Below are 72,089 nucleotides of genomic sequence, written 5' to 3'. Positions count from 1 at the left end.
TCTGGGGATGGCAGGCCCTGAGTCCTTTGGATCCTGCCTGTTCTTCAAGTTTTGTTCTTTTGAGTTCATCAAAGTCCCTCCAATAAAGTATTTATTACCAGCACTGCCAAATGAGAGATGACGGTGGGGGGGCATGCTGGGTGATGTGGAAACAAAGCCTGTCGGGGGTTTATGGGGATGGTGACAAATGGAGCCTGGGAGGGGGAGGCGGGCAGGGTGGAGTGTGAGGAGCTACAGGGCCCAGCCACCTGTGGATGTTGATCCCTTTCCACCCCATACCCGTCTTCCTGGGCTTGCAACCAAGAACCCAGACTGCCATTTAGGAATCAGGAGAGTTCATATAAGAATTTGAATTTCCAGTTTATTTTAGGAGAAAATAGAAAATCTACTTTTAGAACTATGTGTCCCAGTGGAAAGCCTAGATGTGGGTCATTATGACTACAAATTGGGTGGCTTACAACCACAGAGATGTTGAATTTTCATAGTTCTGGAGATTACAAGTCCAAAACGTGCTAGGGCGGTGCTCCTTCTGGGAGCTATAGGGAAGCTCCTCGCCTCTTCCCACTTCCGGAGTAGCTCCTGGTGCTCCTTATCTTGTGACTACATCACTCCCATCTCTGGCCTTCTCATTTGTATGTCTGTCTGGGTCACCCCTGTCACCTCTCCAATGTGATGGCATTGCAGGCCACACTCATAAACCAGGATGACTCGTCGTCTCAGGATCCTTAATGTTATTGCATCTGTAAAGACGCCTTTCCCAAATATACTTACATTTACAGCTTCTGGTGGTTATGATGTGAATATCTCCACTTAGCCCCAATATAGATATATGGATTTCCCCAGGCTCACCCAGCCAGCTCCGTCCACTCACCCAGCCTCCTAGGCCTGCTGTTCTGTGAGTTTTTGACCTCTTAACAAATGCCTGCCCCATATCCAGGGGCGTCAAAAAGACAAGGCATAGCTTCCATCTCCAACAGCTAGGTATCCCAAGGACGTTCAGAGAAGGTTGGAGTAGTGGTGTGGACTTCAGAGATAGAGGATAAATAGAAGTGAGAAGGGACTGAGTCTCCCAGGGTGAACTGTGGGATGGGCACTGTTCTAAGTGATGGGACACCATCGTGAGCAAAAGTAGACGAAGTCTGTGCCAATAGGGAACTTCCAATCTAGTGGACCAAAGAGGCAACACACAAAATGACCCAAATGTCAGGTTTTGGAAATGTTAATGAGGAAAATAAAGTAGGGGACAGGGGGGAATGTGGATGTCACTATTTAATAGGGTGGCCAGGGAAGGTCTCTTGAATTTGAGCCAAGTCCTAAAAGAAGGAAGGGAGGGATACACATGAATTTTTCTGAGACCAATAACCAAAGCAGAGGAAAAAGTATATGTCAATATCCTGAGGCAGCTGCATGCTTACTATGGTCAGGGAATAGCTGGAAAGGAGTAGTCTAGTGGGCAAGCTGTAGGAGCTGAGGCCTGCGAGGGGGTTATGGTCATGGAAAAAACTTATTAGGAGCTCCAGATCAAGTACACTACACTCTCCTCAACAAGTCTTTAAAGCCAGGGAACATAAACATAGATGAGGGGAAAAATTTATTTTCACTAAACTCCAACTGAAGTTTAGCATTTCCTTTAATTATGAATGTAGTCACCATTCCTAGCATCTAACCCATGGCAATTTTGGTAGTAACTGTGATTTTTGTCACCAATAGAAATCACAGGTATTTTTACATCATATTACAGTTATTACACTTATCTTGAAATATTGTTTTCTCTCAGCACTACTTCAAAATTGTGTAATTAGACCTGCCACTACTACTTATTATTTAATGTGTTAATAAAAAGCTCATATATTACTATATCTCAAATTAGTTTTTCAAAAATATTTTCATAACTGCACTTCAATAAAATTTATTTCCTATGTAATCCTATGTATTTTATTTTATGCATTCAAAGATATTATTCTGGGAAGAAGTCCAACTGCTTCACCAGACTGCCCGAGGAGTCCATGGTGCATGCCAGAGTCAAAGACCTTGGCCTTGAAGCCTCTGGGATGGAGACCTTGCTTTCCCCCTTGGCTCCTCACTGGCTGCCCCTGGACCTCCCACCCCCCCATGACTATGCTTCATCCATACAAACCAGAGTTCCTCCTGGTGTCATATGCTCTTCACGGCCACAAACCTTTGCAGATTCTGTCCCTTCTGCTTTGAACACTCTTACCCTTTCCCAGGTTCTGCTTATTCGGTTATCAGCATAGCTGCCACTTCCTCCAGAGAACCTTCCCTGATTTTCCCCATTACATGGTAGAAATTGTCAGTGTGCTCAGGAAGCCCATGGACTTGTCTGCCTTCCCCACTGGCCTGAGAGCTCTCTGAAGTCACATTCCAACTTATAGGCCATAGGGCCTCTGGTCCTTGGCTCAGTGCCTCTTTATAGTGGGTGTTCATCATGCTCACAAAATATATATGGATTATGAGAATGAGTCATCTCGTCGAATTCTGAAACAATCTTGGGACAGAGTTGGGATTAGTGGCATTTCGTAAATGAAGAAAGAGAAGAATGCTCAGTGAGAGAAGGTAGAAGCAGGACTTGGAAATGTGGGCGACAGTAAGAACTGTTTGAAGCAAAGGCCCTGCAGGTAATGATAGAAGATGAAGCCATGGAGAGAGGATTAGACCAGCTGGGCATGGAGATGGAATCTCAGGAAAACAATCTGGGAGAACTTCAGTCACCACCCACCTTCATGGAAGAGAACATTTGGTCACCAGGCTTTGTAATAATTCAGTTTTTTCTTCTTTGAGTTTCTTATTCCTACTTCTCTTTTGCCTGCATTAAAACTCAAGAATTACTAATGCATGCAAATTCCCCACTTAGACATGTCCACCTGGGAGGCCCCTTCCTGAGTGACACCTGGTTCATTGTCAGCCTCCCTCTCTTTGCTCATCCGATGCTTTCTGCCTGTGCTATGGCTCTGTCCAGAAGCCCTGGGGTTCCTTCCAAGCCAGCCTCCTGTCTGTGGAAATCCTATCCATCTTTCAAGACCCAATGCAAATATTGGCTTCTTTTTTTGGTGACTGTGATGCTGTATGGCACCACACCAGTTATCTTACCACTCTGGCCTTGGTTTCCTCATCAGCCTACACAGAATTGCCATGAAGTCAAATGAACTGTTATAGGTAAGGGTCACTTGCACACAGTGTGTACCCCTTCCTCCGCTTCCTGGGTATCCCAAGAGGTGGCTGACTAGTTGGCTGGCTGGGGTGATGGGGTCTTGCTCATGCCTCTGTTAACATGTAGAGGTCTATAATCATTTCTCTTCTCCTTAGGCTGCTCTGTCCTGGGGCACGTGCACTTTCTTGCAATCCTGCTTGCCTTCCTCTTGCTATGTCCCACACGGATCTCCACCATAAATCTTTCAGTACCTTCTTCATAAGCAATGAGACTGCGGGCCAGGGTCGCATCCACATCAAAGGGCTTCTCTGGAAGCTGGAGATGAATCTATGGTCTTCGGAGGCTGCTAGGAGACCTCTCCAATTGTCTGTGCCTTTGGGGGTGAGGCCTGAAGCTACCTGCCTTTATCTGGGCTGGAGCCCTGGGCAAAGAGTAAATACCACTGAGCGGATTCTCTAAACACCAGGCTGAGAGAAGGGCTCAGGAAGGAGGCCTGTCATACAGAGAGACTTGGGGTAGGCACTTACCAAACTGGTTTTGACCCTTGGAGTTCCCCATTCTGCATGGTAGGCATTATTAGCTCCTATTTTACAGACTAGGAAGCTGAGGTCCAAAGAGATGAAAGGGTTTTCTCCAGATTACATAGCTTATGAGTGTCACGGCCAGGAATAAAACCTATGTTGGCTCGCCCCCAAAGCCCAAGTTCTTTCCATTATGTACACTCCCTTGCCCTAGTAAGTAGGAGGGGGAAAAGTGCAGCCCACCCTGTGACCAGGGGAACAGAGCCGCAGGGCTGCACACCTTCCAGTGCTTAGCAGAGGCAGAGCAGGTGTGCTGGAAGGCTACCGCCCATCCCAAGGGTGAAGAGAAAAGGACCCTCTGAACACCCAATCACAGTGGCCCGGGATTAGGGAAGCTGCAGGGTTCTGGGACACTAAACAGGCCATTAGTGCAATGCTGCCCAAGCAGATCCTGCTAGCCTGTGTGCCCACCAAGCCAGGAATGCTGCCAGTATGCCCTGGGAGGGACTCGGGGACATTTGGCATGACTTGTGATGATTGGTTCTGGTAGATGGACTCACTCACCTGAGTGAGCAGAACTTGGGCTTGGGAAGCTGACCAATATAGGTATTACTCCTGTCTGTGCCGCTCACAGCTGCAACTTGGAGAAAAGTCTCTCATCACTCTGAACCTCAGCTTCCTAGTCTGTAAAGTAGGATCTAATAATGCCTCCCATGCAGATTCTCAATCTCTTCATCTTCTCATTCCATAAGGTGCCCCAGTCTCTGCAGACCCCCCTTCTGGGTGCTCTTTCCATAGCTACCATCTGAGGTTGGGTCCTGGGTTGTCTGGAGCATGGACTCTGGAACCAGACCCCCTAGCCCAACGCACCACCGCTCACTTGCTGCACGACTTCTGTAGCTGCTCTGTGACTCAGTTTCTGCATCTGTCTAATGAGATTCTAACTGAGCCAGGTTCACAGCCTCTCCCCTGCACCCTCCTATGTAGACATTGTGTTTTAGCCCCTCTGCACTCTGCCTGCCCCTGGTTTTTGCTCAATCTGTCTTCTGCTTGTAGCTCTCACCCCCACCATCTTGTTCATCAACCTCCTTCTCTTCTCGAAATCTTGGTGCAAACACCCCTCACTAAAATTCTGCCTCTACCCTGTGAGCCCCCCAGAACCCTGTAGGCATTTTATTCCTTCTCTTGGTCTTCCCTTTGAATCTAAATATGTGCCTTTGATACAGCAGGGATGCAGTACTCATGTGCTCAATGAAACTGTGGTCCTCCTACTTAATTTATTTAATTACTACTAAATTTACTACTTAATTTATTTCTTCTGAACAAGTGCCCTTAATGACAGTTCCTTATGATTGCATATTTCTTTATGTAGAGAAGCTCGATATCCAAACTCTTCTTCAGATCTGCTCTGAGAAGGCAGAATCTTGTTAGCCCATTTTACAGATGGAGAAAATGAATATTGGAGACATTTCCTTATCTTGCTTAAGGTCACATGACTAACAGGCAAGGGGCCAAGCCTTGACCCTGTCCCCAATTTTCCCACTTCCAGACTTCCTCTGCTTCTCCCTTGGCTCAGATGTGGATAAGGCGAACATCCCAGATCAACTAAAAGCCTTTCAGAATAACAGCTCTTGCCCTAGGAACTTATTGAGAAGACTGAGGCCCACCAGCCTCTTTTCTCACTGTGGAGTCCCTTCTCTCAAGGACTGCTAAGTGAACTTGAGTGCAAAACTAGTACCTCAGAAAGCAGATGGTGGCCCTGAGGTACCAGCCCTAGTGGGCACTACAGTTAAATGGTTTGCAGACACAGGCCTGGCTTTCTCACCTCCTCCCTGTGCCATATGCCTCATCTGGCTGTGGTGAGGACTGAATAGCGAAATGTTCGTAAGTCCTGCAGCCTGGAGCCTGGAGCACAGGATGCCTGGTAAACAGGGGTTAGCATCAACAGTCAACATTTATGGAGGATTTGCTTTGGACCAGGCACCATATTGAATTATTTCCATGTTTATCTCATTTATTCCTGCCCACAATTCCTTACCATAAAACTACTCTTTTTTTTTTTTTTTTTTTTTTTTTTAACAGATGAGAAAAAGGAGGCTCAATATGTTACATAGTTGCCAAATGTCACAGAATTTTTCAGTCATGCCACAAGGGCGAGGTTGTGTCTGCTTCCATGGAGCCCCCAGCTTCGCACACCTGGTACGAGGTCCCACACTTGGTAGAGTCAATAGACGGAAACTGTCATTATTACTGTGTTGCAACCACCAAATCAGGGTGGCAGTTTCGACATGCTTCGCCTGCCAATGCGTGTTGGACGTCTGAGGTTGGGGATGTGTTGCTAGGAGTGTGATATAGATGGGGATGGAGGCTGGCTCTGGGTAGTGGCCCTGGTAAGACCATGGAGCTGGGGAAGAGAAGAAACCACCTTTCATCCCTGAGGGCCTGGGCTGGAGGCAGGGCACCGGGCCACCTGCGCCTATGGTGGTCCCCATGACTCCCTGATGGATGGGATCTGACAGAGTATCCTTGTTCCCTCCCAGCACAGGGAATCCAACTCCAGCCAGCTGGGGACTGACTCCAGGTGAGCTATAGCCCTTAGGCGATGACAGACACTTTGTGCAAGCAATGCCTCCTCCCTGGGGGCTCTACCTCCCTGGGCATCCTCTGAAATAAATGACAGCTTGAGGCTTGGAGCCAGTGAGGCCCACAGAAGCCGTCTGCCCAAGGCGGCCCTAACTGTGGCATCGGAGGCCAGCCTGCTCCAATGTCATACTCACATCTGCTCAGGAGCTAGGGAATGACTGGGAAATGGTGGCTGCTTGGTGGTCCAGAAAGAACCCTGAACTGAGGAGGGCTAGCCTGGGTTTGGCTCCATTTCCTCAGCCTTCCCACCATCATGCAATGACCCACTTCTTCCTCGAACTTGCAGAGGCTAAAGCTGGAGGAACCTCGGGATTGTTTAACATAGCACACTCATCAGTTGTCAGCAGGTACCTTGGTGTGAATTTGAAGTAGAACTTTCTCTGGGTGGACACAGTTCTGTGGGCTTGGACAATAGAGGATGTCTTTGGCACATGTGGACAGGATGCCCTCTCTTAGGGGATGCAGTCCTGTGCCAAAATGCATCACTTGGTGAGAGCAGAGTGGGTGGGACTCCAGTGCTCTCTCCTCCCCTTGGCCGACTGCTCTTGCAGTGTGCAGCCGCACACAGCCACCCCGTTAAACCAAAGCCCAGAGACAAGTCCATGGTGTGCAAGGGATGTAAATGCCCCCAACTTTCAGCCACCCCCAATTCTCTCCTTCCACCCCCTTGTGACCACACTGGGTTACTTTTGAAGTTTCTAGCTGTCCCCAGACCTTTTCATTGGCATCTCTCTCCCTGGAACATTCTTCCTGTTCTGACTGGGGAAACTGACACCCTGTTGGTCTCAATGTAAATGCTACCTCCTCGGTGCAGCCTTCTCTGACCTCTCAGGCTGGGTCAGAACCCACTCTAGGGTTTCATGACAAAGGTATTCTTCTAAGCAGTGGTCATGAGTGACTTGAATACTCACCTCCCTCCCTTCCTCCACTCGTGGACTGTAAGCTCCAAGGGGACTGCGACTCCTATATTTACCACTGTATCTCTAGTGTGGGAGTAGAGCCGGGCACATGGTAGACACTCAATAAACATCTGTTGCATAACTGAAAAGCTTTTCTTTGATTGCTTCCTGGTCCTATAGGAAGCTTGGGGATAATTTTGGAAATAGGACCTTTGAAAGGGCCAATATCCCCATGGTGAAAATTCTCCTGTGGACATCTTGCATCTGATATAGCTCTTTTATCCACTCATCGCTGCCCCAAAGGGGCCACAGGTCATGTTCCAGCTCCAACTTGTACTTACTCCATCTTTCCCATGATCCCTTGCACTGGCCCACTGGACAGTGTCCTGGGAAAGAAGGTTTTGATTATTTGTGCACTGGACTCAGGAAGACACAGGATGGGCGCCACCTCAACTTTTATATTTAAGTGGCAATTGATCTTGCTTCCTGCAGACTTATTTTCAGCACAGGGCTTGTGAACCAGTGTTAATTTGTATACCAAATTACCAGCTCTGCACTCTGGAGAGCTGCAGTCTTGGGTGATGTCCTGAAATACAGGGACTTGTCCCCCTGATCCTTCCTCATATCCCCTCAGGAATCAATGGGGAGTGCCCATGCCAAATACAAGGATCAGACCTGGAATTCCAGCTACCTTCCCAGCGACTGAGCCCTGTCTAAGGAGCACATTCTTCTAAATTCATCAAAGGTTCAATGTGTATTGTTATTATTATTACTTATACTTTATTCTTCCAAATAACATTTATTGAGCACAAACTTGGGTAAGTGCATTGTGCCAAGAACTGGAATTAAGGGTGGAGTCTGGACTAGAATGCCAAAGCAAATTCATCTTTCCTTTCCTCAAAGTTGCAATTCAGAGAGAAGAAAAGGATTTTGAGAGAAGTACTTGTAACCAACGTGCTAAGTATGAAGTAAAAGTTTTGCACAAAGAATTGCAGGGAGAGGGGAGCTAGTTAATCTGCTTAAAGACTTGCTAAACATTTATGGCCACACCTTCATAGTAGCCATCCACACACTAAAGTGTTCAAGCAGGAGTGAAGGATCATTTGGCAGGATGAAGATTATATTTATCGATCACTTACTATGTGCCAGCTGCCACTCCAAGCATTTTACAACTATTTACTCATGAATCTCCCTGATTCTATGGGATTGATGCTACTCTAGAGCCTAAAACCCTACCCAGAAGGACACGATATTTGCACTATGTCTCTGCAAGTCAAGGCCTTGAGGGGAGGGGCATTCCACACAGAGGGGACAGCATGTGCAAAGGTATGGAGGCTAGCAGGTAGACGATGACCTTAAAGAAGGGCCTATTCAATTTGGCTGGAGCGGAGAGCTCTCAAGGGAAAGAGGCAGAAAATGAGGTGGGAAAGAAAGCCAGCTCTGCCAGCTTGAAACACTCATGATCGTCTCTAATTCTTTATGTGCTACCACTCTAAATAGACTGCCAGGGCCTGGAGGGGACAGTCCATGTTTCTGCTGCTGCCTTGCCACAACCCCACAGCTCCAGGCCTAGAGTCATGTGGGCAGCAGCCAAAGGAAGCGCCTAGGCCTGGCCACACCAGTGGGCAGGTCCACCTACAGCCAGAACAGATCTTCCTAACTTGAAGTGTGAAAGAAAGCATCTTGCAGCTCCATCTAATTACAGGGTAAGGAGTGGCCTCCCTCATGGTTAATTTGCTCTGTGCCTTTATTGCCAGCAGAAGACAGATGACTCACGGAGGGTATTCCATATAGGCTGCCAGTAATTGTCTTTATGACTTCATGAGTCTTTTATGGCCCCCGCTGGGAAAGGTGTTTTATTTTTCTTCTTTTCATTCTCCATTTTCAGTCGGTAAATAACCAACTTTCTGAAAGCAGAAGGAATGTCAAGTTCAGGCAATCCCAAGATAGGCTGTGACCATTAGAATTGAGGCAGAGTCAAAGTCAAGGGGAACAGAAGGAACGAGGACGAGGTGAGTCACCCACGAGTACATGAAGTGGGTAATCCTCAGCAGTGATTAATGTACACGTCATCGAAGTTAAAAATGAATAAATGTTTCTTTTCAGCAGATTTACTTTCTCAATGATGCTTGGCTTAGATTAATGATAATGTGAGTTTATGTTGCCAAAGTACACATGGACTGCTCCACCTGGGGGGCTGGGGAGAGGGGTGGATGGGTGGGTATGTGTGGTGGCCCGAAAAAGTGTTATATGGGAGGGTGGCCACCAGTACATCATATTTAACTCATATCTGGTTTCTACACATGTGAGAGGTATAGCAGATACTGGTTTAAATAGACGGAGACCATGTTGCATGCAGCTGTCTAATGCCAGCTTGCAAAAACCAATTGTTAAATTTCCAGGAATTTCGTGAGCTGTTTTACATCATGTCAGCAGCCTGAAGTCAGCCACAGTGGGATTTTTTGCACTACTGTAATCTGCAAAACCTACAAAGCTGAGCCTCACCCCCACTCCTGACTGGTTGCTAAACATTTATGGCCACCCCATCGTTGTAGCCATCCACACCCTGAAGTGTTCAAGCAAGAGTGAAGGACTATTTGGCAGGTTGAAATAATATTTACTGATCACTTACTATGTGCCAGGTACCTTTCTGAGTACTTTATATCTATGTATTCAAGAATCCTCCCAACTCTCCCAACTCTATGGGGTTGATGCTATTCTAAAGCCTAAAGCAGTACCCAGATGGTAGAGAACTACAGCCAGAGGCATTATTAGATCTTATCCCCATTCCCTAGTTTACAAATGAGAGAACTCAAGCCAGAGGGAGGATGTGACTTGGTCAAGGTCAGTGACCTGGCGTCAGCTCTGTTGATGGGTCTCCTGACTCCCAGTCTATCACTTGCTCTTATTCCTCCAGTAGGCTGTGCCATAACCCTGTCTAGATCCAGGCAGGGGCTGAATCCAAAGGCCTGGGGCTGGCTGAAAGAGGCAGCTCCCGTCCAGAGTCCCTGGAAGGAGCCTGGGGGCTCTGTTTGTGTTGTTCCCGGCGCCTCTGTCTGCATGATTGGGGTTTGACTGCTCCCTGGTGCCCCAGCTCCATCCAGAGCTGCCTTTCCTTCCACTCTGCCATTGTCTGAGGATCCCACTGGAAGCAATTCAGACATCACTCTTTCAGCAACAACCATCTGGAATAACAAGAAAAAATAAATAAAAATAAAACCCAAACTGGAACTCTGCCTGTCAGCCCAGAGTCCTTAGCTGAGGGAGGAGGGGAGATTCAGGTGGATGGAAACTCTCCGGGAGCCAAGTGATAAGCTTGGAGAATTTGTTGTTAACTGTGCAGGGGTTCAAGGTGAGACCAGGGTGGACCAGGGTTAGGGAAACAGCTCTCCCTGGGAGCTGAGGCTCTGCAACTTTATTTGATTGCTTTTGGTGTGAAAAAAGGTGGCCAGAGTCAAGAAAAAGAGACTCAAGATGAAAATCCCCTCAATTCTTAAATATATAGGTATATTCTAATGTCGAGCGCATTCTAATATGGTAAACATTCCAATGTAGACTATAGGATCAGGCAGTCCCAGGGCTGGAAGGGCCTCACACAGCTTTCCCAGCCTCCAGGCATCAGTGGGTGCTGCAGGCGGGCAGGGCGCAGTAGAGCAAAGCCAGGGGTTGTCATGCCAGTGTGTCCCTGCCACCCGGCACAAATAAATTAACCTCCCAAGGCTCTGTTTCTTAATTGGCTAAGTAGGTGTTTCAGGCTATATGGTCCTTTCCAGCTCTAACATTCTAGATCCTCAACAAAAGGGAATATTTCAAAGCTGGAATTCCACACAAACACACACACACACTCACACACGCACTCACACACTGACAAACAGGGGAAAGCTTTCAAAAATCTCATTCAAATTATGGCTAGATTTGTCTATTAGTGAGATTTGTTTCTTTGCATGTGCTAATTGGTCTTGGCATTAATTAATCTGATTTCATTATATTCTCTTTAATTTGTCAAGATATCATTTTGTTATTGGGTGACGGAACACTTTGGAGGATTGTTAGAATTGGAATATATCTTTCCCCCCTTTTAAAGTTCCTAGAGAAAAGTCATTATCAATTAAGTTAATTTGCATACACATTAGGTTAATCGTTTTAGTTTAGCCAAATTTGTGGAAATTTACATAGCAAATTGACCCTCCACATTTCACTTAAACATATGTAGCACACCGAGTAGTACATTTTGAGTTGCTAATGAAACTGAGGTTATTTTACACGCTTCTTTTAGTAAAAGAGGTCTAATTAGACCAAGTAATTTTTTATTTCATCCGTAATTGCAAAACAAATAAGCTTCTTGGCATTTTTTTTTTCCTAGCAGCAGCATCTCACGGACAGGGACGTTAATAGGGAAGTCATGTTTTCCTAATTAAGCCTGGTTTGATTCTTGCTCACTGTTCCGACGTCAGCCCTCTCCGCTTTCTCCTAGGTGCTCTGCTGCCAGAGTCGCTAAGCCTCCTGGTATACCTATTAATAGAAAACTCCCCCACATGGAGCCAACTGAATTAAAAAATGTAACTAGGAAGGCAGGGTGGGAATTTTGACAGATTTGTTTCTAAAATTTTTTTTTTTTTTTTTTTATGCCAGAGTGGAGAAAGTTGAATTCAAAAGGGGGTCTTGCTTTTTTGCATCCGGGGAAGAAAAGAGAGAAAAATAGCTTTTGTTCTCCCCCAGAAAAGAAGCTGGCATAACACATTGGTGGTGTTTCAAAAGTAACTCCAGGGGCTATCTCATTCAGCGTCAGAAAATTGGCTACTGTCTCCCCATCCAGCATGGTGGAGTCCTACGGAGCCAGAGAGTTGCAATCGAATCTGGGATCTGAGCCTTTGTTGAGGGGGTACAGGGGAACTTCCCCAGACCTCCAGCTTGGAGGAGGTGGGAGTTGATGGTCAGGGGTGGGTCAGGGAGATACTGCTGTGCTTCTATTGTTTCCTTCTGAGCTACACCAAGACCTTGACCACTGTCTATTCTGGCTTCATTTCTTGATTTTATTAAGTTGTTGAGCCTGGAATGAAAGTAGGTAAGGGAGATGCAGAAGGGATCAGAAAAGGGTGCAATGTCTTCTGCATAGAGTCAGGAGACTTGAGTTCCAGTCTTGGCTTACAACTGCAAAAAGTGGTCACAATCCTGCAGGTTTCCCTGTGTTCCTGAACTTTGCAATGTGACTTTACAGCTCGCCTCAGCAAGAGGTGGAGTCTATTTCCATCCTCTTTGAATCTGGACTGTTCTTTGACTTGCTTGGGCCAATCAAATGCCATAGAAGTGATCATGGGCTAGTTCCCAGCCTGGTCCTCAAAGGACCTAACTACTTCTGTTCACTCTCGCGGGAACCCTGCTGCCACCAGACCAGCCTGCTGGATGAGATGTGAGAGACATGTGGCCTAATTGTCCCATGGTCCAATTGACAGTCAGTCAATCCCTGGAAGCAGTGCCATCTTGTTGATCAGCATCCCAGATGAACCCAGTTTAAATTTCCAGGCCACAAATTGTGAGCTAAAGAAATGGTTGTTACATTTAGGCACTAAGTTTTGGAATGATTTGCTAAGCAGTCATAACTGATACAGCCTTTAGCCAGTTGTGTGTCCTTGGGAAAATTCTTCTTTATTCCTGAACTTTAGCCTCCTCATCTGTAAAAGCAGTTGGGTTTAGAGGATCTGAGTTTTCTTCCAACTTCATAAATCTCCCAGTTACCACCTTGCTTATCTAAGACAGCCTGACATTTTACTGTTGAGAACTCTAGGAAGGGCATTCTACACTGTTACTGGGCCCTAGCACCCTGGGAAAATGAACTTATCGGTTCCACTCTAGAAGAGACATAACACACATATGGAGAGAGCTCTCTGTCTTGGGACAAAGAACAGAAGGAGGGAGCAGAGTTGGGCCATGGAATGAGATATGAAGAGGTGGCATGGGGTATGTATGTGTGTGCATGCCTGTGAACTTTTTGAAAATGAAGTTGCTGAGCTTCAGTGGAAGGGGTGTACTTTGAAAGACCATGAGCAACTATGGAGAAGGTTCTGGCCCTGGAACCTCATTAAGGTAGGGTACCCAAGTGCTGGGCGTGGTGCTGCACACCTATAATCCCAGTGACTTGGGAGGCTGAGGCAGGAGGATCACAAATTCAAGGCCAGCCTCAGCAATTTAGTGAGGCTCTAAGCAACTTACCAACACCCATCGCAAAATTTTAAAAAATAGTAAAAAATCCTGGGGATGTAGCATCCCTGGGTTCAATCCATAGTATCCCTCACCCGCCTAAAAGAAAGGGCACCCAGCCTGTGTGCGGTGAGTCCAACCATAAGCCCTCAAGGGGCAGAGCCACTGGGAATGTGAGCTGTTAGAGGAAGTGCCTAGTAGTCTTTAGTCTGAGTTATGTATAATTCCTAGAGTGAGCTCTTAACCCCTTTCGTTATCATTCGAGAATGTACCAAGGCCATCCGTTGGCAATTGAATAAAGAAAGCATGGTCTCTCTAGGTAATGTGATAGTATTTGGCCTTAAAGAGCAGTGAAGTACTGACATATGTATACTACAGTATGGATAAGCCTTGACAACATTAAGCTAAGTGAAAGAAGCCAGTCACAAAAGGCCACATGCTATCTGATTCCATTCATATGAAAGTCCAGAAAAGGGAACTCCATAGAGATAGAAAATAGAGTGACTGCTTAGGCCTGGGGGATGGGTATGGAGGGATAGGGGAGTAGTAACTAAGCAATTTGGGGTTTCTTTCTGGGGACGATGAAATGCTCTAAAATTTGTTTGCTGTGATGGTTATATAACTCTGTGAATACATTAAAAATCATCAAATTATACATTTTAAGTAGGTTAATTGTGTGATATGTAAATTATATCTCAATAGACCTGTTTAAAAAGTACACTTAGGAGCACAGTGATTAAGAATGAACGGTACAGTGCTCAGTTCCCATAATCAGAGCTTAATATTTGTGAAATGAATGAATGGCCACTGAGTGAATGAATGCTAGTCTATGGGTCAAAGAATTCAGTCCGATCTGATCCAGTAAGTTTTTTGTAAACTTTGAGCTTTTATTATTTAGAAAGTATTTCACCTCTTACTTCATAGAGATCTGTGGGTTCAGACTCCTTTGGGTTGAATTTCTTCTAGAAACGTTGTATGAAATTCTGTTGTAGAGCTCACCTACTGGACTGGACCTTGGATGTCAGTGCAGGTTCAAGACAGCATTCCATGGCCTCTTGGATGTGTGAGAGCAAAGCCCACCTAGAGTCTCCTTTATCCTGGTCACACCTATGCATGGGCGCTCCTCCTTTCCCACCCCTCTTGCTCCTGTGGTCTCAGCATTCCTTGTTTATGAAAAACTAGAGCAGCTTCTCTCAATTCTCTGATGTTTGAGCAAGCACAGCCCCTGGGGTCAAATGCTTGAGCTGGGGGCTGAGGCACTGCCCCCCAGGGGAGAGTGGCACAGAGTCCTGGGCCAGTCAGCAGTCCGGGGTGGCTGGAGGCTGGGAGACCTATTCTCTAAGGTCTCTGAGGCATGCATACAATAAGGTCAAGTTTTGTCATAGGGCTCTCTCACCCTCCCTTTCTGCACTGTGAGATTCTGTTCCCCTTTTCTCCCTGGACCCTTCAGCTAACCCCAGTTCTACTGCCTCCCATACCCGTGCTGTCAGCTTAGATTATTATTGTGTCTGTTTTCTGTGACTGACTACTTTGTTGGAGGGAAAGGGCCACACATTCATCTTTGTATCTACCCAGTGCCTAACAGCCTGTCTTGCACATAGTATTAATATGTGTCAAGAGTGAGCGAGTTATTTCTGAACAAAGGGAACTGGCCAGCATCCTAGCGATCACATTGCTCTGTGTTCCTTTCTCCATGAGAATGTTGAACTGGACTTATGTGCCAGAAACCTCACACAAAGGTCAAATTCTACAGCCAGGTGGGAAATGTACACACACAAACTGGCTCTGTGCCACAGCAGGAAGTGGGGACGAGGTGGACAACTGCAGAACTTCAGCTCCTCCTGAGACAATCAGACCCACAGCTTTCTAAAACACTTCTGACCAAGAAAGCATGCCTGAGGTCTCCTGTGTGAGACACCCCTGCTACAAGTTCAAACCTTAACTCTCCAACTCCAGGGGCGAGATGACATTACCTGAAACTTTTCAGGAACAGAAGTGCCAGGTGGCACAGAGTGAACTTGAAGTCAGAATACTTGAGTACTAGCCTTGCATCTATTATCATCAACTGTGTGGTATCCAGGTAGGGCATTTCAGATCTTTACCTCAGTCTTCACATAAATAAAATGGGTAACAAATGACAAAATGATGTAGGTAAATGCATTTTGCACAAAGTGAAAATTACTATACAAAAGTACTAGGGTTCTTTGTAGAATCTTGTGTGGCTTCTCCTCTTAGGAACTGCTGGCACCTTGATCTGTCATCAGTTGAGGACCAGCCAGGGTTGAGTGTGCCATCACCCACCCCTGTGGGCCCCGCCACTTATCTCCCTGTGAATCCGAGAGCAAAGTAGAAAATGGCATTTCTGAACGAGGCTGACAGTTCACCAGGCACGAAAACCCACCCAGTTGTGACTCAGAGTTTTGGAGGCGCAGATAGAATTAAGGAAATGTTAATGTATTCGCATCGCTTTGCCTCCTGCCTACACAGGCATAAGCAGCAAGGAGGGAGGATGGGGTGGAAGAGGGGACCAGGAGATGGGAGAAGTGTTGATGGGCTGGGGAGTGGGGGTGGGGACTGCAGGGTCCCAAGGCTGCCTGCCTGCTGCAGCTGGGCCCGAGATCCCCAGGGGACAGGGAGGGATGTGCTGGCATCTGGTTTCTGCCAAGTGAGTCTGCCACCCAGAATACAGTATCAGCTCGGGCACAGGGTAGGCAAGTGGGGTCCTGGGGTGCAAGTGTGTGCCCACGCAGGGAATTGTGGGGGTGGGGGATGCAAGCCAGATAACCCAGAGCTGTCTGTTTTAGCCCTGGTGATGTGGCTTGTCAATGGCAAACAGTCGCTTAGAATCAATGTCTTTTCCAAATGAGGCCCCTGGATGTTGTATGCTTAATACAATCTATCTGTCTGTGAGCTTATGCAGGGAGCCAGCTCCCCAGGGCACAGCAGCCAGTGTGCTACCTCAGCATGGAATAATCCCCTGGGAGGCTACCTCCTTTTCTCCTCCTCCTGTGGGGGCTTCAGGACTGAACCCTGAGGTGTTGAGACAAATGGCTGCCAGTTTGATGGGTGTACACGGAGGTACCCTAAATCACTGATTCTGTTACTTCCCTTTTTATTGCCCACTGCCAACTATCTGTTGTATTGCTTGCTAAGCATCAACTGCATGCCACTGAGGGCACCAGAAAGAGAGAGACGCATAATTTCGTTTAGACTGCAAGCCTCCTGTGATTCAGGCCCATGACCCATCCCAAAGTCTTCTGTTCCACTAGCTTGCACCTGGATGTGGGAGGTGCCTAATAACTGTCACTGACAGAAAAAGATACTGTCCATAAATCCCACCAGGCATAGTCTCTGTTCATTTCAATGGTGGGGCCACTAGGGGGACTTCTGGGTACTGCTGGGAATTTATGGTGATGGACCTTCTGGAATGGAGGGTGCTAGAGAATTGGTGTAGGGATGGCTTCCTTTTAGGTACATGTGCCAAGGCAGCTTCAGGAAATGACGTGGCATGCTGAGTAAGATTCTTCTTCTTCTTCTGTCTCACACCCTTGGCATCATCCGAGCTCCTGCAGGAGAGCTCAGAATAGGATTGGTGACCCAAAGAGAAGAAAGAGCCTATGAGGCAGTGGAACTCCGGGTGAGGCAGGAGCTTGGGACATCAGTCTGGAGGATCCTGGATGGGATTCTTCTCTGCTTCCAGAGGCCGGGAAAACTTCTGAATGTTCCTTGCCAGGAAAAGCCATGGTCTGTCTTGCTTTTTCTGCCTCTCCTCCCCTTCTCAGGTCTTGAGTGTTTTAAATGCCAGTCTTCATGGTTTGATGGAGAATTTTACACTAATGCAGAGTATTACCTAGTTAATTTGACTAGAATAGACTGTGATTTTACACGGTGAGGCTGTTGCCTCCTGAGCTAACAGTTCCATTACCATGGGCTGGTGGCTGTGCTCCCAGAATCCGAGAGCTGAGGGCCATCGGCAAATGGCATTCCTGGGAGCACCCTGGGAGGCTGGTGAACAGGATGGTGGGACCGTTAAGCTTGGATTCATCAGTCGTTCACTCACTTATTCATTTCCTTCTTTACCCAAGAATTGACTCATTCATTATCTCTTAAGTTTACTCATTATCTTCCTTCATTCAATAAACCTTTACTGGGGGTGGGAGAGATGCCAGAGCTAGTGCTCTGTCCTGGGTAACAGGAATGCGTAAGCGCCAGTCCCTACCCATTTGGCGTTCACAGTCATGCCAAGGGAAAAGGTGGAGAACATCTAAGTATATCACAGTGTGCCAAAAGTGGATCCGAAACACTGTGGAGCCTGGAGAGAGGCTGGCTGCACAGGAGGCTCCTGCAGGCTCCACGGGGTGAAACCTAACTAACCCTTGGAGGAAATCCAGAAGGCAAGTGTATTAGGATGCTGACTTGGCATGGGATCAAAGCTAAGTTACAAAGAAATGGTAAGAGAACCACTTCCTAGAGAGATACCAGCCACTGGAGCTTCCGTGGGGATTATTAAGGGCAGATCTGGCCCTGTCACCACCCTATCACCACGCTCTCATGCCCAGCACCCCAGCATATGGAAGAAGGGAGAGGGCAAACCATCAGGTTAGCGGAGACTGTTTTTCTGTTTCCCTCCCTAAGCCAGTCTGGGGGGTGTCGAAGGAAAATTCATATGGAGATCAGGAGTGCCGGAAAGAGGAGAGACTGACGTCTCCCTCCAGCCAAATGAAACACCCCCGTGCTTCATTTGGAGGGTGAGAGGATTCTTGGGAGAGGTTGGCTTGTGTCTGCTGCTTTCTTCTTGCTGAACATTTCTGAAGTAGAAGTAGGGGTCATGGGATGCGAGGGGCAGAGTGGCATGTTGCAATAACTTGACTGAAGAAGGAACCGAAGCATAGTGAGCCTGGGACGAGGGGGTGGTCTCGCCTCCATCCGAGTTCTTCCCAGCTCTGAGAAAGTATGGAAGGAGATCAGAAGACCTTGTGGCTCTGAAAGAGCAAGGAACACAGGAGAGGCAGTGACAGGACTGTCCTGGTGCAACTAAATGAAGAGGGTCCCTCAGTTAGGAGGCTGAGGGGTGGACTTAGGCAGGGGGCTCAGGCGGCCATGACTTCCCTGTGCTGACATTATCTCCAGCACCAGGGAGGGCAGCGAATCTGAAAACCTACCTAAGATAATCATGTGCATCTCCTGCACAGAGGCCACCACACAAAGCCACCAGCAGGAGATGGGACCAGGATGAGCCCATTTGGAGACTTCCCCAGGGGATCGGGCCGCCAGTTACCCATGGTGACTCCAGCCTTCTCTCCTAGTCCCCCTCCCTGTTCCCAGAACCAGTGGGCCCAGACCCAGAAAGATGATTAGAAAGTTAGGGTGCTTGTCCATGAGGTTCTAGAGAATGAGATTCTAGAGAATGTATGGAAGGTGTGACTAGGAAAAATGTTGTGTTTATGTCCCACTGAGAATAAACCATTTAATAAATGAATTATCCAGAAAAAGGGGAATAGTCCAGGCAGAGATGACTACATGAACAGAATCACAGAGTGGTGGGAACCCCTGGTGGGGAGGTGTGCATGGCCTGGTGAGACTGGGGGGCAAGGGAGTGATCAGTAGAATATGGAGAAGGGGCCAGGGCATGCTTTCAGAAAGAATTTGGAAATGACTCTCCAAACACCCTTATCCAGGCAAGCGGAGACATTTAGAAGGCTCCATGTAGCCCCTACCTCTCCACCAATAAATTTATTAAAGAACACACAGGTCCTTCTGTTTTGGGGTTCCAGTGCTTATCACTGTCTTGGAGTGACCCATACCCATAAACGTCCACTCTCATGACCAACACTGCTCACGCCCCAGGAAAAGGCTTCTCCCTGTCCCTGTCCTCTGCTCTTGAAACAAAAGTCAAATGAATTTGAACACTATGAAGGTTCGTAGAGTAAGCCATTGCCCACATCAGTGGGTGGTGAGGGACTGGGGATCTAAGCAGCAGAAGTGCTTAGATATAAGACCAATTAATTAACTTGTCAAATTCTTCTTCTCAAATAGCATGGGTGCAAGAGATTCTTTCATATTGAAGTATCCATAGTGCTGAGCATCCATTTTCTTGTTTTCTTTGTGTTCAAATTCATAGTTCCGGAGGTATTCACTAATTAGTGTGATATTTGCAACAGTTGTATATAAAAACTGAGAAACATTTTGCAATATCAAACAACTCACATTTCTCTTAAATTTGTATATATAGTCCTCCCTCGGTATCTACAGGGGTTGGATTCCAGGACCTCCCACGGGTACAAAATCTGCAGATGATCAAGCCCCTTATATAAAATTGCATAATATTTGCATGTAACATACGCACATCCTCCCCTATACTTTGAATAATTTCTTGATGACTTATGATGCCTAATACAATGTGAATTCTATATAAATTGTTATTATACTATATTGTTCAGCAAATGACAATAAGAAAAAAGTCTACATATGTTTAGTACAGATGCAATCTTTTTGCATATTTTAGATCTGTGGTGGGTTGAATCTAGAGATGTGGAAACTGTGGACATAGAGAGCTGACTGTGTAAGTCTAGGTGTAACATAGATGAAAAGTGACATTGATTCTCTATGTCACTATATGGATCCAAGAGTTACTATAGGAAACGGTGATGAAAATGAACTATTTTATATTTTCTGAGATGATAATTTATCATATGTGACCACATTACAGTGTTTAAAAGTTAGTACAATTCAGTGTCCATTTGTGAATGCATAGAAGTATGACTTTAAGAATTTTATTATTACTACCTATTTCTATTGCCTCAGCAGAGAAGTTTCTCCAGGTTGAAATTCAGAAAAAAAACTAAGGTCTACAATGACTCAAGAAATGTTGTCTGTGTTGGCATTGCTTTCAAGAGAACACAAATTATGTAAACATCTTGATTATAATAACACAATTAAGGATTCTGTTTAAATAAAGGCAAGAAAAATAATTTTGGAGTAAATATATAATTGTTTTTTAATTATTTTATCTTTGTTTTCTTACTCATCTATCCAAACATTGTCAGCCCCCAAACATGTAGGATAATAATTTCATCTAGCTTTGATATATGCCAACTTTCAGTCAGACTAGAAGAGACCCATGGCTTTCCACTTGTGTTTTGAATTTGTTATCATGAGGGTGTATTTGTCAAGGGTGTCTTAGTCCATTCAGGCTACTGTAACAAAATATCCATAAACTGGGTAACTTAAAAACAACAGAAATTTTATTTCTCACAGCCTGGAGGCTGGGAAGCCCAAGATCAAGGTCCCAGCAGACTCTGTCTAGGGAGAGTCTGCTTTCTAGTTCATAGGTGGTACTTTTCCACCGTGTCCACACATGGTGGAAGGAGAAAGGGAGTTCTCTGGGCCTCTTATATAAGGGTACTGATTCCAGTCATCAGGGCTCCAACCTTGTGACCTAACCACTTCCCAAAGGCCCCACCTCCTAATATCATTACTGTGAGGACTACGGTGTCAACATATGAATTTGTGGGGGGATCACAGACTTTTAATCCATAGAAGAGGATAAATGTGTTTTATCAGTTTCTTACGTTAATTTATGCCATTAAAATATTTAGACCTGTGGTATGTGGGTCTCTGTGTTGCTCTGGGCCCTGTCAGTGTTAGAGAGCACCCCACTCATCCCCAGTGGCAACTAGGGTGACTCCTCCGACCTGCCTTGGTGGTGACCACGAATGCGCTGGTGAATGGTCTAACCCTTCCATAGGCACAGCATTGGGACCTGGAGATTTTCTTGTTCTATTTCCTAATTTTATTGGCAAAGAAATTGCTACAGAGAGGCAAAGTATCTTACCGGGGTTACACAGCTTCTGAAGTACTTGGAGGCCCTGGAATGGGGACTGTGTACTGAGGAAGGGGGTGGGATGGGTTGGGAGGAGTCTAGGCTCCTGCAGCTCAGCAGCCCCACAGAGGCTTTAGCACCATTCTCTGGCTTGTGGAGCTCAGCAGAGCAGATACAGAAAGAGGGAGCAAAGGTGGCCCTGCACGTGCTCCCCACCCATGTGTGATGGGATTTGATCCCAGCCCTTGCCCTGACTTACCCTCCCAAGCCTCAGTTTCCCCACTGTAGAACAAGCAGCATGGACCGGATGCTCTGTAAGATCCCCCCACCAGTTTCCACCTCCTATGTCTGAGTGATTCCCTAGAGGCTGCAGGTTTGTGGAACCCTGAGGACTGAATTTGGCCTCTATCCATGTTTCTCCTTGATTTCTGAAACCACATGCACTTGCTGGAACACTAACTCCATCTGGTCCTGATTCTTTTCCTCCCGATTTCACTCCCCGCTGGAAAGCACTGCATCCTGCCCGAGGCACCTCAGGGAGCTGCTCTCATAAACTCCCTGGTTTTTCTCCCCTGAGGCTTCGCAAGTCAAGCATTGCCAACAGCTCCCTTCCTTCTGCCCCAGCAGAGAGGAGCAGCCACTGTCGGGTGAATAAGCTCCTGACTTCTCCCCTTGGGGAGGCTGGCAAACTGGATCACCAGCCTGCCTCCCCCAGGCAGCCCCTCCTAGGAGTCCAGACTTGGAAGCCGTGCTACCCCTTGATCTGCGTCTTCTGCTTGCCCACCCCCATCCCAAACTTACTATTTTCTTACCTTTCTGCTCATTCTTCTTTTTAGGCAAGAGGCAGTAGAACACAGACATTAAGAATATACTGAACTTGAATCCAGCCCTCCTGTTTATGGGCCATGTGACTTTCTCTGGGCTGATTTTCTTATCTGTCAATCGGGCATAATAATTCTTACCTGATGGGGCTGTGGAGAGAACCGTGCCTGGTACACAATAATAAATAGTGTCTTTTAGTCTTTAATCCAGTGAACATTTGTAAAGCACATTGTGTTAGATTCTTCATTAATTTCCCCAGGTTTCCTCCAGATTTTATTAATAGCTCTCTCTCTCTACCTTTTTCTCAATATCTAAATGAAATAACCTGGGCTTCCATTCCACACATTTTGAGGAGTCACTCTTCCCAGGAGCTTTGAGGATTCTCTGGGTGGCCTGATGTTCCGCTGTTACTCGAAGCTCTGACTTCCTGTCCTTGACTGTCTGCTCAGATTTGCCCTCTCCTCTTAAGACAACTGTTCATGTAAATTGTCACAAGTGACAATTTTTATAGGTCTTTTGAGAACAGAGGGGGATTATATGTTCACGAAAAGAAAAAAAAAAAACTAATATTGAATATTATATGCTATTGTTTATAAAAGCACAGAATTTGCTGGACAGAAAGTCGGCGGGGAGTTGGGCAAGGTGAGGCATTTCAAAGGGAGGGAACATAGTGTGCAATGATCCCCACAGCACACTTGTTGACAGTCTACTACCTGTTTACCAAACTCATGGCCTGCTCTTCCTCCTGGGCTTTCAGCTCTCACCCTTGGAGTTAGATGCAGCATGAGGCTGTCTGCAGATCAGAATGTGAGAGGAAGGGATTGTGAACCTCTCCGGCCTGGCCCATGAAAACCTTTGTGCACACTCCTTCATGCAAAAGGACAAAACTGAGATGGTGGCTTTTGGCTGAGTGGGATGGTAACCCCTAGGGAGGTCTTTGGGATATATATTGAAGATGGCAGAGCTCTGTTAGCCTGTCTCTGAAAGAAATGTCAAGGACAGTTGCTCTTACCAATAGGAACCTCAATTTTCCCTGTTGCAGGAGTGAGGAATAAAATGATCTCCAATTTGAGCCATAATATATTTGGGGGTCTTTTTTGTTTGTTTGTTTTTGTTTTGTTTTTCAGTACCAGGGATTGAAGATTGAACCACTGAGCAACTGAGCTACATCCCCAGCCCTTTCTTATATTATTTTTTAGAGACAGGGTCTCACTGAGATGCTTAGGGCCTCTCTACATTGATGAGGCTGGCTTTGAACTCACAATCCTCCTGCTTCATCCTCCTGAGCCGCTGGGATCACAGGGCATGTGCCACCCCTCAGCTCTGTTTGCTTTTGTATTTGGCATTACTCTAATATGCATCCAACCTCCTTTCTTCTTTAAACTCATCCTGCTTGAAAGTACTTGCATAAAAACAACCTCCCTTGGTAGACTGTAAGCTACATGAGGGCAGGGAGCACACTTTTCTATGGCGGTATCCCCCATGCCTGGTGCATAGTAGGAGCTCCATGAAAATTTGTCAGGTTGAATGGAAAGATGACACTTTGGGGAACAGCACAGCGCCATCTGGTGGGCTTGGAAAGCAGTGCTGCCTTGTTTCCAGGCTTCACTGTCCTTGGCATAGAGGCCTCGTTCCTGCTCCGAGACCCTTCTCTGTCTCCAATCCTCCCTGATTCTGACTTTTGAATTTAGCATAGACCCTTAGTCCTGGATGCCTGCGAGACTGGACCTTTAGCCTTCTTTCTATTTTTGATTATCTTGATTTCATTTATTTATTTTTAAATAAAAATAAATGCTGAGGATTGAACCAAGTCCTGCACACATGCGAGGCAAGTGCTCCACTGAGCCACAACCCCAGCCCTTGATCTCTACTTTTCATGATGCTGGGCAGTGCATGGACTTGATCCCTCCTGCTCTCTGCGAAGCTTTGCCAGTTCTGGATAACCATCTTATAACTAATAACTCTTGTGCAAGGCCAGGGTTTTAATCCTGACTTTGCTCAATTATTAGTTGCACAACCTGCGGGAAATTACATAACCTCTCTGTGCCTCAGTGTCCTCTTTTAAATACTCAGGTTAGCACTTGTAGCATAGAATTATTGTCAGGACTGAATGGTGCTTGATGCATAGTAAGTGCTCAATAAATGTTGTTATTAGGATTATTATTGTCCTTTTCAGTTTACAGAGTAGTTTCATGAATTTCAACAAATATCCTTCCTATAGTCTTTGGAGAGGTAAAACCCCAAATCCTTATAAGTAAAAAGACCACTCAACATATTCAGATTCAATGTTATTTCTGTCAAGTTTGACACATCGTGCCGGATTTTTATATGCTAAGACAGAAGGAGATGCTGAGGCCCAGAAAGGTTATGTATGAGAACTGGTAGTGAGTTGTAGAATGGGACTCGAACCCAGATCCTAGTGTCAAATCTAGGATCCAGTTGGTTAAAGCAGGCTAACGTCTGTGCCTGCTTGATGTCCTCCTGCCCACAATGGTAGTGCTGAAGGCATTGCTGAGAAGGGTCCTTATGTCCTAGGCTCGTGGTCTTCAATGAACTTCCTTGCCCATGCACACACATGCACACAAATACCTCTCACCTGAGTCCAGAGGAGCCACGTCAGTGGCACTTCCACCTCTGCATGAGTGGGGCTCGTGTCCGGGTCTGCCCGTCTGCAGTACGTTTCTCTTTTGTACAGTCCCTGCACCATTGCTTCAAAATGGGTTTCTGCCCTAATACCTCACATCCTTATGCCACCTCTTCTTGCTGTCTGTCTATTGACTTGGCTTCTCTGGTTAAAACCCAAGGTTCTGAACTTTCCTGACTGCTCTTCCCTAATGGATCCCAGCCCATCCCACAGCTCTGCTAGGTGACAGGTAAGATGACACCGGGGCTCCTGGAACTTGCTAGAAGGTGCTAAGGGAGCAGTAGTGAGTCACCCCGTCAAATCGCACATTGGCATTTCGCACGGGTGAGGGTTTTAGCCCTGCCCGGGGGGAGCCTGCCTCAGCCCATGCAGCCACAGAACTGGCCTGGACCGGGCTACCACTCGCCTTTTAGCTCATGTCCTGCCTCTCCCACTGGATTGCCAGGAAGCTGACATCTGGCTGGAGATTCCAATCTTGTAACAGCCTGTACCATTGCTCTTCCCGGACTGTTGCTGGTTCCCTGGCCCAGCCTGGGGGCTGGATCATGGTCTTCTTGCAACGGTTTCTGGGGAGGGTGCTGCTCTACAGCAAACAGCTGCCGTGGCTAATCCGTTTTCTCTGTGCATTTGCAAGATACATAATTAAGAGTTCTGCTGAGGGGGGAAATAAAGCACACCATTAGATTTGTTTAGCATATTACACCAGGTCTAGTGCCCGCCTGAGCCCTCATGCCACACAAGACATTAAGGTAAGACTCTGGAAACAGCCCCGTGGTTGCTTGATGGAATCTGCTCCGTGTTAATTCCAAGTAAATATTTGCTGTTCAGGTTTTTATGCCTCACCACCAGCGGGGATTTTGAAAGGTGGGCTTTCCCACCAAACACTGTTACTTTAATCATCAGACCACTTAAACACAGAGTTCCTAAGGCTCTCTCTACTCACCCCTGTGTCTGTTTTGAAGTTTATCTCCCTCCTTTTTTCCCTTCTGGGTCTTGCCTTTCTTTTTCCTATCAGCTTCTCATTTCCCTTGCTTTCTCCTGTGTTCTTGGTTTCCAGACCTTGAAGCTCAGCCTCTGGTGACATGGAGTGAACAAGGAATGAGCACCAAGGTTCCTGTGCAGAGCTTTGACGTTCTCTGAACCCTTTGCAAGATGGAATGAGGCATGACCCTGTGGATGAGGAACTGGATAGGAGAGGATCTGGAAGGCTTAGTATGATGATGGAAAAAGTCTGGAATTGAGGAGAGAGCCAAGTGGAAGGAGTTGAAGACCAATGTGACAAGAGGAGGAGGAGGGTCTGAGGGTCTTTGCAGGAGAAGTAGGTTAACTGCGAGACCTGTGCCTTGTGCAAGGTCAGGCGAGAATGAAGCTGGACCACTATTCCTGCACTTGAGGGCCTGTCTCTGCTGAACTGGGTACCCAGGATGTTACCCGAGCAAGGTGATTTCATGCAAGCAATGACAATGGTCACTGGTGAATGTCTGGCCCTAGTGGTGGCTCTGCTGTTATTTGAGGAGAAGATTGATGGGGGATACTTTGAGCCACCAGGTCTAAGTGAAGTAAGTGATCACAGCTACAGTTGAGGGTGGTTGTGCACTGAGTGGGGATAAGTGTGAATATGATTATACTGTGTCCATTTGTGCATCTAAATGTGCACGTAGAATGTTCCAGTCCATTTGGAGCTTCCGAAGGTGTTTGTGTGTGTAGACTTCTGTTACAGAGCTCACTTTTCTCTGTGTAGGGTCTGCCTTCTTGCATGTTTCTCTTCTGAGGCAGGGAACTCATGAAGGGCGAGGGCTGTTCTTTATCTGCTTATTTCCAGAACTCTGCACAGGGTTTGAGTCTTAGTAAGGGTGCAATAGTTTAGGTTAGGCTTAATTGCTTTGCTTGGTTTAATAAGCCCATTAAGTCCTGTTGTCTCAGATGTGGGACATTTATAAAAACTTAAACTGAGTAACAAATATACCCCTAATGGCATGTTTTGAAATAAATATTATGTTTTTAGAAAATACTATGTTTTGAGAAAAATAATAGGTGAATACACACACATATGTTTTATACATATATATGAAAAAATATACAAGAGATCTATAAACTGGATTATGAATTTCAACCTATTTTAATGTATCTGTGTCAATTTTGTTGAAATATTTGTGGAATCAAAATCTCAGGAATTAATGGGTTAAACTGAATTGAGGATGGACATTCAATACAGTCATGGGATATTAGAGAGAATTATATGTGATTGTTATTGTGTTTGCATATGGAGATTGCAGGTTTGCATTAGGGTGTATGTAAGTAGACATGAAATTATTTCAGGGCATATATGCATGGACATGTGGAATAGGGCTTTTAGGGTGTACATTTGAGATGCACATACAGACAGGAAGATGTTGAAGTATGATCATGGGGTCAGACTGTGGCTTTTGTATATATGATGTGACTACTCAGACAATAAAATATTGTGGAATATTTACAGGGGACATACATAAAAATAGGGATTAAGAGTTTGTGTGCAGGGGATATAAAAGGTATAGCAAGATAGAGAGTGCATGTGTTCATGAGGTGTGTACAAATGTACCTGACATCTACATTAAATACCTATACATAGGCTGGTGGGAGGGATGGTTTATGTGAGTATGTAGCAGATACAGGGACTTGGAGGATGTACACAGGGAGTGTGTGCATGGGGCTGCACATGCAGACTTGGGCCTGTGGTCACTGCAGCCATGACTGGTTGAGACTGAGTTCATCTCGGGTGTGAACATGCAGTCATGGCCTGTTAGAGGTGCATGCACACTGGAAATGTTCAGTGAGGCTTTGACAATTGGTGGTATATATAAATGACAGGTGTGTGCATATAGGAGTGGGCAGCTGTGAGGGCATGTGTAGGATTGCAAGCTTTAATTCAGCACTGAAGGTGCAAATACATAGGAACATACAGAAATACTGACCTTTGGCGATGCTTTGGTTATTTAAGGAGAATGGGTACTGATGTGGGCCGTACGGGGCGTGCACACATGGTGTGCATAAAGAGCCATGACGTTGAAATTGTGTATGAGAAGTATGTTTGAAGACTTGAGAAAGAATGCATCTCGGGAGATACAGGGGCGATGCACTGAGGGATGTGCATGCAGCTGTAAGTCCTTTCAAGTGTAAATATTCAGGATCACTCATTTTGAACGTGGATTTTGTGTATACTGATGTCTATCTACACATGCAGATGAGACTGCTGTGCATGTGCACGCAGACATAGGCTTGGTGTATATGTGTGCAGCTACAGGCTGTGGCATGTGGGTGCATACCACTAGGTTGTCTGCCAACCTGGGCAGTCAAGCACATATGTACAGCCGAGCATGTGTCCACACAGATGATTGTGTCCACATTGGCAACTGCTCTCAAATTACATGCATCCTTTTTCCTCAGGGTGAAGCACTCTGGGCTGCTGCTCTCCTTGAACCTTGGCTTCCTGGGCAGGGATAGAAGAAAAAGCATTAAGTCAGCAAAGGCATATGAGCTTCCATGACAGGGATGTCTCTGGAACTGGCTTCCCAGGAAATAAATAAAAATGTTCTAAAAAATCCTGTAGCTATGTGGAGGGAGGGACATACAGGGTGGGAGGAGAGACGGGGGGGGGGGGGGGAATGCAACTAAGGAAGGAAGGAAGGAGAGAGGGAGGAAGAGAGTGAGCGGATGAGCAATTTAGTTGAGCCCGAGGCAGGCGAGCCACAGTGGCAATAGCAGCAGCTAACAGGCTGACAAGTTGTGTATGTTTTACATGCCCATTAACTCACTTACTCGATAAAAAATGCATAGTTACCACCACCCAGACATGCCACTGCTGGAGGAGGCCTGTCCAAGCCACCTGCCGGTAGCCTGTGGTCCCAGGGACAACTCAGGCTGGGTAGAAGTCCCCAACCTGTAAAAGGAGAGAAACTAGGCAGGTCCCATGGGATTCTTTTGTACAATATTAACTTCTCGAGGGACACCATCTTGGGTGAGGAATATGCAACGTTCTTAGAAGGAAGAGGAGGAAGGGAGAAGAGAAGGAGGAGGTGGGCTTGGTGGAGAAGATGGGGAGGGAAAAAGGAGACGTGTCTTTCCAGAGTTCAGGTGCCAGGTAGGGTCAGGTCGGCAATAGAAACAGCTTCACATGAGCTCAGTGTCTTGCATAAGGTGACGAGGGAAATGTGGATCTAAGTCCCAGTGTGTGCTGCAACCTCTCCTGCAGGGAGTTGACATTAATTCACCACCTGGGATTGAATGAGCACCTATTGTGTGCTCTGAACTCTTCTGGGCACTGTGTGCCAAATACCGGAGAAGAGTGGAGACTGGTTTCTGGCCTCAGCCCTCTGGGAAGAGACAGAAGAGCAGCCAGATGTGCTAGAAAGATGAGATTGGAGGGATGGGCTCTGGTTCTAGTTCTGTGACTTTCTAGCCATGTGACCATGGAAAGTGACTTACTCTTAGTGGGTCTCAGTTTCTTCTTCTCATGGGTTTTTTCTTATGTCCCAGGTAAGAGATACGCCTAGCTGACATGATCTAAATAAACATTTTTAAAATTGGCATTCAGGTTAACAAACGCATCAGTCTTCCCCTCAGAGAAGAGCTGCAAAAAATGGAAAGGTCTACAGTGACAATTCTCAGAACAAAGGACAGTCTCCCCATAGTTAAGTTCAAGTCACCTAGGTGAGAGATGTAGCAAGGTCAGTCCTGGGCAGATGACTCAATCAATTTGAGGCATGATTTCACTTGTGAATTGGGATAATGGTCATTTCTACCACACAGTCTTGTGAGGATTAAATGAGATAAAATATGAAAGGCAGTTAGTAAAGGACTGGACACACATAAGTGCCAAATAAATAGGAGCTGGTGTTATTGTCAGCTATGGGGATCTTGAGGGTTCCTTCCCAGGATGTTCTGATATTTGGATACTTTCAGTTGTAAAGTGCTAAGGGCTATATGAAAACTGGACCGATAGGCATCGGCCCTCTGGATTGCAGCCTTGCGAGCAATCTGCAGCCTGGGCTGGCTCAGTGGAAAAGAGGGAGGTGTTGAACATGTGATCTCTACAGGGGCATGGGACAGTTCGAGAAACTACTTGTCATGGAGCATCAGCATGAAAATGGAAAGACTCTAAGAGCTCACAGAGGGGTTGGGAGCCAGGTTTCCTTCCTTCCCATCCTGGCAAAGACAGAGTCCTGGATTGGCGACGCTTAACTCTGTCCTCCCAGAGTGACATCCTGTCCTGTCTGTTCGTTATACAGCTGGGTGCTTAGACTATCCCCAGGGAAGTACAGTTGCTGGGGAAAGGGTGGAGCAGTCCCTATCCCTCATTCCTCATGGGAAGATAGAACATAAATTATAGTGATGTTATCAGGGATAGTGCCAACACATTTACTTCATGCTTACTATATGTCAGGCAAGGTTCTAGCACTTTGCATACAGAAATCTTTACAATCTCCTGACATCAGTATCATTAGCATCTTCTTTCTATAGTTGAGCAAAGGGAGGCACAAGCATAATGCCCTGACACTCCAATAAGTCATGAGCTAGAATCCTTCCTTACCCCATACAGGGTCCCCCGCAGGCAAAAGACCCTGTACAGGTTTCGGGTCCAAGTCCAAGGGCAAAGTCCTAATTCAGCACTGTAAAGAAAAAAAAAATATGTTGGAAGAAAATGCATTCAAACATTGTCATTGGTTGATGCAGGCTCTGGCCTCCCCTTCTTCTTTTTTCTGTTGATTATCCATATTTTTCTTAGGTAAATTATGTTTGCTTATAAAGTGAAAAAGTTAAATTTTATTGAAAGAGTGAAATGACTTCTCTCTTCCAAGCTTTGCCAAGATCTCGAGGGCCAGCAGGGCCGCAGGGGAGTTTGCACCCACCAGGGAGGCCCCTGGGCCCAGCTGATCTGCTAATCTCTGTGGGCCACTGTTCTGCATTAAACATCTCTGGCCATTTGGGGTTTTTTCCTGAAGTCAGAGGCCAGACTCAAGGCTCTGAGCTTGCTGTCGCCTGGGGGAGTTTGCTGGGAGGTTCAGGAAGAAGCTACGAGGCAGCTTATATGGCAGCCTCTTGAGCAGCTTCCTGTGTGAGAGAGCAGCACTCAGAGCCTTCTGGAAGCCAGCACAGGGCCCCTGCTTGGCTCACGTGAACACTTAACTGGGCCTTGAAGACTCAGAGATGGTTGTGGACGTAGAAGGATGAAACTTTCTGGACTAGACCCTCCTCATCCTCCCACCTTCTCCTCCCCCAAGGGTCCCATCTTGGTCTCTGCCTCCAACTATCGCTCATCTTTCTCTCTGCCTGCCTCTCTGTTCTGGCCCCGGGTCTACCCCTTATTGGGGTTCTAGGGGACTTGGAGGGGTCAGGGCAGGAGGGAGCAAGAGAAGAGCAAGGGAGGTGAGGGAGGGTACAAGGTCTGGGCAAGCTGCTTTGGGGGTGATGAGAATGACAGGTAGTAGGACGGATGAGCTCCTAGGAATGAGCCCCAGAAACCTCCAGTTCTTCTCTTGGCTGCTAGTATCCTCTCTCCAGACCCAGCTTCCCTCTAGAGAGAAGGGAGCTGTCAGAAGCGCAAAAGAAGATGCCCAAGATATAGGAGTAAGAGGCAGAGCTGCAGAACACGGCTGCCGGGAACAATCAGCATCCACAGGGCCTGCCCGCATTGGCAGCAGCTGGAGTCCTGCAAAGGGCTTTGGGCAGCTTGTGAGGTGGGGGCCCAGGGCTGGCCCTGCACCCTCCATCCAGCTGGCTGGCCAGGTCTGGCAGCTGTTCCATAGTCTATCCTGCTGCAAAAGAAGGATGCTCAAGGGTCTGAGAGGATCCCCTTTGTTCCTCTTGAACCTCGGAGTGGCTGTGGTGAGGGGCAGCAGCTCCCTGGACTCCCTGGGCCCAGCATTCTCTGCTTCGATGTGTAGTGTTTATTATGCCTGGCTAAAGATCATTAAAGCCTTTGAGGGTGGGGGACTGACTGACAAGGAAAGTGGATTAATATTAGAACACCCTGTCACAACTGGTGAAAAGGCGGGATTGATTTTATAGGGAGTTTAGTCAGAGCTGCGTGTAAAACCCCTGGGGTTGCTCTGGAGTGTATCCATCTCCTCCATTAGGAAGGCCCCGCGGGAATATTCAGCTGCAGTGTTTATTACGACCAAAGCTGCATATCATAGATATAGTATTAGCTGCATTTATTCAGCTTCCTTTCTCTCCACTGCCCAGGCTTCTAGTGACTCAGTTCCAGAGGGCCTAAGTCAAAGCAGGCCTTGTCAAAGCAGGCAGTACCGGACCGGACCAGAAAGGCACACGTGAGAGCGCACCTACGCGTGCGCTAGCTTGCTGGTTGGGGATGGAGGTAGGGGCATCTCTAGAGCGCCCCCTTATGGTCGACAGTGGTGAGAACCCTCTCCAGTCCCTGCCTATCCCATACAGCGCCTAGATTTTTTTTTTTTTTTAATCGAAACTTGTGGCTGAGGTTTGAGCCAAGAAAATGAGGTCTCTTTTATTTTGGCAAAACGTGAATTGAAGTTTAGAAAACTTGCATCTCAGACTGTTTGCCTAGAAAGTCACTGAGTGTTCTTTTAAGAAGAAACACCAGAGTGACTGTTGGGGACTGAGTGCTGGGCCAGAAGTTAGCTGTGTGACCTTGAGCAAGTCTGTTAGCTTCTTTGGACTTAGTTTCTTCACTGGTTATATGGGGATAATGAAATGGTACACACCTTACAGAGCTGTTCAAGAATTAAATGGTTATTACAAGTGAAGTTCCTGGTACATAAGAAGAACTCAATGCTGAGTTAATGCTATGGTATCATCGACTGACAGTTCCAATATATTCTAAATGGGATTCAATTTGCAAACATTTTGTTCAGACAAAGATTTTCTGGAACACCTTTATTGCAGAAAGCATGGCTACTGATGGAAGCAGAAGAACTGCGGGGACATGTTCATCAGTCCTTTTTCCAACTGGGGTGCTTGTGGAGGGTGGAGAGGAAGTCCAGGGCCCAGTGGGACAGCTCCAAGGCCAGCTGTGTCTGTATGCATCCCACCCTGGGGGTGTGGACCAGATTCTGGGCCCACTGTGTCTGAGGAGGTGTGGAGCAGGGTCTGGGCCAGTCCAGCTCAGGGGGTTCCGGGCCCTCTATTAGGCAGGACAGCAGTGCAGAGGAAGCTGGTGCATGTCCTGGTCTCATGTGAAAGGTCAAGGGTCCTAGTCAGAGACCTCATGACTCAATGTGTTGAGCTTCCGCAGCTCTTTGTGTAAATGTCCATCACAGGACCCAGCAGAGGGCTCCATTTTGTTTTTCCATAGAAGGTAGTGTTTAAGACTTGATACCTCTGGAGCCAGATTACATAGGTTCTGATTCCTGATTAGCCCCCTACTTTTCTGTCACTTGGAAAAGTTATTCTCTATGTCCAGTTTCCTAGTCTTTTAAATGGGTATAACAGCGCTCACTGCATGGGGTTAGAATGAAGGTTAAATCAGATAATACATACAAAGCATTTAAAATAGTACGTGGCAGTGGCTACTGGGTTGGCTACCATCATACTGACTATCCCTCAGGCTCCTCTGACAGACTGAGTTCCCCTCAAGGGTAGGAATCTGAATTCATGGTTTCTGTGCACACACCCGGCTGGGGGTCTTGCACATAATGATCAATCAGTAGATGTCTTTTGAACTGTTAGACCAGGTAGGATAAAACCTGCTCATATCAGGAGTGTCCTGAAACTGCCAGAGAGTAGCAAAGCCAAAGATGAAAGATAAAACAAGGTCAAGGTCAGAAGCCATGTGGGGTATTGCTAGGATTAACAGAGCTGAGGTCAGGGGTGGAGTTGATGGCAGGATTTCCATGTCTGCTGGGAGCTCAGTGGTAGAATCAGTCCAAAGGGCAGATGTGAGGAAAGGGTGGCAGAGGAACAAAACCTAGGAGGTGCTTCCGGCAGCCCAGGCAGATGTGTTTGAACGTTCCTCTGATGATGGCGGGGGCAGCATGGGGCGCCCATGCAGGCGGAATCTGAGAACTGGATTCCTATGGGCTTGCATCTACCTGGATACTCCAAACTCAGCAGGAGAGGACGAACGTTCTCAGAGGAAGGAAAACAGCAAGGTGAGGGACTTATGCCAGATTGCAGGGTTGACAGGCAGGACACAGAAATCCAAGCTCTCAGGATATCAGAAAACAAAAACCCCGGCATGTGTGAGTCTTCCGAAACAACAAATATTACACAATTATTTTGTGAAATATTCAAATAATAACCAGAATTTCAAAGCAGGAGTTAAAACATCCCAAATCCCACCTCTAAGAGATAATCATTATTAACATTTTGGTCAACACCTGTCGGCAGATGGAGGTGTTCCTAATCTACATCAGTGTCCCTTCCTTCTGTCCCAAATGAGCGTACATTCTGAGAAAAAATAAATCTGATGGTTGGTTAGCAAATGCCACTACAAAAGAACCCAAACCAGTTCCCCTCCTCCACCCCCTGTTCTAACCAGATTGCAACCTTTAAGCCCCTCCTATCTGAAGTCAGCAACGCTTCAGGCATTTCATTCGGTCAAGACATACAGATTTGTACATATGACTTTACATAAATGGGTTAAGACTTTGCCTGCTGTTTTGTTGTCTGATTTTTTTTCTTTTGTTCCCCAAAATGTCAAAGACATCTTTCCAAGTCAATAACTATAAAGCTACATTATCATTTTTAATGATTGCGTACTATTTTGCTGTTTGTATGTCTCGTGCTTTTCTTAACTGTTCTGTTAGTTTTAGTTACCTTTTTCATCACTGTGACCAATAGACCTGACAAGAACAATATAGAGGTGGAAATTTTTATTTTGGCTCATGGTTTCAAAGGTTCAGTCCATGATCACTGACTCCCTAGCTCTGGGCTTGAGGTGAGGCAGAACATCATGGAGGAAGGGCATAGAAGAGGACATGGCAAGCAGGGAGTGGGGAAAGGGGGGAGGGAAAGGAAGGAAGAAGAAAGAAAGAAAGAAAGAAAGAAAGAAAGAAAGAAAGAAAGAAAGAAAGAAAGAAAGAAAGAAAGAAAGAAAGAAAGAAAGGGAGGGAGGGAAGAAGGAAAAGAAGGAAGGATGCTCTGTTTACCAGGAATGAAATATAAACCCCGAAGGCATCCCCTCACCCCTGTGACCTACACCCTCCAGCCCAGTAACCTACAGTTACTGCCCAGTTGATCCATATCAACAAATTAAACCACTGATTAGGTCATACCTCTCATGATCTGATCATCTTACCTCTGAAAATTCTTGCATTGTCTCACATATGAACTTTTAGGGCACACCTCATATCTAAACTGCAACACCTATTGATTGATATTTAGGTTATCACTAAAATTTTGCTATTATAAAGAATGCTTCAAATTCTTGTACTTAGATATTTTCCTTTTTAGGCAATTACCTCCATAGGGTAAATTATTATGAATAAAATTATTAAATGAACAATCAGACATATCTTATATTTTGATACATAAAATTGTCTTCCAGTTAGATAGGTTCTTACCCTCCAGCCATGCAAAAAATCATCCATTTCTTCATTAGGTAACAACTAGATCTTGTCAACTTTTAAAAAAATCTATGTTAATCTGATATGTAAAAATAATATCTCATTCCTTGTCTTTGATTATTATTAAGGCTGAATGTTCTAAACATTAATTGACCATTTGTATTTCTTTGTGATTTGCTTGAATATTAAAAATCATGAGAAAAATGTATAAATAATAAAATGCCATTTTGTAGAAGAATACTGGTATAAGCAAACACTCAGAATGCACTCCAAAATGACTATAATACAGACTGTAGAATATTATTATAGTATATTTTCTTTAAAGAGTATATAGATAGGCAAAGACTTAAGACTTAAAATAACACATTCAGAAAAAAATAATAGACCCATAAATATGTACAACTAAAATAATGATTAACAAACAACAGCGACAACCCCCTGCAGGTTAATGAAGATTGTCTCTGGGTTGTTTGGGAAACTGCTTTTGCTGTGCTTAATTTTGGTTTCCAAGTTTTCTGTGATTAGACTGACAACTTTCAGAATTTAGACACCCCAAGATACATTAATAAAGCTATAAAACATCTTTCGTGTAACTTACATTACTCTGCTGCCCCTTACATATAAATAGTCATAAAAAAATAGACTTTTCGAACTAAGTGGAATTTTATCATTTGTTCCCAAACATTAAAAAAAAAAAAAAAAAAAAAAAAAACAAGTAAACTGCAGCCCAGAGAGATTCCACCACCCAGCTATGATCTGCCAGCCAGGAGAGGTAGTGAGGTGACACCCCACAGGATACCAACAGAAAAGGGGCATGGTCCCCATCCGGGCCTCTCGGCGCTCTGCCGTGGGGTCCTGCCTCTCTGAGGCCTGGGTCTATGCTTCAACCGCATCAGGATGGATTTGCATGCACTTCAGATGTAATCCCAGAATGGCTGGTAAAATGGGCTGCAGAAATCAGAAAGTCGAATTCCTTAAAGACCAGGAGAGCAAGTGTCTTATCAGAGGTAGGAATAAAACCTGCCCGAGTTAGAGGAACACCCCAGTGATTTCTGAAGTGCGGGGATCTGAGGTGTTGGACCGTAGGGAAAGTTTGGTGAAACTGGAAGCTGGCCCAGCACCTCCAGGTCAGCTACCCACACCTTGCTCCTCAGAGTGGAGTTCCCAAGAGCCCTGGCTCAGCACCACCCCAGCGACTCCCAACTCCTTCCCACCCTCCCTCAGAGCCCTCAGAACCAGGGTTTTGTCTGCAATTTGTTGTGTTCCCCCCCCCCCCTTTCTCTTTCTTCCAGAAGCCTGTCTGGGTTTCTCTTCCACACAGAGGTTGGAAAGAGCAGCACGGCTGCTCTGGAAATCTTGTTTCCCCTGCCACATGACATCAGTGGGTTATATTGCAACTTTCCACATGGCTGCCCAGACATAGACAGTTGTGTTCATGAAAATCCTCTTGATACTGGCTTGGAGCCTCCCTGGCACTCGAGGCTCCTTCTGAGGCTGTGCTGTGTCCTGCAGAGGAGCAGCTGACAAAGGGCTGGTGGAAGGCATATGGCAGATGAGCTTGGCTCTCCTCCATCTGACCCAGAGCATCTGCCTGCACCCTACTACCTCCCAGGGGCTTTGGGTGCCTAGGATCAGGATTTCCCAACAATAGGAAAGGTGGGGTCAAGACCCTGGTCAGGCTAGTTCTGCCTCGGATCTAGGTATAGCTTTGGATAAGCCATTTCATCCTTCCAGGTCCCCCAAACTGGGAAGCAGATCCCTGTCCCTCCCCATCAATGATGAGTACAGGGACACAGTGGCAAGCTTTAAAGGAACACATTGGGGAGAGAGGCTCAGTAAACTGAAAGGCCATTTCATCTCTCTGAGCTTCAGTTTTCCTTTCTATAAAATGAGAGGCCATGTTAGTTGGTTTCTAGAGCCTCTCCAGTTCTAATAAATAAGTAAATAAATGAAACCTGAGCTGTGCGACTTTTTTGAATTCTTAGCCTCTAACACAAAATGATTCTTTGGTTAACAATACTCTGGGATCAAAGTGTCCTAGGAAATCTTAACTGTAAGTCAAGGCTTAGAAGGGTTAATTGACAGTAAATTCAGTAAATTGCGATATGCTGATGTTTAACATGGGACTCTCATGGACATCAGCCTCCCCTGGTGCTTCCTAAAGGGCTCTGATGTGAGGAGACGGGTGTCTGGCAGTACCTAGCTTCAGATACCTGCTTACTCCTCTCTCAGTGCTACTAGTGCTGATGGTCACCTTTGATCCGGACATGAAACATTCTCTCTAGAGTGTAAGCACTGTGTGAAAAGAACAGTGCCTTGGGGGTCTGTGTATCCCCATGCTGTCATGCTCAGTGATACCCAAGCATGCATGCATTCACTCATTCTTAAGTGTTGTGGTCCAGTGGAAAGGAACCATTCAGTAGACTTCCTGAACCTGTCCTGGCCATTGCCCGCTGCCCCCTACTCTGTAATACTAACCAGAGGTGAGCAACAGCTTGCACGGATTATTTTCCTACTATGCGCCAGCTCCTGCTCTGAGATCTCTGCATATGTAATTCTTACAATGACCCTGAGAGAAGCGCACTCTCATTATCCTGCATTTTATTGCTAAGGAAACTGAGGCACAGGGAGGTGAGGGTCACAAAATAAGTAGCGGAATTTAACTTCAGATCTAGAAGGTCTGACTTCAGAGTTTGGCCCTCCTCCATTGCCCTAGACTGTCCGCTGACCAGGCAAAGAGAAATGAGGGGCAGGAGGCGTCCATTTTCCAACAACCTAGGAAGGCTTGCATGGAGGAGCTGGTATGAGAGAAGACCCCTGATGTATGAAGAAGGGTCCCTGGAGAAGGGCTCTATTCCAGACTCTGCAAATAGATGTGACTAGGGACCTCCCCTCTGGCCAGCAATTGGTGTGGGCTAGTCTGCTGGGAGAGGGTGCCAGAGCACCCCAACTCCGCCATTTTTCTTTGCCCATCCTAGAGAACCAGATGTGTGCACAAGTCTTACTCTCTCAGAAGGACCATAATCCCTACACTTTTTACTCCTTCACCATGGGGTGCCCATCCCCTATCATATGCTACCTTTGGGGACCTACTTCTCAGAGTCCTGTGAGAAAGCACTACTGGGCAAGGTTGAGAGAATTCCCAGGGCACAGCAGCCACCGGAAGCCCCACTCAGAGAGCTGGAGCCCTGAAGCCTGGGTGAGACCCAGGCCAGTGAGAGAGTTCCCACGTTTCCACCCTCCCGCTGCCCTCTGCCTGCCAGCCCAGCCTGCAGTGCGTGCAGCGATAGTCTCCCTGGGGTGATTTAGAAAAGGCTGTGCCGAGCGGTCATCTCTTCCTAATGGTCCCAAGTCATAATTCTCAGCAACCACCCTCCTCTCCTCACTCCCATCCCCTCCCTGGGGCTACCCCTCCGAGGCATTTAGGGCAGATTTAAGATCAAAATCAAATCGGATTCACCAAACAAGGTGTCAGGCCAAGCAGGAGGAGCTGGGGCTTGGAGTTATAGCCTGGAAGGCCTCGTGACTCCTTGGAGACTATTAAGTGAGTATATTTTATGGCCAGACACAATGCTGAGTGAACCTTCTATAAACCAATTACAGGAAACTCCCCACACATCTTCAAGAGGAGGGTGGGCAGCGGGGTAGGAGGCATTCCTGAGGGTCCCCTGCTGATGGCAAGCTGGCTCCCTCTTCCACCCTGGGGACTCTGGGTTGGGCGACTTCCTAGGAAGTGTCAGGACTGCACTCTGCATTTAGAAGCAGCTCATCCTCAGGATGGATGGAACCCACTGTAAGAAGAACAAACTCCGACAGGAAGTATCCTCAGGAACAGACCTGGGAATGGCACTTTGTCTCCAGACGCAAGTTCAGTGCTTTGTCAGGCCACTGGTGCTCTCGATCTCTAGAGGAAAAAAGGCGGAAAGTGGATTTGCCCACAGATCCTGTCTGCCACGCAGCTTTGAGAGTCCTTTTCAGGAACCTCACAGGCCTCAGACCCAGCTGCCACTGTCCAGTGCTGGCTGGGGGAGAGCATCATCCCCTCCTAGCATCTTCTCTAGTTATCTCCCCGCAAATCCTGAAATTTTAGACCTGAAGGGTACCCATCTCCTTGTGAGAATGCCATTTGTCTGATGGCAGTGTCTGTACTGACTCCAATTCATCTTTGAACCACTTAACAGGGGGCTTGGCACTTGGGAAATATTCACTGAATTCAGTAGATGAATGCATCGAGACTATTGCCACCCTCACTTACCGCACACAGTAAGAAGTTGAAGCCACAGAGGTAAAGTCACTTGTCCATGGCCACGTGGTAAGAGTGACACAAACATGACAAGGGCCCAGGTCTCTGTCTCTATGCCCTATGCCCTCCCTCTACCTAGGCAGGGCCTCTGGGACTGATCTTGTGATCTGGAATGAATTCGCCATTCCCTTCTGTGATAGTTTGGAAGTTGAGGACTCCCAAGGTGTATATGTTCAAGGCTTGGTCCCTGAGGAGCTGCTATTGGGTGCTGTGGATCGTTAGGAGGCAAGACCACATGGGAAGTTCCTAGGTTATTGGTGGTTTGCCCTAAAAGGTGATGGTGGGACTCCAGCCCCTTTCTTTTCCTCTCTTTTGCTTCTTGGCCATGAGATGGGTAGTTTGTTCCACTACACAATCCCTGTCATTGCTATCCAGCCTGCCCACCAGAGGTCCAGAGCAATGGTCCACCATGTCTTGGACTGGGACTTCCAAAACTATGAGCCAAAATAAACCTTTCCTCTTTACCAGTTAATTATCTCAGGTATTACATACAGTATAGGGACAGAAAGCTGCCTAAGATCTTCCCACCAGGAAAACCCAGTCGTACTATCCATCTTAGCTGCTGAGGCCCCACTTCTGAATGGGTGGGTTTTTAAAGGAGGATGGAACTTCCTGGAGTGAAGCCTATGGGAGGATCAATGGTCCCCTCCTCACTTTGTAGCCCCCAAATCCTCAACCAGCATCCCCTTCCTGCCCATGTAGGCCTCCTGGGAAGTCAGCTCTGAGCCTGTGCTGGACATCTCTGAGAACCTGGGAGATGCTCAGGGGAAGCAAAACCCAGGGGACCCAGTTGCTTCCCTGTCAAGTTCAGCTGCCCTGAGAGCTGACGGCTTGACAAGTAGCATTAGCATAAAAATCTCTAACAGTGGCAGCTGCCGGCTCTGTGCCAGAGCTCTGGGTGTCCCTGCTTGGTACCATTCACTGTCACCAGGGGCAGGCACCTGCCGGCCAGAGGTGCACGGCTGTCTCTCATCCAGCTGCCCAGACTCTGGGCATCCCTGAAGCCTGCTAAGACATCTCCTGTCTCTGTCCCAGCATTTCTGAAGGATCCCAGATTGCCTCAGTCCCCTCCTTTCCTGACTAGAAGGTTCTTTCTTTGTCTCCCACACTTCTCTTTTCTACCCTTTCCCTCCAAACCAGGATGCTCTGTCTCCAACCTTAACTTCGTCCTCTTCTGCGGAGGAGAAGGAACCTTACGAAGTGCTGCTGGGGGTGGACCTCAGTCTTGTTCATGGCTAGGGGACTGACTTTCTTGGATCTAATACTCACTCAGGCGATGAGTCTTTTTACCATGAGTGAGAATGCATGAGGCAACAGTTAACAGTGGAACTTCCTTGTTAAAATAAATGGCAGGACTTCCCAGGTTCAGTGAAGAGGAGACCTGGAAGAGGGTGCAGCTGGAGGGGCAGAGAGAGGGCCCTTACCCTGGGAACCCCTTCCTCCAGTACCACGGCAAGGTCTTCCTGTCCCTTCTCCAACCTTTTTAATTTGACATACAGATAAGAGTCTGGATTTTCAGAGCACAGATTTTATAAAAACAAAGCAAAATTGGAAGAAGACAAAAGAGTAGCAATTACAACAAGCAAACAGCTCAGGAGCCTGAGCTCCACTGGTCACTGGGGCTGTCTACCTGGAACATGGAGATATATGCACCACCATCTTCCTCCTCCTCCTCCTCCTCCTCCTCCTCCTCCTCCTCCTCCTGCTGTTGCTGCTTCTCTTTCTCCTCCATACACCTCAATCCACTGACCTTCCCTTAGTTCTCACCTTGGGAATCTCTGATTCTTCTACTCTTTGCCTGAGTCCAACTGTCCCTCCTCAGAGATGCCTTTCAGAACTTACAACGGAGGGGCCTGGCACCCGTCTTACTGCTGTGACACCTCAATTCTGTTTTTCATAGCAACTCCCACATTATGAAATCCTACGCTTTTGTGCAAATACCTTTCATAATTTAATACACATATCAATAAATGGGTCCTCTTTCCTTTTTTAAGTTCTTTTTAAACCAAAGTGATTTATATACAGAATTTAAAAATTAAATGTCATGAGGTTTTGCACAAAATCCATCAGAACCTGATCACATATCTTTTCACCTTCTAAGAGACAACACTTCCGACTCTTGGATATTTCTCCTGGCAGTTAGGTCATTTCACTTAAATATCATACTTATATTTCTACTTATTTTCTCTCTATATTTTCTTATAAAAAATTTCAAGTACATAGAAAAGTTGAAAAAATTTGCAGTGAATACCCATACATCTGCTGCTCAAATCCTATAATTAATATTTTGATGTATGTATTTGATCATATATCTTTCTGCTTTTCCAACCTCCTATTTATTCAACCATCCATCCATCCATCCACCATCCATTCATCTTATTTTTGGTGCATTTCAAAGTAAGTTGTAAATATGAATACATTTCATCTCTAAATGTTTCACCATGCATATCATTAGAGTTCATTATTTACTTATGGTTCCTTTTTCTTTTTTTCCCTTTTGAGGCAAATTTTATATGAGGTAGAGTATGCAGGTCTTGAGTGTACCAATTGATGAGTTCAGAGACATGCACATAACTATGTTACTAAACCATCACCAAAATCAGAACTTAGCTGTTACCCCAGGAAGTGCCCTTAGATACCTCTCAGTTAATACCACATAAGAGACACAATGATTGTTTACTTCTCTCTCTCTCTCTCTCTATCTCTTTCTCTTTCCCTCTTTCCCCGCTCTATTTTGTGACAGAACAATTCTTGATCCTATCTACTGACTTCCTATTATGGCACAAATCTTAGCTGGTAGCTTTACCTTCCTTTCCAACATATACTCAATATAACGCTTTAAAAAATTAAATGAGGGCCGGGGTTGTAGCTTGGTGGTAGCACTTGCCTAGCATGTGTGAGGCACTGGGTTCGATTCTCAGCATCATGTGTAAATAAGTAAAATAAAGGTCCATTGGCAACTAAAAATTATTTTTAAAACAATTAAATGAAGATTCCATTCTTACACAATAATAAGTAAAGCTGTTTGCTCCTGAGACCCTTACAGTACAATAATCACGCCCCCTTTCTTGTACATTGTATGTGCCCCCTCATTTCTGGCTTGCTTTCTCTCCTATGCACCTCTCATCATTTTTCTTGTGATTTCACAGAACTGGAAAATCCCTATCAACCTTATTTGCCACATGAGCAAATGTATTAAATAATCTGTAGCTTACTTTTTTTTCCCCAGGGAAACTTGCCATCAGTGGAGTGTGGCTCTGTTCCGACCCCTTTCTGAGGCTTTTAGGAACCTCTCGTCTCCCGTGTCTGAAGTGTCATGATCACATAACTTAGACCTTTAACGGCCCTTTCAATCTGCAGACCAACATCTCTCAGTTCTGGGAAATTTTCTTCTATTATTTCTTTGATAATTATCCCCTCCATTTTCTCTGAACCTTTCTAGAATTCCTAACGGTCAAATGACCAACCTCCTGAACTGATACTTTAATGTTCTCATTTTCTCTGCCATTATCTGTCTTTCTCTGTCTCTTATTTGCTCTCTTTCTGTTCCACTTTTGGGGAAATTTTGTCTATTTTATCTTTCAAACCTTTTAGTGAATTTTGAATTTTTGCCATCATTTTTAATAGACAAGAGCTTTCTCTGGTGCTTTGTCCATCATTATGTGATAGTCTAGATCTTTATTTATATCTAATATCTATCTATCTATCTATCTATCTATCTATCTATCTATCTATCTATCTATCCATCTATCTATCATCTCTTTACCTACCTACCTTTTCCTGCTTTTGCTTTAGGTGAAATATCTGCTTTTATCTCTAAGGACATTTTGAAGTTTTTTTTTTTTTTTTTTTTTTTCCTATTCCCAACCTTGTCTCTGCTTCTTCTGAATTTCTTTTTTTTTTTTTTCCTATTAGCTTGTGTGGCCTTCATGGTGGCAACATTCTTGACATGTCGGAATGTCCTTATTTAAGAGCATGGCATTAAGAAAATCTGATTGTCAATTCTGCGGACATGAGTGGGCCCCATTGACCCCTGGGTTTCACAGTATAAGAAAAGAAAGAGGTGACTTTTTTAGAGACACCCCCCCAAATCAGTACTGCCCCCCTACTCTCCCAGGACATTCAGCTTTTCCAGAGAAGAATCCTGCCTGCAGTAGGGGCGAGCGGAGGGAGTCCTGAGATGGCCTGGCACTTACCATTCTGCAGGTGCAGACGGGGAAGGGGCGGACACCTCCCTCTGCAGACTGGTCCATTTAAACTTTCTCTGTTCTATTAAGTTAGTTGTCACTATGCATTCACTTTTGATCTTCCAGAAATTTAAAGACATTCCTGCTCTGCTTTTGTCATCTCTTTCACTTTCTTTTACCTGGTGGGTTTTAGAGACTTTGTAACAAGGATTTAGAGCCTGCATTTCAAGAGTCAGAAGCACTGAATGTTTCCTTGGGCCTGCATATGCCTATAGATGCTTGATGGGTCACTAAAAGCAGGATAAAAGCTTGACATCTCTGCCTCCATTTTACATCTGTCTTCTTGGCTCTGAGTCACTCTGCTGCAGTCACCTTGGATTCCAAAAACAACAAGTCTGATGTATAAACCTCTTATGATAGGAGTCAAAACCACCCCCCAAGCAACAGCAACTTTCTTATCAAGGACAAAGCTCTGCCTGACCAGTGAGATAAGGATGAACCAGACCACAGCTTGACCAAGACTGCTTGACTTTGCATACTTCTGGTCCCTTTGCCTACATAACCTGGGAGCTCATGTCACCGAAGAAGGTGGTGAAGAACACTGGTCCCTTCTTTTCCCTGTATATCTACTCATTACAGTTCCTTTCCTACCTTCGCCACTACTCATCTCTTTTACTGGCATCTTGGATGGGTGGCAGAACCCAGTCTATTGGGACTCTTCGACGACTTTAATCTCACGTGATTTCAGGAGGCAACTTTGATAATGATGATCAGTCCCCAGGTTTAACCTGAGGTTCATTTAACATCTGCTTCCTTCACTAGCCTATATAAGCTCACAGGTAAGGAACCTGCCTGCTTCATTCTGTAGTTCTCACAGCACCTAGAAGAGTACCTGACACACATTAGGGTCTTAGAAAATAGGTGTTGACCTAAATCCGTGGAGGAGGGGAGGTTATGTAGGCTCTCATATTAAATAGCGTTTCCTGCCCTCGATGTGGGCCCCTGCCTCCTCTGTGATGTTAGGTGGCTGGATTGGATTGAGGGATTAGCAGCTATGGTTGGTCATGCTTCTGATGGCAGAAAAAGAAACACAGGTTGATAATCTCTTGAATCCATCAACTCAAATATTTTAGGATTATAAAAATTGGATGGAGAACCCCCAAAAGGAATGGGCTGGGAGTCCCCCCCGTCGTAGGAGCCTAGGAGCGAGCGCAGAGGAAAGACCTGGCTCCACCCAGTGGTGGCCCCTCTCCCCTGCACGTCTCCCTTTCCAGACCAGAGGCTCTGTCTCACTGCTGGAGGGAAGGAGTGCCCATCAGAACCAGAAGCCTCCTCCCCAGAAGGCAGAGGAGGGGAGCGAGGAAGGTGAGGGATGCGGGGAATCCAACCCCAGCACTGAGCTCAGATACTGGTTGATGAGCTAAAAATAAAGCAATAGGTTTCCTCCCCACCACTGTCTTAATGTGGTTTTTAAAATAAGGCAGCCTCTTTCTAGTTCTTCCTTTCCACTGTCATTTATTTCAGTTTTTATCTCCACAACAAAAATTCCTTCCAACTTTTTTCCCCCCTCTCTCCCTCTAATGCTCTTCACTTTCAAATGCTAATAATCTCCAGCTGTAAAAGGCTTAGAAGTGGCTCTAGATTGTTTGATCTTTGGCCTGTGATCTGCTTTCATCTCTCTGCTTTCAAATGTTACTTTAGATTTACTTTAACCTATTAACATGCTTGGTATTCATAGGCACGCGCGCTCCAAAGCAGCTTCCCAGCACCCCAGCCGCACCCCTCCCGGTTGATAACTCGACAAGGAAAGTGAAACTCCAAGCCCAGACGGAACTTTCCAGCTGGGTGGAGGAGGAGGCCTGGAAAGCGGGGCGGGCTGGAGGACAGCCAGACGAGAAGCGCTGGGGAGACCGCGGACCGGGAGGAAGGAGGAAGGGGGACCGGGGCGGGGTGCAGAGCAGGGGAAAGGAGACGCAGAGGTGAAGAAGGCAAGAGGAAGGGAAGGAGGAAGGAAACAAAAGGCTGGGAAAGGGAGCGCAGGGACAAAGAAGGAAGGAGCCTCCTCCGCCGCGGACGCGCCTCCTCCCGGCTGGTTAGACACTATCTAAATCTGCTCTGCCCGGAGCCAAGAACCGGGAATGGAGAGAGAGACGCTGAATTAGTGCTTAAGGTTTCTCGCTCCCTCCGTTGTGCGGGAATGTCTGGCGTGTTCGTTTCCACAGGAAACGCGAGGCATGAATATGGATGAAACTCCTCACCGAGACCACAAGGGTACGGTTCAATTATTTGCCATATAAAGTAGCACACGAGGATTCTTTGCACTTGATCATTTCCTCTGTGTACGTGTGTGTGCATGCGTGAGTGTGTGACAGGGTGTGCGGAGAGGTGTGGAGGTGGCTGGGGAAGGGTCCCCAAGTCCCCCTCCAGGGGGCAACTTGGAAAAGCACCCTGTCATTCAGACCCTCACTGCAGGCTCCTGTTGCAGCTGGGCACCTGGAGGTGGTTTGGGGAGAGGAGACCCCCGCTGACACACACACACACACACTCACACACACACACACACACACACACATACGTGTTCACATGCCTACAGTGACAGCTGTGACTCCACAGCCCCCAAATTGTCCAAAGGACAGAGAACCGGAGGACTGCTGATATCAGAACATCTGGAAAACCCTGGAGCAGGAGCCATCTCCAGCCAGCCTGGTGGCCGGTTTCTCCTGCGGCTACTCTCTTGTCTGGAGAGAAGCAGATGTCCCTGGGTCCCTGAGGGAAAGCCTGACCCACGCTGCCATCTGGAGGGTGGCAGCTCCCTCAGAAGGCAGAAGGGAGAGACTGTCTTGGACTGGGCTATAAAGAACACCGAGGAAGGCCAGAGTCCCAGAAAGTCCTCACAGAGGAAAAGCACTGTGTGAAGAAGCACTTGGCATCAGAGTCTGGAGATCAGGTGTTGGGTCAGTAGCGCAGCCCCTTCTGACCTCAGTTTCCTCATCTATGAAATGGAATAGCAACACTTCTTGCTTCAAAGGGTAGTTGTGATGGCAAATAATAACCCTGGTAAGGATTATAATTATAATGCGTTGAGCACTCGTCATGTAGCAGGTACTGTTCTAAGTGCCTTATAAATATTAAATCGCATAATCCTCCGTTAATCCTCATTTAATACTCATTTAACCCTATGAGGTGGATACTATTATTAGTCTCATTTTATAGATAAGGAAATGGAGACACAGAAGTTTTAAGTAATTTGCACAAGGTCACACAGCTAGGGCTATTATGTTCATTTTAGACTAATTAGGCTACTGGGTCACATGAATTTATCTATCACTCCATTTAATTCCCTAATATCCCTCTGGGATGGGATCACTGCACCCCATTTACATGGGAGGGAATGAACCAACATCATCCAGTAAAGCCAGGTTCTGGCCACCCAACCCCATGCTCCCTATCACCGTGTCACCCTGCAGAGAGACTTCTCACTGCAAGGGGCTGTTTCTTATTACTATGCATGAGTGCTGTCAAAGGGAGAACTCCCACTTGGTGAGTTGGGGGCTGGGGTGCTAAGAAAAGGCAGGGTTTCTAGGCTGTCCTTTCTCTGTCTAGGGCGAATCAGAACCTTCCTGGTACAGTAGGGCAGTTGCTTATGGTCCTGAACAGAGAGGACAGGGAGAGCAGAAGTTTCCCTGCTGGCAAGGTAGCGGAATCAGCACAGGGGACCCTTTCCGGGCACTCCCTCCATTGAGTTGACCTACCACCCTCTCAACTTCCAGGGGTGATGAGCTGGGTGGTTTATTGGGACTGTGCAGAGAGGTGACCACAGCTGAGGCCACCTATGGGCTTCCCTGGCCCACTGGAGCAGAAGGGAAGCGTCCCATCAAGCTATTTCCACAGCCGTCAGATATTCAAACTCCACCCTGTGAGTTAGGCTTCACCTGCAGCACTGCTTTGCAGATGCTGATGTTTAAGTGACTTGAACATGGTCACACAGAATCTTCATTCCACCCCTGCTGCCTCCCTTGATACATTGCAGCTGTAGATTAATAACAATTGAGTATTCGACTGGAAAGCAGCCTTGTGGGCCTCCTGTGGCCAACATTCCTGTGACTCCACAGTCCCTCTGAAGGTCCTGTTTTACCAGGCACTGGGCTTCCTGGGGCTAGGCCTGGGTATGTTTGTGACCTGGTAGAACCCAAGCTTAAAGTGTGTCTTCTTACTCTCTGGACACTGTTCTCCAAGATTGCCTGCTTTAGGAGAGAGCCCTGCATATTAGTCACCTCTTTGATGAGACAGACCCAGGCAAAGTTTGAATTTGACTCTTCTGCTTACTGACTGTGTTGCTCTGGGCCACTAACTTAGCATCTCTGAGCCAAAGTTTCCCCATCTGCTAAATATTGGGATGGTCCTGAGAAGCCATGGCTCCTGAAGTGACAAGGGGAACTTTCTAAGTGTTAGTTCCTACGCAGTCCATTGGGGTGTTCCGGGGGGCGGGGGTGGGTCACACAGAACCCCCGACTCTGACTTAGTGAAGGCCCATGCTAGCAAGGAGGGAAGGAGGGGAGAACATCTGCATCTTCTGTTCTGCTGGCTTTAGTAAAACTCAGGCATTCTACCACCTTCCATCCACCAGTCTTGACCACTTGGGCAGTTTCCAGATGTGCCTACCCTTGGGCCATGACTGATGCTGGAGCACCCAGCTTCTGCTATGACGTCTCCCACCTGGAACCCGGGAGCAGACTTTTCAAGCCAGAGAGAATCCTTGTAGGTTACCATGGGAGCGAGGGGCTGCTAGGGGCTGGGTGGCCTAAGGCTTTCTCTTTTCTTTGCTCTCTGTAAGCATCCTTTGGTGCCAGGTTCATCAGGAGCCTGGGGAAGCTGGGAGGGGCAGTGGGCACTGAGGAGGAGTCCCCCCTTCTTCACACCACCCACCAGTCCTTAGTTACTGGAAAGAGCAAATGCAAATGGACCCAAAGCACAATACCCAGAATACACTGCCATGCTTCCTAGGGGCTCACTCTAAGTTAAAGCTGGGCTCCTCCTGGGGGCTGACATTTTCCCTGGTTCAAACAACATCTGCGCCTCGCTGAGCTTGGCGAAAGGTGAAGGAGCCAGCTACTGCCACTGTAGACTCAAGTGAAACAGAAAACCTAGTCACACAGGTCCCTCCCACCCAGAGGGAGGGCAGGCCCACACATGCACTCACACATACATGCACGCTCCAGCACACACGTGCACTCTTGGATCCCTGTCACATACACACACACACACTCACGGGTCCCCCTCACACATGCAAACGTGCACTATCATGGACACCCCTCCCCACTTACTGACAAGCCTAACAGGCACGTTCCCAAGTGTGTGCAGATTCGTGTGCACACCCTTTCATGAACCTTCAGGCCCACTGAAGCGTACAACATTTATGCCTATGTGTGTCCATCATGAGTAGCACCCAGACTCCTGTGAAGGAGAGGAGAGGGCCAGCCAGGACCCTCCCCACTTCATGCCACGCCCACCTCCCTTCACCCAGGACTGGGCCGAGCTGCGGAGGATTTGGAATAAATGTATTCTGAGGAGAAGGGCCATCTTCCCCTCCAGGCTCCAGGCCAAATCTCCAAATGAAATCAGGCTGGGAAGAAATGAACAACTGAGATGCACAAAACAATGTGAAGAAGAAACTCTGAAGATACGAATAATAATATAAAAAAAGGTGAGAGTTATTTTTCAGCTCACTGGCTTTCTGAAAAGTAATATAAAGTTGGGCAGCGTCGTCTTGGAATCGACCTTTCTGAGCCGAGACCCAGGCCACACGCACATCTCTTTCCTCTCTTTCTATTACCCGAAATTTGTATGGTTTCATCTCCTCTGATTTTCTTTCATTTGTGCGCCTGTGCAAACCCCTTGTGTCAGGGGCTTGTTCCTAACCCGGCAGCCCGCCACCATGCTGGCAGCCTCTTCTCCCTGGGCCTCCCGCAGGGCTGAGAATTGAGAGCCTCCCTCAGCTCCGTCCCCTCCCTGCAGGCCTCCTCCTCCCGCTCCGCTCCACTCCCCAACCTGGCCTCCCAGCCCTTCTTTGTTCCTAGGAAGATTCTCTGGCACACTGTCCACGCTGCCGGGGCTGGAGAGGAGAGACCGATGGGCTGAGGGGATAGGTCCTGGAGCCAAAGTCTAGTGCAGGGTCTGCTGCAGGCGGGAACAGAACAAATATTTAATGAAGGTGTAAAACGGCAGGTGAATCAACAAATGATTCTGCCTTCTTCAGGGTGTGTGGTGGGGAAGATGCCTATTCCAAAATTTCCAGGAAAACATTCAGGAAGGGAGATTGGGAATTGGGTATTCTTAACAGCAATGACATTCTCTTGGTTCTAATCAATCCTCCTCCAGGAAGGAGATGGGAAGTTCTCACCTAAAGGTGGCCCCTCCACCTTTCTTCCTCTGCCACATCCCATCTGAGACACATCAAAATCACACACATACACACATGTGTGAGCTCCTCAAATGCATCCACACAGGTACACACACGCATCCCTCAGACATGCAAAGTAAATACATGCACCTCTCAAACACAAATGCATGCATGTCCATCTCTCACACACAAGCACATAAACTGGCACATCTCAGACATAACTATAAAATCACCCGTGTGCCCATTCTCAACTTCTTCCTGCCTGAGGGCATGGGGGCACTTGATGGTCTATATCTCTGTTGTCTTTTGCAGTAAATGCATCAACATGGGGTGGCCACCCCTGTGACTCCTTTGCTGAAAAGAGGAAGAAGGATGTTTGGCTTAGCCCACACAATGGTAATGGCTTCAGTCGGACCAGTCTGGCACCTGCCCTAGGTCCACCCTGCAGAGTTGAAAAATAATTGTATGGATATGTACTGGGTGAGGAAATGGGGGCATGGGGATTTAGACAAAGTATTTAATTTTTTCTCCAAAAGAAAGTACAAAGAAATAGTTAATTCTGATGCTCTTGCCTAATGCATTTCTCTATCCTCACTCATTGTCAGAGGTTGAAGCACAAGATGAGGTATATGAAGGACTTAGGTCATGACCCAAGAGGGTAGGCTGCTGAGCACCAGAAGCACTAGCAACTGACATTAGTGAATCCTTGGCTATCCAAAAAATGCTCCTTCTTCTTATGTCATTTCTAATATTGCAATTACCTTTTAACAGAAATGGGACACGTAGCATATAGCAGGTCTGTCTTGTAGATGAGGTGTCTGGGAAAAAAGGTAAAGTGAGCAAGTGTATGAGTCAGAGTAGGGTAACGCTGTAACAAACATCCCCTGAATCACAATAGGGTAGCTCAGTATTTCTCTACCTTACTCCACTTCAGTGAGAGTTGGCCAGGGTTCTGTGCTTCATCTAGTAGGTCTTGGATCTAGGCTGTTTCTCTCTTGTGGCTTTGCTGTCCTGCAGGTTCTTGGAGTATCTTGATTAGGTAGTGGATGGAAAATGGTAGGTGAGGGTTGTATGTGAAATGCCTTTTCTTGGCCGGCACTGGAGATGGTATGCATCATCTCTGCTCATATTCACTAGGCCCATATCTACAGCTGACCACAAGGGAGGCTTGGAAATGTAGTCCAGTTTCAGGTCCAGGAAGAAGAAAAGAATGCAGACATTGGTGAACTCTGATGGTCTCTACCACATGCAGCATCACACAGCTAATTGAGATGGAATCTCTTCTCAGACTGAGGTCTCCCATTTCAGGCCCTGTGCTTTTCCTTCTAACATTTTACTTTAAAGGATTAAGCTTTACCAACAGAGTACTGCCCCTGCTCTTTATCCTAGGTCTGGAAGCCTTTGTGTTTATAGAAAAGTAACAATAATGACAATAATATCTAATGATTTACTGGGCTCCTATCTGTCCTCTGTATACTCTTTCTCATTTAATCTTTGCCAATACTCCAGTAGGTAGATAACCCTGCCTCCTAACTGAGGACATAGTAGCTCAAAGAGATTAAGTAGCTCATTTGAAGTTGTAGGCGAGAGAGGCCATGAGCCCAGGGCTTTCTGGCTCTAGTCTCCTGCTTTGTGCCATGTTGCTGTGGCTCCCATTGGCCATGGAATTGGAAGTAGGGTGAGTGGAGAGAACCTTTTTTATCTAACAGGACAGACTTCCCCATCAAACTTAAGTAAGGTGCTTGCGAGGTCAGGAATGGGTAGAGTCCTTCTAGCCTATTGGCTCTGTGGACCATCTGAAAAATGTGAAGGCCAAGGCCTTTGAGCTTAGTTTAGTTTATAATCTTATACCTGGAGATATTGGAAATTGGTTTCCGGTTTTTTGATCTTGGGCAAAACATCCTGGGCTAAGAGTCAAGAGGCATTCACACTGAGATCCAACAGTAATTAACGGTGTGATTTTGAGCATCTCACTCAAAGTCTCTGGGATTCAGTACCGTCACCCTGCTTCCTCTGCAAATTGGAGATTGTAGACACCATTCCCATTCTGAACCCTATCAGGCTGCAAGAGCCTCCTAATTGGTCTCTCCAACACCATACAATTGCCCTTCACATCCTTCAGCACTTCCCCTGACAGACTGGCTTTCTTTCTTGACCACACGCACATTCTCTCCATGCCTTCCTTCTGCTCAACTATTTCATAACTCTCCCCTACTATAAAGTCCAAACTCCTTAATGAAACCCTTGCATTTCTTTGTACCCAGCTCCCACGTCACCTGTGCAAATGCATCACCCTTGACTCCTCGAGGTACATCAATGCTCCTCCTGTGCTGTCCTTTTTCTCTCCTGGAACCTCATGACTAGGTGGCCCTCCTTATTTGCCTTCCTGTGGTCACTTCTTAGATGCCTGTCAATCGTCGTGGTCGTCCTCACACTTCACTGCATTTGGACCCTTGTGCAGTGCTTCCCTCAGAGTCCCCTTTGTGCTGTGGCCTTCCTTGGATGTTTCCTATCCTCTCCATTAGATTGCAAGCTTCCTGAGGGTGAGAGCTGAGCCCTCTGTCATTTGCACTCTTGAAAAGAAGAGCCCTTGGGCAAAAGTTGATGCATGAAAGGATGATCAGAGAGTAGAGGCAGACTTTGTATGATATGCAAATGACCTTTTGGCTTAGAGGCCACCATTAAAGTGGCTTGGATGGTTTCTGTCAGTCAGCAATCAGGAGGCAGCTCCCGCCTTTGACTGGTAACCTCCTTGTGACAATCTACAAGGCTAAATAGATGGGACCTCAGATCAGAGCCTTGTGGCACTTCGGGTTGTGTTTTCATTGCCTCCTGGGGGGATAAGCCCAGGTCTTCAACAGGCTAACCTGTCAGCTGAAGCAAGCTGGGCATGTACCTTTGGGGAGCTTTTCAAATTGAGCTCTCTTGGCTCTTTGCCCATACTCAGCCCCTTCACACCAGGCCAAACTATAGACTGACGCTAGTCGAGAAAGTAATAGATTGGGACCAGGATGCTCAGGTTAAGTGGGCCGCTTTGTGGAGCTCATCCATAATCCTGCTGGAGCCCAGAGAACAATACGTTAATTAGAGCTGGCAGCCCCGCTCCCATCAGCCATCCATCCTGCCTGTGTCCGCAGGGCCTTCCCCACAGACAGGCCGGCCCATTCCCTACTCTGAAAGAGATTTATTCATTATCAATGTTTGCCTGGGAGAGGGACCTGGTGGGGAGGGACTGAGATTCAGAGGGAGGCAGAATATGAAGGAGGCAGAGCCTGATCTGCTGGCAGCAGACGCGCAGGTGTGTCTGGGAGCTGGAGATGGGGTGTTCCCATGAGGGGAACAAGGAAAGCTCACCTGATTGGACCAGGGGAGAGGTAATTCAGATGAAATTACTAAATATGTCCAAGCAGAAGTCTTTGTCAAGCTTTAGGTTTGTGCTTCACTCACTTTAAGCCCCAAACGAGGGAGGAAGAAGGTAAGGAAGAGGAAGACCATTCATCTAGCAGATATCCCAGTGCTCACACTTAAAAAGCACTCAAGTAAACATGCTTTTTGAGTGAATAAGTAAGCGACTTTCCTGGCAGCCAGAGGAATTTAGGATAGATATTATGAGACACTCACTACCAATGAGCAAAGAGAAATATGAACTAGAAAGATGAATAGGTCTTGGGATTTTTTTACCCATGAGTTCTTTGAAAGAAAGGAAGATATTTCATTTTTTCTTGGCTCCTATTACCTATTTGTTGTGTAGAATTTTGGAGAAAATGGGATAGGGCCAGCTTCCCTGAAGGTAGAATGGCAGTTTGTGAGGTGAGAAGTCAAGGGGTCAGAGATGGTCAATGGCTGGCTGGGCTATGGCCACCTACCAGAGATCCAAACACTGTGAGATGTGGGCAGGGGGCTGCAGTCACTGCTTTGTAAACCCAGCTCACAAAAGGTGTCTGAAGAACTGCAGTCCCTTCTCTGCAAGTTCCAAATGACTTGCCCAAATCCCACAACCAGTTTACACCAGAGCCTTGCTCTTCCAACTGGGACACTTGGGCCAGTGGATCCCATCACCCAGAAGCCTTGTTACAAATGCAGAAATCTTGGGCTGTACACCAGAGTTACCGAATCCATCTGAACCTGCATGTTAATAAAATCCCCTTGGGATCTTGTTACGCCAAAGCTTGAGAAGCCCATCAGAGCCATTGTATGCTTGGTGCCTTGGGAGTAACATGGTGTTAGGGAAGGAGCCATTGTGGTGGACTGGAAGTTCCAGGCTGACTCTCCATGACCTGGCTGACTTGGGGCATATCACTTAGCCCCTCTGGGCCTTAGTTTTTGCAATTTTAATATGAAGGAATTGAAACCCATCAATCACTCTTAAATTTTATTAATCATAAGTCACCTGGAATGAAGGGCAGTGTCTGCATAGGGCCTGAGAATTGGCATTTCGGGTAGGTTCCCATATGACACTGATACATATGAGGTTCTCACTTTGAGAGCTGCTTGACCAGGTTTCTAAATTTCTCTTGATTCAGATATTTTACTGAGTACTCAATCCCAGCTTAGTGCTCTCCCCTCAACTGTGTGTCTTCCATTGGTGAGAGTATCTCAATTCCCAGGTGTACGCCTCTTCTGAGGGGCGCTGGCCCATCCCCTGTCATACCTGATTCTCCTGGTCCAGGCAGTTAATGCCACCTTCCCAGCACATCCAGGATTGATGAGCCAAGTCTTACAAAATGCACGGGTGGCAATACAGGCAAAGCATTATCAACAAGATTTAAGAAGAATCCTACGGAACACAGCAATAAAACCTGGAAATAACTATCCATTTCCTACCAACAAAACGTCTCATTTCCGAGTCCATAAACGCTCCCCCCTCCGGATCTTAGACCCATCTGTTTGGTAAGCATGTATAATTATTAGCATCATAAAGTCAGTTTCTATACCTAATGTAATTATCAGGAACCAAAATAATATCAGGTAAAGGAGGGGGAGAGTAGGAGGTTTGCTCACTGCAAACTCAGACAATTTCTTTAAAGAGAGAGAAGTAGTCACATGAGAAGATAACGATTCTTTATGGTGATATTATACTTCCTATGGAGGCTTTGGGGACAGCTTTGCAAATAAGACTGAGCAGGCTCATCTCAAAGTAAAGAGTGGTTTCCTGGCATGTACAATGGGTTTAGTCCCTATTGGGAATGAGAAATTAGGATCACTGTGCTTCCTCTGTGACCAACCTTCAGATTCTCTGGAGGCCCCAAGAGTAAGGCCTTGTATTCGGAGGCCCTGCCAAAGTAAGTTCATTCTTTCCCTTCCTTTTGCACTGCCTCTGGGGAGTTAGGAAAGGAAAATAAAAAAAAGTTTACAAAGTCACTTGGAGCTAGTAGCCAGCAGACAGTTCCTGGTCCAGAGTGAATTCAAGTCTTTGGTCTTTGTGTTTGGTCACAGTGACTTGGGGGAGGTGGTGCTCTTTTATCATGTATGGTATGAATGAGTGAGTGAGTTAATGGACGAAGGGATGGATGGATAGAGAAGGGATGGTGATGGGGATGGAAGAGAGCATATGCATTCCCTTAGCTTATTTATGAGAGTGTTGGGGGGCAGCATAGGACCAATGAGGCATTATGAAGAGGCTGATTTGTATTTACTTTATAATAAGTAAAATAGCATTTTGACCACACAGCTGAAGTGACCCCTTTGCACAGTAATGAGTTTTATATCATTAGAGATTCTCAAACAGATCCCAGGCATACCTCCCTCTCCCTGAATCTCACAGAGGAGGTTGGGGTGTTAGGTAGGAAGGTTGTGTAGGAGGGAATGTGGAGAGTATTTACTGAGCATGTAGTATGTGTCTGACTCTTGTATAATCTCATTTAATCCACTCAACAGACCCCTGAGGTAGATACTTTTATCCCTATTTTTAAAATAAAGAAAGCAAGCTCAGATTTATGGAACTGGTCCATGCCACCCAACTGGTGAGACGTGGAGCTAGGATCCAAAGCAGGATCTGCCTGCTCCAAGTTCATTGGCCTTCCACAGGGGCTTGAAAGACTCTTCTAAGTCTCACGTTCTTCCATGCACTTGTTGGAACTGCACTTATTGGCTTCTGAAAACATAGGCCACTGCTACCGCTGGCTGAAATGATGGTCCGCCTTATGGATCTGTCTCAGAATTCAAAGCTCTCTTAAGAGGGCTTGTTGTGGGGGGTAACTGTTTCCCACACAGTTGTCTCTTGGTTCAAATATGCGTGTTAAGCTATTGTAGCATCTTCTCATCTGCAGATTTGCTTGTCTACCAGAATCCAAAATCAACCTGATGGTTTAGGGATTTCATTCTATGATCTGGAAATCCATGAATATAGCAGATCCTTCTCCCTGCCTCCCCCATCCCTCAAAGGGGAGCAGCCTCCTCTCTTCAGCTGGCCCAGGGGCCACATTCAGGGCTGATTGGAGGGGCCTTTTAGCTAGACAGGGGCAGACGGCTGGTTGGGGGTACAGGCAGCCATGCTGTTGCTCATTTCTAGCCATGGGCGAATCCTGAATGTGATTTCTGAAGGTGCTGTCCGGAAAGTTGGCTCTTCTGAAGCATTGCTGCAACCTTGGAGGCAGCTTCATATGAGCGCGTTTGTCTTCTGTCTCTGTCCCTTGTTCTCATGCCAGCCTCCTCTGGATGTCCACCAGATGCCTCTCTGCTAGGTGCCTCTGTGCCCGGTCTCATCTCCCCTTGGACCTGCAATGCAGGGACTCCTTCCTTGTCATGCTGGGGAGGCAGGTAATGAGGGGAGTGGGGGGGAGCCTGCTCTGTTGGTACAGGCTGCCACCTCTCCTCTCGGAAGTCTACCCCCTTCCTTTCGCCTCTGCCTGCCTTTGCCTCCAGTGCCTCCCAATCCAGCTTAATATGGTCTAGGGTAGGCCCCAGCAAGAAGAGGGCACCAGCCAGGCCTCTGGGAGGGCATCTGCTTCTGCTGATAAGTACCCCTGTCTTTCTCCTCCCCTCCGGCAGGCGGAGATGCCCTCCCCCATGAGCTAGGGAATTAAAGCAGGGAACTGGGCTTTGGCAACTGGCCCTCTCACTGGCACGAGGCCTGCACTGTCTCCAAGGATTTTTCTCTCAGAGACTCGGTGTTGCCTGATTAAAAATGATTGCTTCTTACAAAGCAAAATAGGGTCTTGTCTGGAGTTCACCTGACAACAAGATGGAAAGTTGGGACTCCAGGGGTTCCAAACACAGTCCATAAGAAAGAAGGAGCTTGGGACCTGGGACTAGATTCCCCTCCACTGGGGGCAGCTTTCAGAGCAGAGAGCTGCATGGACAGCAGTTCTGGTTGGAGCTGGTTGAGACCCGGAGGTTACCCGTCCAGTCCCATGTGTCAGCGTGTGAGGGCTGCTATAAGGAAGGACCACAGCCTTAAACTATAGACGCATGCTCGCACACTTCTGGAGGCCCAAAGTCAAGGTGCCTGTAGGCTTGCTTCCTTCTGAGGGAGGTGAGGGAAGGAAGCTGGGTCTCTCTCCTTGGCTTGTGGTTTGTAGAAGGCCATCTTCCATCTGTGTCTCTTCATTTTATCTTCCAAATTTCTTGGTCTATGTGTCCAAATTTCCCCTTTTTAATAAGGACACCAGCTGTATTTGTGTGCTGAAGCTGCCATAACAAAATACTCCAGGTTACCTGACTTACATGATAGAAATTTATTTCTCCATAGTTCAGAGACCAGAGAAGCCAAGGCCAAAGGCCAGCGGAGTTCTCCTTTGGTGAGGACTCTCTTTTGACTTGCAGAAGGCACCCTTCTCATTCTTTCTTCATGACAGAAGGACAGTGCTTTGGTGCATCTTCCTTTTAGAAGGGCACCAGTCCTATCAGATTCAGGCCCCACTTTATGACACTTTAACCTTTATCACCTTCTCTCAGGCCTTGCTTCCAAATATGGCCACATTGGGGGTTACCTGCAAAACATGAATTTGAGAGGGCTACAGTTCAGTCCACAGCACCAGTCATAATGGATTAGGACTCACCCTCATGACCTCATTTTAACTGGATTGCCTCTGTAAATACCCTGTCTCCAAAAAGACACATTCCAAGATATTGAGGGTTACAGAGTTGACGTATGAATTCTGGGGGGACAGAATCAGCCCATAACATTTAAGTTCCACAGGCTAATCTGTCACCCTGGGTCCGCTGCAAAAGAGACTGGGGGGTGCATGATCGTTGTATCAGTGGTAATACATGGCTTTCTGGGGCCATGGGATGGATGGGGTCTCTTGGGAGCTCCACTGACTGAGGCTGGATACCCATGGCACCCCAGGCATGCTGGGGAGCAGGCACCCTGGGCACTGCCAGCTCCACTCACACCTGCCATTTCCCATGTTGTCAGCTTGCACACTCAGGGCAGCCAACCTGGCTGGCTGATCTCTTGGTGACCAAGAGATAAAGAACCATAGCATTCAGATCGCCATCTTGGATCTCCTTTAAGATATTTGAACAGAACAGTCAGAGAGTAAGGAAGGAGCACATCAGAGGAAGATCTGGTGATGGGGTGTGGGGAGTGGGGGTTAAAGAGTTGGGAGAGAGAGAGGAAGAGGGGATGTGAGTGAAAATTAACCACATTTTCTTTCATTCCCAACTTGCTGCCACAGCCCTGGAGAAAAACCTTTTTACGCACACTTTTCTTCCTAATAGGATTATTCCAAAAACATTTCAAGCAAAAGAAATGCTGTTTTTTTTTTTTTTTTAAGTCTTTATTTACAGTTCACAAAGATCAGAATTTTCTTTTCCAGGGTAAGTAGCCTTTATATCTTTATTGCTCTCTCTTTATTTCCTGCTGGAGATAGAGAATGAAGGCCTTGACTAGCATCAAAAGACCCTCAAGCTGTCCTGTGATTCTGAATTACAGAACTGGGGAATGGGGTCAGGTGCAGGGACTCCTTCTCCTGCTTCCTTTCAACTGACCCAGATATGCCATCCCGACTCCTGGGGCCTCCCAGGCCTCCAGGGTTTCTTCCCACTCTCCTCTCTGCTGCCTGTCCTCACAATCTCTCAGCATCAGGGTTGGGACCTGGAAGAACTCACTTTTCACGTGATCCAAGGGGACAGAGGATGGAGCGTGGACAGAAGGAGAAAGCTGAGAAAGGAAGTGGATCGCACATGCCCCTTTTGTTCTGGGTGCACCAGCCTGGCTGACATCTGTGAAAAAGATGATGGCCACATCAAGTCCTCCCTGTCCCTGTCTTGAAAGCACAGATTCAGAGATGGATGGGTCTTTGGGAAATATAGACTCATCTCCCTCCTGGGTGCCTGAAGCTGGCCAGAGCCCTGCTTTCACAGTTCTCTCCCTCTCCCCGCTGGGCAGCACATCTCCAGAGCTGGAACATCTTTTCCCATGTTCAGTAGGACCCTTTCTGTACTAACCAGAACTCTAGAGAAACAGAACCAATAGAAGGGCATAGGTACGTAAATACTTATAAGAAAGTGGCTCACATGACTATGGAGGCTGACAAGTCACAAATCTAAAGGGTGAGGCAGCAAGTTGGAGACCCTGGAGAGCTGAGGCTGTCAGCTCCAGTCCCAAGACTGACAGGTGTGAGGACCAGGAAGAGTCATCACTGCTGTTCAAGGCAGGAAAATACTGGTGAATCAGGTTGAAGACTGGGGCAGAGGAATCCTTTCTTCCTCAGGGGAGGCTCAGCCTCTTTGTTCTATTCAGGCTTTCCCCGGATTAGATGAGACCCACCCACATTGAGGGCAACTTACTTTCCCCAATCTATAAATTTAAATGTTGATCAAACTCCCTGAGGGCTTGTGCAGCTCGTGTCTGGATCTTAGAGAGAACAATTCACTCTTAGGATAAGGATGCACCCTCCCTGTCCCTCTCACTTCTTGGTAAATCATGGAAAGCAGCAAATGGGGCCAATAGGAACCATATCCTGGGACTTATCTTTGGGAAAGCTCATTTCCCTCTCTTTCCCACCCTTAGTGTGTCCTCAGCAAAGGCAGAAAAGGGAACTTCTACTTAGAAGCCAGAGTCTCTGTGTCCTGTAAGTTGCATGGACAAGTCTCACCTCTCTTTAACACAGGGATACTGATGCAGGGAGAGCTTTTGTCACACACCAGAGTGGAGTTGTTTCCTGCTGCGGGAACTAGGACTTGAATCCAGTACTGGCGAACTTCAAAACCTCCTCTTCCTGCTATCTTTTGGGGGTGTTGAGTGCCTGCGCAGGCTCCGTGAGCTGTATTTCCTGAAGGTAGAGGGGAAATAGTCAGGTTTAAAGTACTTTCAACAGTAGCAGTGCAGCTCTTCCCAGGAACTCAGGCAGGAGAACTCAACTGGTGGCCAGCCCAGGCAGTCCCTGAAGCTTCGACATGGCTGCATCATCTTCAGAAGACTGTAGATGTGGAGGATGGAGGAGACAACCAGTAAGGACACCTTTCCAGCTCTGGGATCCTAGGGGTGACAGCCTTTTGGCTTAATATAGGAGGATCCCTGGAGCGGATGGCTTGGAGGCCCCTTCATTTTCAAAGCACTGAGAAAAGGGAGAGAGGGAAAATGAGAGGCCAGCCGCCTCTGTGTCTGGTGGTCTGCGGTGCCTTTCCCTGCTCTGAGAGCACAGGACCTTGCTGGGGGAGAAGATGTAGACGGGAGCCTTTGCAAAGGGCACAGCAGAAGTGGAGGCTGGCTTCCTGTTTGTCTGGGACACTGCCAGCGGTGTTCTGCAGAGACTCCGAAGAGGAGAGCAAACAAGGGGATTTTCAAATGGTCTTTGCATGCCTTCTCCTTTGTTTTCCCTTGGAGGGAGAGGCGGCTGCTACTCTAAATCTTGGCCTGGAGGAGCCATGCTCGCGAAGTTGAAGGGGAGGACGGCTTATGTGAGATGAGGGGACTGAAGCCCTGTTAAGCTGAGCTGGGGAGCAGTTGATCTGCGCTCTGCTCAGAGAAGCTCCAGTTTCTCCGGAGACAATGTGAGCTGACCTTTCTGGACCCCTTGCTTCTCTTACAATGGACTCAACAGGAACTGTCATCAGTTTGGAGAGTCTTGGGGCTGGGGAGTGTCACCCTGGGCACTCCTTGATCACCTTCAGAGACAGGGAACTTGCTCTCCTCCTAGGCAGCTCATTTCACTTCTGCCTGGCTCCTTCCTGGCAGTCTGTCTCCAGGTAACTTCCATTCACCGTTCCAGGGTCTCGGGAGCCAGAAACTTTCCTCCTGGCTTCATGGTGTTGCTGACCATGACACTGGCCCTCTGACCCCACGCGGGCTTTGTATGTGCTGGGAATTGGCCCTTTGCTCTGAGTTAGTCATTTCGTTTCCTCAGCTGGGCTGTACGCTGTCTTCAGCAGGGACCAGATAGCCTCCATCTTTTATATCCCACATATTCACTACAAGCTGACTGAGCATATGGCAAGTGCTTAATCACGAGGAAGGAAGAAAGAAAGGAAGGGAGCAAAAAAATACAAAGATTTGCCTTCATCTTTTCTTGTCTGCTGGATAATAGACACCCTCTGCGATAGGATCCCGGTGAGGACCATTCCCGTCTTGGAGGTCCCTTGATGTGGGGAACTGCTCGGGGTTCTGATCTCAATACGGAGGCTTCAGTTCTAGTCTTCGCATTTCCTAGTTGAGCAACCTTGGGCAGGTGACTTCCTGGTGCTCCAGTGTCCCCTCTGAAATAGGAAATAGTAATCATTCACTTCATGTGGGGTTGTTGGGAGGATCAATCAGCTCGAAGGACCTGGAGCTCTCTGTAAACTGGGTTTCCATACGGATGCAGGGCAACACTCAGAATTAGATAGGGAGAACTGGGATTCAACACTAACCATGTCACTATTATTTGATTAATGTCTTTTGTATATGAACCACTGAGAAGTTTCTTTACAGACATTCTCTCAGTGATAGATTGTAAGTTTGGCAGTTTACAGATGAGGAAACAGAGGTTCAGAAAGGTTAAATGTCTTGAAAAACTAGAATTTGTACCCGGTTCCCTCATGGCCTCCAAGCTCAAATGCTCTACTATGTCAAACTGCTTCCTGTTAAAGGAAAATTAGGACCGATATGTGGGGAGGGGAACTGGGGTTGATGACTCAAAGACTCTAGGAGAGACCCTAAAGCCAGTGGCTTTATCATTTCCCCATTTAATAGGGTAAAGCAAATACTCAAGGCTCGTTCTTTTCCTGGGTTGGTTTTAACAAATCTTTTCCTCGCCCTGAGTGTCTCATTTGCAGTTGGATTTCGGTCTGTTAGCCAGGCGCTACTTCTCTTCCAGGGAACCCGGGACGTCTGCATAATGATGTGAATTTCCAGGAGAGCTCAGTGGGGGTGTGTGGGGGAAGTCTAGAAATCAGGCAGAACAAGGCAAGGAAGATGTGGCTTTTAGGCAGTGACCAATTGATCATTTGACAAACTTTATTAAGCATTTACATGTGCCAGGAGCTGTGCTAAACCCCACGGGGTTGAAGAAACCACAGGCTCTGATCTCAGGAGCTTACAGATTGGTGAGGAAGATAGATTTCAAGGCAGATGGAGGCTCCTTATGCTGATGGACGGGCAGAGAAGGGAGGGGAGGCGGTTGGAAGGAGCGTGCGTGTATTTGGGTGAGAGGACGAGGATTTACCCAGGGGACCATGCAGGAGGGGTGGTGCACCTGGGTCCCTCACTGGAATTCCCGTCTCCAGCAGCCCCTCAGGCTGGTTCTCAGTTTAAGTCAAATAACTTTGGTCCCCAGTTGCCTCCTGCCTGCCACGTTCCAACTCAATCATTCTTTGAAATTTGGAGCTGTAGCTAAAACGCCTTTGCCCTGTAACAGGATTTTCACAGTCTCCACAGCAGCGGCTAACGTCGCTCATCACCTGCTGTTGTAATCTGCACCGCTAAGCCCGCGGCTCCAGGCAGAAAGCTTAACTCGCCTTGCTGATTCCAACTCGCTCTTCCTGGCATTGGAACCCGAGCCGTATTTCAGGAAGGGGAGCTAATCTGCTACCCCCAACTCCACACACAGAAGCACCTCCAAGGAAATACCAGTGGCAGAGGGAGCTGCTGTTCCTTATAGGAGGAGCTCTGAGGGCCAAGCGCCCCTCCACAAATGGGCAGCAGGCATCATGGCACCTGGGTCTGCGAGTAAAATCACCCAGTATACCTTTTTCTGAAAGGCATTGGTGGGAGAGAGCAAGTGGCTGATTATCCCGAAGATTGTGTTTCATGGGCCGGCCAGGCCTCCATGTCTTCATTGGGAGATTTGATTCTGTTATAGGAAACATGCAGCTGAGTTATGGGCAAGTGTGTGTGTGTGTGTGTGTGCGCATGCACGTGTGCACATGTGCACATATTTGTCCATGGTTTCTGATTAAACACCTATCATCTTCTAAAATCCTAATAATCACTGGTATTTTTTGCCTTCTCCCTCCATCTTAACAGTTTTATGCTTCAGAGAGCCAGAGCCCAGAGCACTAGAGTGTTTGACACAAAGTGGGACTTTGCTTAATGTTTGTTGAATGAATAAGAGCTAACCCTGGAGCTCAGCTTTGTTCCAGGCACTGTGCTATGGGCTTAAACACATGGTGAAATGAAGATCTGCTCGCGTTGGTAATAAGTGGAATAGGAAATCAGAAACAGGATAAAGTTGTAGACTCCTTGGAGGTGGTGGCCAGATACACGTACAAGCATTCATGCATTCATTCAAAAATATTCACTTAACATAACATGGGCCATGTGTTCTGCAAGGATGCTGGGGAGATAGCAGAGCTATCCTGGTTCAAGTGGAATGTACCGGAAAGACTGGGCAATGAACGGATTTTGGCTTGACCTAAGCATTGACTTTCTGAGAAGCAGAACTGTCCAAGAATGTAATATGGGGCCCTGTGAGATCCTACGCTCCTCATCACTGGGAAAGTTTAAGCAGAGGCTATGTGGGCACACCCTGGGGCAGAGGGTGCAGCGTATCCGAAGGATGGTCTTCCCATATCTGCCTTCCCCTATTAGTTCAGCGCACACAGGTTTAACTGCTGGCATCGATAGCTCCTTGCCAGGGTACTTTCTGTGCCGCAGAGTCTAGTTTGTTGCCCAAGCTGGAAGCGCCAGGGCGTGGATGGTCCTGGGAGCGGCTTGGATGTCCTGCGGACGGCTTCCTGGAGCTGGTATGTAAAGGTCCCAGTTCCCTCTTGCCTTGGATGGGATCACGAGACCATGTTCTCCTCTGTTTCCCTGTGCTCCCCACGGGGTTAGGTTCTGCTTTCCCACAGAGGAAACTGCTTAATAATGAACACTCCAATGGCCACCTTTCCTCTCCTGTCTTTCTCCCTCACCTCCCTTCTGATATTTCCTGATCTTACCTCCAGAATGAACAACGTGCCCTTGGACCCTGATCTCTGTCTGCTTCTAGGAGAACCCAAGGCAAGGCAAGGCGCGGGATCCTGCCCTATGAGCATGGGGATCTCGGGGCTTCAGCCTCCATTTCTAATACTCATAACTGCTGGACTCCCACTGAACTCAGAAATAGTGTCAGATCCTGTCCCAGCCAGGGATGGGTGCAGGATGTTTCCCACTCACCTGAGACAGTAGAGGATGCTCAGCCTGCCTTCCTACCAGGTCAGAGGTGCCCTGGAAGCTGTCTGTATAAGCTCCTTTTATGCCTATCAAAGCACAGTGCTGGCATTTTGGCTTAGAAGACTCCATCAGGGCTTGTTGATGTGACTCTATTTGATTTCTTCACCCCTCAAATGGTGCCAGCTCTAGGCAGGGCTGGGTTCTCAGATCCACACAGGGGTCCCAAATTTCACACAGCTGGTGAGCCAGCAGCTGATCAAGCCCAGCCTGAAAGTCTTTTCTATGTCACCTGCCCAGAGAAGGTTCAGGGCATAACACCGAGCAGGCAGCCAGCTGGCTCATTGCCTGATACCCCACAAGCCTGGGCATGGACTGGAACCACTATCTAGATGTCCACAGGTGAAGTATAATGAAGCTGTATTTTCTGGTGGTTGGGAAGTTAAGATGAACAGTTCATTCAGTAGGTAGAGCAGGCACTGTAATTGCTGCCCATTTCCCCCGTCAATGAAGAACTTGTTGACCAGCTGCTGGGAAAGTGGATGGCAGTTTGCCCCTAAGGGGCACTTTTGCAGTAAATACCTCCTACTCATGGTTGGGCGCCTTCTGGGGTCACCCTCAACTACTAACAGATTGTACGTGCATAGGAAGGCCTGGCCATCTTGCCTGGACATGAGGTGGTTGCAAAGAACCCTTCAATATTCTTGAGCTCCTTGCAGGGCTTGGCCAACACTGTGCTTGGGCTGCATGAAAGCTGGATTCTGCTCTCTGCCCGGATTTGCTTCCTGCCCTTTGCTACTGGCACAGATACTGTGACATTCCTAAGTAAGCACCCTGCTGCTGAAACTCCAGCTCAGAGACTGCTCCCAGGGACCTCACCCTGGGACAATGGGACATTGTCCTTTGTGGCTCAACTGAGCCTCTGAATCACTCTGCTAAACCTTGAAATTGGCAAGTGACCATTCCCAAATTGTCCCCTTTGCTGCAAACATCCCTGCCTTAAACTTAGAGAACAAGGCTTGGCTCTTGTTCCACTGGCTATAGGAGTGTGTACATGCACATGCTTGTGTGTGTGTGTGTGTGTGTGTGTGTGTGTGTGTGTGTGAGTCTGTCTGTCTATGGGCTGAAAGTAAGGTACCTGGACCTGCAGGCTGTGCTCCCTACCCACAACACACATGCCCCAGTCTGTTGTGTAAGATGCCCGGGCAACTGCATACCCAGCCTGCCTAGTCAGGGATCCCCAAGAAGATGAAACAGTTACAGGCCCAAAGCAGCAGCGTCTCTGGATCTGAGGTGCATTCCTGCAGCTGGGACTGCAAGGGGAGCTCGCTTTATTAGATCCCATTATAAATGGATGATTTGCCATCTCCGAAGATAAATGGGAAACTTAATGCAGAGGTATCCTGTCTGGGGAAACTGGAGAGTTATGGATGTTAGCTTTGTAGCTTTATGAAAGCACTTTCTTATGGAAACTGAAATGACCAAGATTAGATTGAATTAGTATGTACTGGTATGAGCTTTTTCTCCCCCTATCCATCTTGATTCTTTCTTTCTTTCTTTCTTTTTTTTTTTTTTTAAGGGAAAAGATTTGCCTCCTGTGTGAGCATTTCATAAAAATGCAAATCCCAAGTTTGGGTTTGGTAATTAGCAGGGTTGCCTCCTGTTGCTAACGAGGCAGCTGCCCAGCTGGAGCTCCCTGTGGAGGTGGGGAAGGAGGCGCCCTCTGCTGGCTTCCCTCATGGGTGGTGTCTGCTTCTTCCCTCCCACCGGGCTCCAGCTTTTGTCAGGTACTTCTTTGGCTGGTCTTTACCAAGTACAGATGGATTAATGACACCTTCCATTTCAGCTGCTGGGCTCCTGGCCACCACCTCTGAGGATGGGTTCCCCTCAACCTGTTCGGACCCACTCTCCATTATATAGTCCCCAGTCCGACCTTCGGACCCAGGTGCCAGCTAGAAGTTAGGCTTCTTGCCAGCAGACAAATCCATCCCATGAATGTCTGCACAATTTTGATCCCAAACATAGGACAAGGCACTGGGGTCCCAAAGATGAGGGTGCTGAAGCTCCCACCCTTCAAGGTATCAATCAGTCTAATTGAGTGGAGAAATGTGGAAATGGATAATTTCCAAGCCAGCGCTGTCTGATGGAACAGTCTATATAAGTGTTCCCTGGTCCCCTGGAAATAATGTGGGAATAGGCATCTCAAGAGCGACTCTAGGATTGGTTCTTAGCTGACTGTTCTGGGATCCTGACCAAATAGAATGAGATTGTTACAACCCACTATGCCTCTCTAGAATATTAGAACCAAGAGATCTACTGTTCACCTGGTCTCCTCCTCCCTTAGTGGAGGAGAGAGCAGAGGTCATGGTCTGTCCATCTCATGGCAGGGGAGGGTAGAGGAATCAGGACCCCAACTCCTAATCCCTGGCTTTTTGACCACAGCAGGCTACTGCTAGGGGTGTGGCATGGACCAAATATGAAAAGGCAAAAAAGGTCAGGACCTTTTTAACTATCCAAGGACCTGAGGCTTGGGGCACAAAGATGACTGGTTAAACCTCCCATGTGAGCCATCAGGTGCTCAGGACCAAGTGCCGAGGTCTGGCCCACATGTGAAACTTGGAGGGCTCATGTAGAGGGGACCTTATGTGTGATCTTACTCAGGAGTCTAGGCCCAGCACATATTCTTACAGTCTGCTCCTAACATCAGCATAACTAAGGGACTCTAAGAGTTAGACTGCAGAAGGAGGAGATAAAAGGGTATGCCTTCCAGGAGGGAAGCTGGGACCCTAAATACTGGGAGAAAACTTCAGGGTCTGGCATTTAGATACTGGGGTTGGGGTTGACCCAATGGGGGTCTGTGGGTGCCCAGCATTCCTATTAGACAGGGATAAGGTATCCCAGCATGCCTTTGAAGTTGTCTTTGATCCCAGAACTTTGCAGAGATGGTGGAGGATAGTCCAAAATTGGAATAAAAGTGCAAGACTTTCAATGGGCCCAGCACCCCCTCCCAAGTGTGTTACTGCACAAGTAGAATTTGCATAGAGCATTGAGTGCTGGGTTGGGAACTGAGAGGGGCTAGAAGCAGTTAGTCTTAGTTGAATTCATTTAAAATTTAAAAATGGATGACAAGCTTCCTTCTTATGATGAGAAGCCTTGTGCCTATTTCAGTGTGCTGTCTGTGGTGTCGCTGAGCTCTGTGAACAGATCGCTAATTAACTCTGGACTGGGGACTGCTCTTCCTGCAGTGAGTCCTACCACGGCCCATTGGAGCCTCAGGGCTCTGCCCAAGGCCTGCCCGCCCCAGGGTTGCCTCTATTTCAGGCTCTCTTTAGTAAGGTGGGAACTGGGTCTCCTATCATGCAAGTATTTTTATACCTCTTATCTGCTGGTCCCTTGCATTGGGCAGGGTGAGGTTAGTTCTTGCTCCTTTTACTGCTGGTTTCTAGGTCTCCTCCTGGCTGAAGCAGGAACAAAGCTGGTTGCATTTTATTCCTAGTCCTACTTGGTGATCTGTAAGTGATAACTGTGTTTAGCTGGCACCACACAGGAAGTAGTCAAAAGTTGACCATAGTGATTGGAGAAACTGCGACTTGGCAGATAACTGCCAAGAAGGCTTCCTAAAATGCTGGGGGGATTGAGGTGAGGGTGAAGGTAAAACTGGATTCAGCCAGGTGGGGGTATGCCCAAGAAAGTACAAGCAGAGAGGGGCCCTGAGGCTGGCAGGAGAGGCTATCACACAGCAGTGGGAGGGCAGTTTGACCCAACAGAACTAGGTACATTCAAAGACTGGGGCCAAGGGAGATGGTCTGACCAGTCAGGGCTTCAACCACAGATCTAGATGGCAGAGCCAGGCTTGGGCTCTAGGCATACCAAGTAGACCCGTGGTTAATCTGAGTGTCTGTGATTTACTTCCTTATTGCTGGTGCTCACAAGAGTCCTGGCCGGTGATTCCAAATAGCAGGTAGAGTGCATGTGATGCTGATATACCTCTTACCTGGGAGGTGGAATGCAGAAGATGCATGTGGGCAAGGTAGCAGGGTCAAGTTCAGAGGTTGCTCTCATGAAGGCGACAGGTAGGGAAGGTAGGGGAGGAAAATGGGTAGATGGCTTAAATGGAGCAGTGTCTTCTCTTCCTCCCTGGAGGGTTGTCTTCTCTGGCCCTGTGGAAATCTGAGGCCATTGAATCAGCCTGCTTCCTGGTCCAGGTGCATGTGACTGGCCTAGCACTTGTGACAGACCCCCTGGTATTGCTTATCTGTGACCATCAAGGCCAGCTTGACAACTTGGTTAACATGGTGCCCTCTTGCAGAGTGGTCCCAATCACTGAATGAGGCGAGGCATGTAAAGCACCCAGCACAAGGCCAGCAACACTGTGAATGTTCAATGCTGGGTCCCATCTTTACGATTATGCTAGTTAGCACCTTTCTCTTGCTCTGGACTGAGCTCCTTGATCTCCCATGACCCCATGCCCTCCTGTCTTTTAAGACAGACAATATAGTGCAGAGACCAGTTTTTCCCTTGATGTTGGTCCAAAGGAGATCTCCGCCAAGGCACATTTGCTCTCCCAATCTTTCTTCTTGTACGTCAATTGATAAGCTTGTTCTAAGTCGGAGCTTCCTTCCAGGTGTGCTATGGCACATTGCTGAGCCATATACAGGTGACCTGTTTGTTGAGCTGCCGAGTCCCTCAATCCTCGAAGTGCTTGGGTGGGTCAGGACAGCTCCTGGCAGTGTCTCTTCCCACTGGGAATAGCCTGTGTCATTGGTTCCATTGTGCAGAAGAAATATTACCATTCTCTCTGTGCACTCTGATGTTTAAGAAAAAAGTCAAGAAGCCCTAGAAATCATTATCAAGGTTTCCATTGAGATAATATGGCTGATATTTTGAGTCATCTCCTAACTTCAAAACTCACCTTTCCAAGAAATCTGCCTCCACAGTGTTGTTCAATGACATTCTTCATCATGATCTTCTCGGCTGTTAAGCATTAGCCTGGAATTTATTTATTTATGCCTCTTAATATGTGACCTGTAGGTTGTTTCCCTTAACAACGACAATAACTACTACTACCACCGTTTATTGTGCATGTAGGTGCCAGACACTTCCTAAGTGTCTTGCCATTCCTTCCTAATAGTGCTGTCAGGTACGCGGGCACAATTGTGCATGTACACACGTGACCTGGGACTTAGATGGCTCAGAACAACTGCCCAGACAGGAAGCTGCAGAGTCAGGATCTGGACATGAGTCTGTCTGGTCTGATCCCGTCCTGGCTCTTAGCCATGTGCCTCCTCTGTGTGTCCTCTCTCCCAGTTCCATCACTGATGTCCTAGAAAGAGGCAGTGTCTACTCTATTCTTTTCATTTCCCAAGAAATGGCTCAGTAGTAAAATTGAGTGTTGGGCTTGTTAGACAGGTTGCTGTAAATCAAAAATGGCCTTTCCCTGGTTGCAGATAGAAGGCAAAACTGACCTCCAGTTTTACCTGGTCATGGGTGAGGAAGTAAACATCTTATTGAAACCATGGCGCATGTGAGAAAGCCCCAGCTGACCTAACCATGGGCATTTCAGAGTAAGACCCTCTCCCCACCCTGCAGAACTGAAGAGAGGCAGCCTGTCCCTCAAACCAAATCCCAGTCTGAGAACTGGACCTGAGTCCTCTGTCCAGGTGTCTCTGTGGAAGGGGAAGGAAGAGCCCATGATTGGCAGGACTAAGGGGTCTTGGAAGTCTAGCCTGGGGTTCACACGGCCAAGCAGTGCTCACAGCAGAGGTCCTGGCCTTTGGTCTGCATCCCCTCAGGACCTAACCGTGCCCCAGGTCTGCCTCTCCACCTCTTCTCTCCTCTTTTCTGGTGCTCACTGCCCTCCCAGGTTGTAGGTCACCCCTCACCTGGCCTTCCTGCCTCCCAGTTTTCTACTTGAAGGATTTACTTTTGGACCCTTGGGGAGTTGTCTGGGAGTGGTCTTGGGCAGCTCTCCTCTCACTCTTCCTTCATCTGAACCAAGCTACACACAAACACACTTTGTGGTTCAGGGTAAGACAGTCCCGAATTTAACTCCCTGCTCCAACCCTGATCAGCACATGACATTGAGCTAGTTTACCAATATTTATTGAAGAAATATTTACTGAGCACCTACTATGTGCTATATACTATTCTAGATATTGGAAATGTGGTGCTATAGTATGTAGACTAGGACAGTGAGTGGACATGATTAGAAGGTGGTGAGGTAAGTCCTCTTTGACTGAAACCTGAATGATGATGAAGAGGTGATCTGGAGGAAAAGCATTTTAGGGAGATGGGGGAATAGATAGTGCAAAGGCACTGGGGTACAAAGAAGTGAACACCTGACAAATTTAATGGGTGTATAGCTTGCTGCCATGTGGAGAGTGAATTTCAGGGCATCCAGGTGGAAGCAGGGAGATCAGCAGGAAGACTACTGCCAAGGTCCAGGCCAGCAGTGACAATGTGTGCGGGGAGGACAGAGAACAGACAGGTGTGAGCAGTGGGAACTTGAAGTTAAGGGAATAGTCTATAAACTTGGTCCACTGTGCTGACACCCCCCGCCCCGTGCTTTCTTTTTTTTTAAAAAAAGCAATTTACCTGCAACCCTGCTTGGCTTAAATCAACAGGATATGGTACATTCCTCAGCAAACAACCTGTTATCTGCAGTAGCAATGCAGGCCCGAAATGCTGATAAAAAGAACACAAGTTTTCCTGAAAGTGTGTATGTGTGTGTGTGTGTGTGTGTGTGTGTGTGTGTGTGTGTGTGTGACCCTTACACAAACCAAATCCCAGACCTTGGGGAAAAAAGAGGAATTTCCCCAAAGATAAAATCTGAAGAACAGGTTCTAATTAGAACTGGTCAGCATTGGCCAAAGTGACCTAGACTTGTCCTGCACAGGGGGAGCTTGAAAATCTGATGTCGTTCTGCTGTTAGTCCAAAGAGATGGACCTGGGAAAGGGTCTTTGGAAGCTTCCCTGGGACTTCCAATGAAAGTGGAAGGCAGCGGGGCTGTGCCGTCCTTCATCGTGAGAGGACCCACTCTCTCCCTGGAGAATGTTCCCTTCTCCCTTGCTCTCACCTCTTCAGTAAACTCATGTCTGCTACTCTGAGTGACATGGCTGAAATCTTCCCTGTGTGATTGTAAGAACCAGTGAAGTGGGGGTCTCTCTGTGGCTGCCTCAGCATTGTGACAGGTCTTTGCCCTCTAACCAGGATGTATATCACCTTTCCAAACCTCACTGTCCTCATTTACAAAATGAAGATAATGAGAGTACCTACCTTACAGGATGGTGATGGAGATTCAATAAGTAAACACTTGGCGAGCAATAAATGGTACCTATTAGTAAGAATAGAAAGAGAGGTAACCACAGCATGAGCCTGGCTTTGTGAGCCCTTGCATGAGCAGAGCTTATAATCAAGCTAAGACTTTTCCATTCAGCAAAGCT

Source organism: Sciurus vulgaris (assembly GCF_902686455.1).
Source record: "Sciurus vulgaris genome assembly, chromosome: 11".
Taxonomy (NCBI): domain Eukaryota; kingdom Metazoa; phylum Chordata; class Mammalia; order Rodentia; family Sciuridae; genus Sciurus; species Sciurus vulgaris.
This window is presented reverse-complemented; position numbering follows the sequence as displayed.